This window comes from Rhincodon typus, chromosome 22 (genome assembly GCF_021869965.1).
Source record: "Rhincodon typus isolate 14 chromosome 22, sRhiTyp1.1, whole genome shotgun sequence".
Taxonomy (NCBI): Eukaryota; Metazoa; Chordata; class Chondrichthyes; order Orectolobiformes; family Rhincodontidae; genus Rhincodon; species Rhincodon typus.
Genome location: NC_063353.1, coordinates 43,284,222 through 43,356,310, shown reverse-complemented (window position 1 = coordinate 43,356,310; position 72,089 = coordinate 43,284,222). Strand labels below are relative to the sequence as shown.

Here is a 72,089-nt window from a genome sequence, read left to right as displayed (position 1 = left end):
TAGAGCACCCACAAATCTTTTTATTTTTGTCTAGTAACTAATAACCTTAGTATTGAAACTAATGCTAGTGCTAGAATAAATTTCCATTGGCAGAAGAAATTTCCAAACTTCTACTGTCCTTTCTGTGTGGAAGTGTTGCCTAATTTAACTCCTAAAATATTTGACTCTTTTGGACTATCTTCTGGTCCTGGACACCCTAACCAGCAGAAGAAGCTTCTCTTCATCTATTCCCACGATTTTTTTTTCTCTCAAATCACCCCTTAACCATCTAAAGTTGAGGTGAAGTCATAAAAGTCTGACCAGACCATAGGGCTGCATTCTTGTTAAAGAGAGGCAACTGATGGTAGTTTTAACCTAAGGGTTATCTCAGGTGAGGGGAGAGGTTGAGAGGGAGAGTCCTTCATGCTAACCTCAGCTGGTGCAGGAATTGAACCCACACTGTTGGCATTGCTCTGCATTGCAAACTAGCTGTCCAGCCAACTAATCTAACTGAAGCCGTTCAGCCCTCTAAATTCTAGGGAGTATAACCCTAATCTGGGATGTTCAATCAGTTTTTGAATATATTTAATTTACGTGATTCAGAAACAGCTGATGGTCAGACCAGGCATCTGGATATTAAGACAGAACAGAACTAGGCTGAGCTCTGCTACCTTCCCATGTGACCTGTTCACTGTCATGATTTGAGATCAGAAATGAAGAACAGACATTTGAGAACAGACACCAAAGGAAATGCAGTACATGAGGAATCCTCTACCATCACCTTCAGGAAAAGAGAGGGAGAAATCAAGGGGGAAGACCTTTCAATTGTAACTGTTCCAGAAACATGCATCAATTTAGACTTTTCATGCTCCAAAATATTATCAGGAGGCAAAATCAAAATAATGTACTTACTGTTAAAACCATCCAAATTCGGAGACAAAGAGACCAGCCCAAAGCACCAGCTCCTTATTTTTTAGTATGTTAATAAGGGATGGTGAAATAAGTGGGAAGGAGGCTCAGCTAGAATGTTGACACTATTATAGTCCTCTTGGACCAAGTGGCCATTTTCTGTGCTGTAAATTCTATATCATATAAGTGCTCTAAATCAAATTCTAACCTGATGATATTCATTCTGAATTACATAGTAATCTGATCTTTCATTCAATTATAGATTTCACCTGAAATGCTATTATTTGGTATCGTTTGGCCTGGCACCATGAGCTCCCCTTCAGAAACTGTCAGCTAGTTGCTACATATCCTAAGGAGCTAACCTCTCTGTTCAATCTTTCAGCTGATCGAATGAAGGAAAGATATTGTGGCTAACTGACAGTGTGTAAAGAGCTCATTTGTAAATGAAAAGAATGATGATCTCACAAAATATGTTAGTTTAAATAATTTATTTTGCTCATGGCAATTTCTTGCATAAGTAACAACGCCCAGGAGTGATGTCCCAAGATGTGAAAAGTGTCTTCCAATCGTTGGCTACAGTTTTTTTTATCATTTCAAATCGGCTGTGTGGCTTTCCAGACATGTTAGATGACATTCTTTTTCCCCTGCTGGCTAGCGCTAGGATTTTTGTCTAGTTGTGGAATCTCCCTGTCACTGTTTCATTGCTGGATTCTTCTTAAGGAAAGTCACTGTCACCCCGCAGTGATCCAGAATGCGCAAAATAATGATGTGAAAGTAATTTAGACATGGCACTTCATGGCTATTGTGAAACCATTTGGAGGAAGAGAGCACCCATCTCATTGAGATTTTCATTGATTACAGCTTTTGTTTTGCAGCCAATCATACACCAAAAGGGAATCCAGTTGGGCAGTTCGTAGTGTTGCTTCCTCTAGCTCAGAAGGTCTGAGTTTAAATCTCATGTGCTTCAAATGTATGAAATATTGTATCTGAATGGGTTAATTAAAGAGAAAGAGTATCATCAAACACTGAACTCCAGAACTTTTCCAACTAAGTGAGCTGCCAGAGGAAGTGGTGGAGGTGGATACAATTACAACATGTAAAAGGCATCTGAATAGGAAGGGTTTAGAGGGATATGGGCCAAATGCTGGCACATGGGACTGGACATGTTTAAGATAAATGGTCGGCGTGAACGAGTTGGTCCAAGGGTCTGTTTCTGTGCTGTACAGCTCTATGACTCTATGATTCTAAGTAGTGATATGATGCCATGCAATTTCAACCCCTAAACTTTTAAGGTTAAATCGAGAATGATAAGGCAGTCAATTTTTCTTTTGAACTTTGAAAACATTGGTGCCAGTTACTGGCTGTGATTCACTTAGTACACCCATTCCCCTCTGAAGCCATTATTTTACTGTGAAAAAGTAGAACTGCATTATTGATGATTAGATGTTCAATTCATAGCATTAACCAGGAAATAGGAACATAACTTCTTTTTCTTCCAGGTGGTCTAGCGCTGCATTATTGTACATATTAAATGATCCATTGTTGTCTGGTTATCAGTGTACAATGTTGTAGCTGATACACCATTAGGACACCAGCCTGGATTTTATTTTTCTTTGGGGTAGTGTGACCTTTTCTTATGGGACAGAAGTCCATTTGTATTGCCAACCTGATGCTTAGATTACTTCATAGGAGTGAGGCTGAAAACCGCAGCTGTGGCCCAGCAAGTCCCACTCACACCTCTCAGAAGTCAGGAGAGTGTGCATTCAAGTTCCAGTCTAGAGACTTGTGCACAAAACCCAGTCAGACCCTTCCACTCTCAGATGCACCAGATTCTGGATGAGACTTTAAACTGAGATCTGCCTTCTTTTGCTGCTGTTTTACTGGAAATGTAGGATGTCCCTCTATGTCTGATTGCGGAGATGCTTTCCAAACCCGAGAAACATTTTCTGAAACATCGTTTGCTAAGATTCCTTTTGGTTCTTCACAGGAACTGTGAAGTCATCTGGTGAAGTTGAATGATAGCATCTGAGATGAGTCTTTGGTGGAATTGCTTCTAATCACTCCATGCCCCAAAGTAAAAGGTAAAGTCACAGAGTCATACCAGACCACAGGGCTGCTCTCTCATTAGAGAGAGATGACTGATGGCGGTTTAATGTGAGGGTCATCCCATCTCAGGCGAGGGGAGAGATTGAGAAGAAGGGTCTTCATGGTAGCCTCAGCCAGTGCAAGAATTGGACCCACACTATTGTACTCCAGCTGTCCAAGCTAACCAATCCTCTAGACAGATGATCAGTTCTAATAGTGATTGTTGGGACAGATTTCAAACAGATCTAGCAATGCAAGACTGGGCATCTATGAGGAAACGGGGACCATCAGCAGCAGTAGAATCATATCGCAATATGGCAAGGGACGTCACGGTGGCTCAGTGGTTAGCACTGCTGCCTCACAGCGCCAAGAACCCAGGTTCAATTCTATCCTCGGGCGACTGTGTGGAGTTTGCACATTCTCCCCGTGTCTGTGTGGGTTTCCTCCGGGTGCTCCGGTTTCTTCCCACAGTCCAAAGATGTGCAGGTTAGGTGGGTTGGCCATGCTAAATTGCCCATCGTGTTCAGAGACGTGTAGATGAGGTGGGTTATAGGGGGATGTGTCTGGGATGCTCTGAGGATCGGTGTGGGCTTGTTGGGCCGAAGGGCCTGTTTCCACACTGTAGGGATCCCGTGATCTGTGATGCATGCATGATGCTGACCAATAAGAAGTTCAAAGTCAAAGATGAGAATACAAGTGGAATCTGTCAAGTGCTTGCTGGTCTATTTCCCCAACACCATTGAGACAGAGTCTGCTATTTCTAAAGTCATTAGTGCAGGCAAAACGCAGACATCCTCAATGTCTTACCCCTTTATAAATTAAACCCTTAGACTTATCTGCTACATAGTAGTCATGGTGGGAAATTCCAGTGCAAAGGACCATAAGTAGTTTCCATTTACCTACCAACCCCACACACTTCCCAACCTGTCCGCACACATTGATGTGCATTTGTTGGGATCCTGTAATTCTTCCAGTTTTTCATATTTTTTCCTGAAGGTTTGATGTTCTTTATCTAAATCTACATTATAACCACTGAGTACCTATCCCTCTAGCTTGCCCTTTAATTCATCTACACTATTTCCTTCAGCTATTCACTATGGTAGCAAGTTCCACATCGTCTCTGCTCTTTGGGTAAGCAAGTGTATCCTGAATTTGCTTTGAGTTTCCAGTATGTTATGAACTTTCAGTCAGTACTTTTAAAATGTGGACACACTGAAAAGTCATGTCTTCTTTGGCATTTTTGAGCTCTAGACAGTCCTGAGTCTCAAAACAATATAATTAAATATGGACATTCATAGCCATCTAAGGAAACTCACACAACCCTTTGTTTAAGGATGGATTATCAACAAAAGAGAGCAATAAAATTCTGGCTGTCTTGTCTCTATTATATCCTGGATAAAGGAAAATATCAAAATTCTACGTATGTGAGATGGAACTATCAACATTCTATTCCCTTGTGATTATCCTTTATCTAAACTAGAATAGTAGTCTCAAATTGCCAAGGTGCTAAGCAAAACCAGGATGTGTAATCAACATAATAACTTTGTTTGGGAAAAACGGTGTTGAAGTAATGGAAATCATATGATGTCAAAGCCATTTTGTTGTATGCTTTAAAAACCAGCCAGAAACGGTTCTACCAGAACCCATTAAACTGGCTGCAGGCCATCCAAGCAGCTAAGATAATAAGCAATACTTTGAGAGTGGGAGTTCATAAACAGAAACGGGAACTCCCCCAAAAGCTGACTCCAATTTTGAAATCGCCTTAGAACAAACCTCCTGTAAATTCAATTATAAGAATCTTGGAACTTACTGCGAATCCATCACTTTCAAGACTTCCACATGCTTTAAAACATTCTTTTCATCTAAGAAACAACAGGTATGCTGTGAAAGAGATTGTTATAAATATAAGCAGTCACTATTTTTCGAAACCTGACTTGTGTGTGTGAGTGTGCATGTGAGAAAAGAGAGTAAATTGTTGTGTTTAAAAGTTCATGGTAAATGTGTGATAATAAGTAATTTTTACTTTTAAAAATTAACCAAAGTGTTTGCTGCAGCATTTTTTTTAAATTGGGATGTCCATTCAGAGAGGAAAAAAACACACACAATCGTTGAATGCAGATATACTAGTCACCAGCAATAAAAAAATGTAAATTCTGTCTATTATGTTCTGTTTGGATTTTTTGGTGACCCTTTCATATTGATGGCCTCTAGTTATGAGCTTTCTGACAAAAAGACACCTTTTCTCCAATGTATATCTCAGAGCGTGAATGTGATGGGAGTAAAGATAGCAATCTAAGTGAAATACATGTTGTGTGTTTTCCTCTTTCAAGAATACGGAAGAACAAGGGCTAGAATCCTGAACAATCATATACAGTGAGTTAAGGACTTGCATGTGCCAATGTGCCAAAGTACTCATGTCTGCAAGTGAGCAGAGGTATTCATATGTACAAAGCCTGCATTCAAGTATTAGTTTGCTAAGAAGGTTGCAGTCAATGAACTATCCATTAGTTACCCCAACATTGCAGGTAAAGGACTCTTTCTCACTCTCAGTGCTGGAAACCAGATAACCAGCAACCTACTTAAAAGGACACAGGGCAAGAAGGAAGATTGTTTTGCTCTGAGTGCTACTAGCCAAACTCCAATAAAAAAGGAACAGGACAAAAGAATTCCCAAAATAAACCAGTGAACTATTGATATTACCCTATCTACTGCACATAAACGACCCATAGACATGAATCTATGTATCTTCTAACTTTTATTTATTATTTTGGACTTACCTCTTATTTCTAATCTCTGTGTATTAGTGTGCATTATTATTTCCTCTTGTGTTTAGTAATTAATAAACACACCCTCAGGAAAGCCTGGTTAAATTGGCTCCTTCTAAAACTTATACTGATTCGGTGTGGGAGGAAGGTATTTACAAGGGAAAGAACTCTTTGTATCTTAACCTTGTTGTGATGAACCAAGGGGATGGGTGAATAAAGAGGGGAGGCAATTCATCCATCTTCACCTGGGAGCTCAATAATTTGGCATAACTCATCAGGAGCTGTAATAACTTGGGACACCTTGCCCATGGACTGGTTCAATCAAAATCTTTCACAATTTTAAAGTCCTCAATTAAGCAACACCCCCCCCACCTATATTTTCTCAAGAGAGGATAGATTCAGCTTGTCAATTTTTTTCCTGATAAGTAAGCTCATATATTTCTTGTATTATTCTTCTAAATCTCCTTTGCACCTTCTCTAGTGCTTTTCTCTCCACTTTAGGTGTAATATATGCTTTGATAGGTCACAGCAACCATTTCTGTACTTCATTCAAGTCATCCTTCCTTGTTTGAGACAGCAGACACTAAAAGATTAGCTTTCCAGTCAGCATTATTTGTACTGGTTTATCACCATTTGTATTGAAACATGACTGATTGAGAGTTCTAGGCTTCAGACTCAGAAGTTACTGCACAAGTGGTTCATACCAGCAAAGCCTAAACCCGTCCTCATGTGCTGTCCATGCATGCTGACTCACTTTGCATTTCAGAACTTTTCTAAAACTAACATATAGCATATTTGGAAAAGAAGATAAGTAATTGTTAATAAAATGTATTATTGTGTCTCCCAGAATGTGCTTTACAGTCAATGAATTGTACTTAAATACAGTCAATACTTAAATATAGACAAACATGGAAGCCGTTTTTGCTCTAATAATACCTCATGCCAGATCATCTGAGAGAATCTGTATGGCACCGTCTTTATTATCTAAAATTGTTCCTTACAAACCAACAATACCTTTCAAACAACACAACTTTTTTTGCTATGTTTGTTCTTAGGATGCCATCATAGCTGGCAAGACCAGTTTGTTTTACCAATCTCAAATTACTCCAGATAAGATAATGGTGAACAACAGTCTTGAACTGCTGTAGGTCAGTAGGTATAGGTCTACACCCGGAGCATGTTTATTTGTGATTTAATATAGCTGGGTAACTTTTTATGTATTGGTTCACAAGGCAGCTGAGAATCAAACACATTGCTAGAGACAAGACGAGGTAACAGACCTAGCAAACCAGATGGGATGTTACAATAATCCAGTAGTTTTGTGATGGTTACTAATGAGATTGCATTTAATGCAGATTTATTCATTAATTCAACTTTACTCCCCCCGAGTTGTTGTGGTGGAATTTGAATTAGTGAGCTGAATTTTCAAAGTGGCATTGGAAACTGCAGAAATTGAACTGAGTTTCCTTGTATGAATCACAAAATGTTATCAAGCAGACTAGCACATAATTGGAAAGGCTACTGGAGTGTAACTTTGTCGTTTATTACAAGGGAGGAGGTACAATATAAAAGCAGGGAAATCTTGTTCCAACTGAGACCCCAACTAGATTACTGTGTATCCTTTCAGGCTCCTTATTTAAGGTAGGACATACTTGAGTTGAATGTAGTTCAGAGAATCAATTGGTTGATTCTTGGGATGACCAGGTTACGTTATGAGGTAAGGTTAGGCCTTTGCTTGTTAGAGTCAAGAAGAATGAGAAGTGATCACATTGAAGACTATAAAGCTCTGAGGAGTCTCCAAAGTGTAAATGCTGAGTGAATGTTTTGACTCAGAATCCAATGTTATGGACATAATTTTAGAATAAAGGTCTCTCATTTAAGGTGGAAGTGGAGAGAGGTATTTTTCTTTTGAATGGTTGTTAATGTTTGTAATTTACTACCTGAGAGAGCAGGGAAGGCTGGGTTATTGAAAATATTCAGGTCTGAGTTAGACAGATTTTTTAATCTAAGTGGAAGTCAAAGATTATGGGGAGCAAGCAGGGAAGTGGAGTTGAAGTCCCAATCAGGTGAATCACATACTAAATAGTGCAGCAAATCCAAGAGGGAAAATGTTCTAGTCTTGTTCCTTTTGTTTATGTTATTTTGTAATATGCCTGTAATTGTTTTTGTTTCAGTATATTTTTGTCCTTTTCTTCATCAACATTTTGTTCAGCTCGTTTTTTAAAAAAAGGTAATCACCAAAACTATTGTTAACAGGAGTCTGTCGCAAACATCTATTGCTCTGGTTTTCATTTCTAATTTTCAGTTTAACATGACCCTTGCCAATTTTTACTCAAGCCTTTGTTGTGTGATCACATTTTAGCTTAATAAAACTGCATGCATTATTTATACTGATCGGAATTTAAAGATCTGGATCAAGTTCCTGTTCAGTCTTTTCTCTTTTGAACAGAAATTAATTTCTTAACCTTGTGGATTATTTTTAAGAGCTGGAATCATCCTTGGCATTTTCTTCTGAACTCTCTCCAAAGTGCCAACATCCTTTTGAAGCAAAATGTCCAAATTAGTCACAATGTTGCAGATTTCTTTTATTTAACTCTTTACTCTTTAGGGTGCAGGAATTGAAAAATCAACCGAGTCTAAAATACTTTGCTAAATAATTGATGTGATTGACAGTAAGACACAACAGAGTTACTGATAAAAATGCTCACAATCTGATTTGGGTGTATAATTCAAAGGCCAGAGTGATCAATTTTGTTCTGGGAGACAGAGTGCTCATTTTTTTTTTATTGACATCTTCTTTGAACTGTTACTTGTTCTGTTTCCCAGAAATCATTACCAAAAGGCTGTTTTCAATTTTTTTTATTCCCTTGCTGTCAAAACACCTTACCAGTAGATTTCCTCTTTCTCCCTCTCTCTCCTCTTTTCAGACAGTTTGACAGCTATCTTTCTTATTGTGTCCATACTTTTAACTCATACTTAAAAAAAGTCTGGCACCTTGGTCTTTCTTCACCAGTTTGAAGTATTAATGGAATTCTGAAGAAGACCCATTGGATTGGAAACTTAACTCTGTTTCCCTCTTCACCCATGCTGTCAGACCTGCTGAATTTCTCCAATATTTTCTGTTTTTGTCTTTGAAGCAACAATGACACACATGAATTAGATCAAGCATGGAGGCTTGCCTTGTGATTTTTACTAAACAATCTAATCTTTTCCTTTGCTGTTAACCAAACTATTTCTTTATTTGCCGAAGATTCTAGTTTCTTACTTTACTCTTTCCTAAGGCTGTATTTAAAAGACCACAGTGAAAAGCCTCAAATGTTTGATTGTGGTATTATCAACAAGATGAAGGGGTATGGTTTAGTCTGATCATCAAATATCTTGCATCAGGAACTTAGAGTGATCTATAAGGAGCTCACTTTGATCCGATGCACAGCGTACAGTTAGTAACCAAATCCATCTCCACCTTCAATAAGCATTCACCAATCTCTACCCATGTGTTCTCTCCACTGTGCATTTGCCACATTAAAGTTAGCTATCGCTCTTAGTCAGTCTATGCAGATTGTCTATGCTTTTCCACTAATCGACTTCTCTAACATTAGCCGCTTGTGTCGGCTGAGTTTTATTTTAACAGAGTCCCATGTAAAATGTGACGTGATCTTCTGATAATTCAAAATAATTTTAAAATTTTCTGCTAGATTTATTTATTGCAACTGAAACTATGCCTCCTGCTCAATCTAACTGGAAAAGTCTGGAAATGTATAGTAGATCCGTTTGGGTCTTAAAACAAAAGGGGGGAAATCTAAGTGTTCCAGTTGGAGCGTATTCTCAAATCAAGGATTTTTTTCTCTGTCCTTTTTGTTTGCATTGGTTGCCGTTTTATATTCTGACTTCCAATTTCCATGATATTCTGCATAGTGTTAGCACCATGGCGATGTTTTAAGGTGAATTTGTTTGTGGGGCTAACATTATTTTGTCGAAACCCAGAGTTTATTTCAAATGTTTTTGGTTATTAATTCATTGGGTGAGATTGTACTGGAATGATTCCACTTGGAAAGAATCTGCTCTGGGATGCGGGTACAAAACGTGTATTTAGCAGAAATTTTAGATAAGTACTCGTTCATAATTCAATAAATACTGAGCTCTATAAGCGGAATTATTTAAAAGGTGAAAACAAGTGGTCAGGAGTCACTTTCCTGAACATGCAAGTGTAGATGTACAATCCGTGGAGAGATCTTCCGTAGAACTAAAACGATTGACCCGAATTTCTGCAGATATTCTATCGCACATTACATTATAACTAATGCTCATCTTCCCGGTCCACTATGTGCTGGATAAATTGTAGAATTGATTTCTTAATAACATAAACACATTGGCTGACTCTGCAATGAAAACAGCTGACATATTAAAAAGAGGTTGACATGAAATTGTGTTGTTTGTGTGCCTGGTACATTTTCTCTGCATTAAAAACACAAAGAAGAGCCAGGTACATCTAATAGTCTCACTTCTGGGAAGATCTCACCGGGTCTGACATCCATCATCTCCCGCAAATTATAGGAATATTGTTACTGAGAAATGAAGAGAAGGGAAGAATCAGAAATTAATTAAGGGTCTCATTATTTATCTGCTGACAACATTTCTGTTTAAGTAGGCTAATCACGAAAAGCGCTAATGAACGCTATTTCTTTCCGGTTATCTTTAGCTTTAATATCGCGTACGTTTATAGAGGTCTGAAATATTTTCTCAAGCTGCGTAATAGCTGACAGTTAATATTTCAGTGCCCATTCATAACTCGGATAACACCAGGACCCCTTGTTTCATTTCCTTTACAAATATTAATCTGGAGAGAGTTTCTGTTTATCTGGAATGGCCCCTAAATTAGCTCCAATGTGCCGAAACGTTTAGCAATAATTAAAAAAACATATGTCCCGGGTCACAGCTGCGACTAAGACAATGTAAAATGCTTTGTGCAAATTCAGATGGATGGCAAAAACAAAATTAATTCGTGCAATGGGTAAATAGATTAAGTTAACGTTATTGGTGTATCAGATTGGCGTTTCTCAGAGATAGTAGTAAAGGTAGGAGGGTGGATTAGTGAGGACCGGTTCTTCAAGAATCGCAAAACTTGCCAAAGTCCAGTGTAGAGGGGCGCGCTTCAATCTCTATCGCAATAGAAGCGGGCACGGGGCAGAGCCATCTGCTGGATATTGCCATCATTGCAGCCTGTCATGTCCAGTTCTGGCCGCCACAGTTACCAAGGGGAGGAGGGGTGGTTTGTAAACAGAGAAAACATCACGGAGAAAGCTCTCTCTGATCTGACTGTGTACCGCCAAGCAACTGAAAGATAAGTGGATCACGTTGAAACAGATAAACAGACAATAACGCCTAGTTGTCTGCCTGCCTGCATTGTAATCAGAACCATCAAAAGAAAATATTAAATCTGAACGGCCCGACTTCTGAAACGTAGAGGGGATTTTTCCCCTCTCGACAACAGATGCAGACAAAAAAAATCATAAATAACAGGGCGTCGCTGTCTGGTTCTGCGAATATTTGCATACACTTCGAAGTTACCGGAAAAAGCTTAAGTTTATGAGAATGATTAAATGTTTTTGGGTCAATGTTGTGTCTCATGCTTGACTGCTTAAGGTCATTTTGGATGTAATAAAACAAAATCAGCAGCAGTTATCTCAGCCTTAAATAGTACCGGAATTCCACCCGAATTAAACTTTACAGTTAAACTTTGAACACCTCTTTCTTTCTTAAACGGCAACCCGCTCGGTTAATTCGAGGTCCGAGTCTGTCCCCCTTTTCTAACAGAAATATTGCCAAGTATTCAAGCAGCCGTTCACTAATCCAGCACATTATCGATTTCTACGCTACTTTGATGTACAGTGTTACAAACCCGAATGTCTCTTGATAAATTCCTGTAACCATATACGGCGCGTAAATTGGTATAATGAAAACCGTCTTCTATATTCTCCTGAAAGATGTTTCTGGTACAGTGTCATGACAAATTGGGAAGAGCGATTGGTCGCGCCTCCATTTGCAATCGCTTACAAAAGCACAACGTATCATCAAACCAGGCAGACAGTTATCTAAAGGCAGCTAAACAAATGTATTCCTTTATCTGCTCGTTAACAAAATTGTTATCTAACTCCCCTAAACATCAGCATTACTCTCCAAGCCTTTATCGGTAATGAAGTATTGGAGCCCATCAATTAGTCCAACGGCGTTTATTATATAAAGGAGACAATCAAATGTTGTTCTATTCACCTTGTCAAAAGTTTTATTAAGAAAACCGGGAGAATGTGTTTACAATCGTGTAGCCTCCTATTTCCCAAAATCTCTGAATTCTGAGTGATTTGTGTTTTGAAATAAGTTAGGAATCCAATGGGACAGGCAGGTTGCCCGTTAAAGCGGTGCATTCCATTGTGAGAATTGAATGGCCGGTGGAAGAGGGGTGAAAACAGACTGTTCCAAAAAAAAATGTCATATCCAAACATGTGCAACTCAATGCAGTCAGGACTTGTTTTTAAAAACCAATACATGCGCACACCTTGTCTATTGTCCAATTGCGGGCTGATTAATGTCAAAAATCATACGACACCAGGTTATAGTCCAACAGGTTTATTTGAAGACACAAGCTTTCGGAGTCTCACTCCATTTTCAGGTGACTGACACCTGAAGAAGGACTGAGGCTCCGAAAGCTTGTGTCTTCAAATAAATCTGTTGAATTATAATCTGGTGCAGTGTGATTTTTGAACTTGTCCATCCCAGTCCAACACCGGCACCTCCACATCAGGACTGATTGACGACAATGGCAACGATGTGTGTATTCAATAAATGTTCACCTCTTAATGTTGGATACATGGAGATAAACACACTATAAGAATACATTTATATAAGCGCGTCCGTGTCTGTGAATTTTGTATTTCAAACTCCATCAGACGCTAATGAAGATTACTAATTCGATGCATATTGCATTGCAGTATTACAGACTCGTACAACAGGTCATGTAGCAGTTTAAACTTTTTTGGGGGGATTTCCTCGCTGTAAAACCGAACTGTTTCTCCCGGTTCTAGGCTGATTATTATAAACGAGCTTGCTCAACCAGCCGTTCTGTTCTGCTTTGAAAAGATTGTCCTCTTTATTTATCGAAACGATGTAAAGTGTATTTCTACTAGAAGGGTTTTGTGCGTGTGTGTGTGTGTGTGTGTGTGTGAGAGAGAGAGAGACATTGGGGGGTAAAATAAGACCCAAAGTGTAAACCTGTTCAGTGGCCGATGACTTTGTGGCGACCTTTTTGAGAATGGCCTATGCATGCGGAATAATGGTCTCCTTACAGACATGGAAATGGCTTAGTCCTATCGCTTTCTCCATGGCAACGATCAAAGTCATAATCTAGGAGGGATAAATGAGTTATGAAAACGCAGAAGTGAAGACGGGATTAACCCGATCCGTGGTGCAGGATGTCAATCAGAGAGCCTCGCGTCGTTATTAGCTTTTTCCCTAACTCGTCTGGTTTTAGTTAGTTATTTTGCGGGATGGGGGGTGGGGGAACACTCCTCACCATCCCAAGGGGATAACTTTTGCACTCATCTCTTTCGAATGCACGGTGTCAAGGCCCATGGTGCTGTCAAAGACCTTACAATCTCCCATGTGAGCCTTTTGAACGACTTTAGAAACCAATTTACCGACAGATACGCCGTTTATTTATTGGAGATTATTTAGATCATTAGATGCTGGCGGCATTCAAATCTTACAGCGCTTGGAGCCCGTTACACCCCCAACTGAGAGAAATTCTCGCTTTAACCCTTTGAGCTCGGATATTGCTCCAATTAAGGCAACAGACCACTGGAGGACTTGTGTAAAAGAATACATTGCCCCAAGTGAAGTCTTTCTGTTCTCCCCGTTACTATTGCAAATCCTGGGTGTTAGTATGTTGTTAGATTGTGAATCCTTGTTTAATGATCGGTAATAAATGGCGCGCCTGTTTGGAGAAGTGACCAGCAGATAAAACATTCAGGAAGCTAATTATGCGAGTCCCACTGAGTGGATGATCCATCTGCAAGGAAAATATTGTCTGTGTGCCCCCTCAATGGGCACTGTGATCCACAAGGAGAGTTTTAAGTTGAAATCTTTGTTTGCCCTGTCCTGTTACCTGTGAATCCCTTCCGCTGTAGGGCCCTATCCACTTCTGGGATAAATTGGGACGTTCAGTCGACATCACGCCGCGCGAATAATTAATTCATCTGTTAAATCGATAAAGATATTTAAACAAGACACGGTGAATTTGTGTCTGCACATGTTTTCCAGATTGTTTATCTCCTTAAAAAAGACGCGTGTGTGTTCCAGTACAGTGTATGTAGAATGTACTTGCATATATCTCAATAAGTGTGCATGCAAACCCATCACTGGATAAATCCATATGAAGCAGAAAGATGTGTGGGTTTACTCCAATAATTTATAACTAGATGAAAATTCAAACTCAGATAAAAAAAATCTTGCTTCTTCTTTGTCAAGAATTAAATCATTAACTTCCAACAATGTCAAATATACCACGTCAATATTTAAACATTCCTCTCTCCAAATTTGTCATTGAACGGGAGTTTCGAATGGATGGCGTTCACTTGCAGTTAATGAGACCAATTAAAAATCCTTACGAGTTTATCTCTTTCACTCTATAGTATATATTATTCTGGTTAATTAAGCGGGGTCCAACCCATGACAGAGCCACGTACAGACCAAAAAAAAGTAGTTTACGAAATACTGTGACCCCCCCTTCCATTTGATATTGGGGTCTTTGACACTCATTGAGGATTTCGCAGCTATAAGTAGAATTTGGACAAGCTATGGCTGTAACCAAAGCCTCGTGAAATGGGGGCCATCAGCAAAACCTGATAGCTTCAAAGTTGGACTCTGTAAGGAGTTGAGGACATATTAGCCGTGTGGAAAGGCAGATTCCGAGCTAACCACCGACAAGACGTCGCCAAGCGGGGTGTAAACGCTAAACGACCTGTATTTGTTCCAGCGATTGCAGTGAAACCGAGTCCCTTTTCAGTGGAGTTCCCCGACTCTCCACAAACAGCCATTCACTAAGCCGCTTAAATACGCTCTAATAATACTTTAATGAATTCCCGAATGGAGTAAAACTGAAAGCAGCCTACACAGTGCGGACAACAGCAACATCAAAATCACAGCATTGTTAGTGCTGCACCAAACACAATTAGTCTATTAATTTTAAGTAATGAATATTTAAACTTATCTTCCAAATTTAGTTTATCAGTGCAGGACTACAGAATAAATTATTTTAAAGAAAAGTACCTATATCACTTTGTGCAATTCTAATGTTACTAAATATTTCTTAATTTCGTGCGAATTATGTAAAGGTATTTCAAAACGACCAGATCAAGGGAGATTATACAACGATGAAACATTGATCTAGTTATCACGTGTATGAGCAGTAGATGCAGTGGACACTAATTCTCATTTCTAATGATGTTTTCCTTTTCATTCCGGTGGGAGCACTGCATTTACCTGCCTCTGTTTATTAAAGTTAACTTGAGTGTCCCTGTTAGCATTTGCATGGTGCAAACTTTTACTGAAACATACTGTACGACATTAGCAATGTGTTGCGTTCGGGTGTGGTGTGTGTAAATAACTGCTGTACAAACTTGCATTGCCCTGATTGTTTCTGCGGTTACAATTACACCTAGGTATATTGGTCAGTTTCCGTTACGTTGGGTGAGCATGCTACTAAAATGACCACCGTCATTTGGTAAAGAACCTAGCTCTGGGATGCCCCTCTGTGCTCAGATCACCAACTTTGCCAGCTTCATATAGAACATAGAACAGTACAACGCAGTACAGGCCCTTCGGCCCACGATGTGGTGCCGACCTATTATCCTACTCTAAGATCAAACTACCCTGCGTACCCTACATTTTACTATCATCCGCATTTAGAATAATTCGACCAATCAGCGACCCCTGTGCAATCAGACTGATTTGGATGCGGGGTCTGTCACTGATGGATTATACGGGTTGACCTCCCCCACATCATCACCATGTAGATTGGGGGAGAATTTCAAGTATTAGGATGACAGGTAGCCGACCCTATAGCTCGAACGGGGACAATGTACTTAAATCCTGAGGTCCTTGCTTCCCTAAGATATAATTCATTCCCAATTCCTCCTTGACCCCGTGACTTTTGCACAACTATATTTAAAATCATTTGTAGCTCTGAATTCGATAACTGACATCGAGCAGTCGTTGCTAGCACCTGCTGGGACTTCTTCTTTTGACTCTTCAGGCAGTCCACAGCAGCGAACCGATAACGCTCATGGCGAATAGATGTCTTTTGTACCTTTCCTTGTAATAAAAATCAAATGCAGTGAAAACTTTGCTATCAAAATCAACTGCTGAAGAGGTTATTGTCACGGAGGCTCGCCTTTGTTTTAAATACAAACATGCGTCTGGGAGGGTTCCGGAGGCACAAGAAACGCTGGGATTTGAAAGAGGAAAGGGTAACAGGAAGATGTGCATCCAATAATTAAAGTTGCAAATATCATGCAAATTTATTGCTGAAGATGGGACGAAAATGCGGGTTAAATACGCGGAGCTAATGTCACAAACAGGAACATGGAAAATGAATAAACATTTTCTCAAGTGTGGGTGGATGTTTATGTGGTCCACGGTTGGAGCGACGCTTCTCAATTTTGGCAAGCTGATAGAAAGGGTAACCGAAATGGGCCCGAGACATCTCTGTTCTTTTGCTCCTTCCTAGAAGTCGGTGCTGATGTTAACGAACAGAAAGAAGAACTGGAACGTGCAGCTTGGGCATCACGGATTTGGCTTTGAACCACAGACAGACAACGAGACAACCAGAAACAAGCAAAAAAAACCTGTGCGAATGCAATGTTTGAATTTGCTCGGAATAAATGGGTAATGATGTAGGGGATAGAGCTGCGTGCTCTAAATCCACCCTCTGTTGTCCTAAATTGCTTTTGTTTTCCCAGCCAGTAAAGGTAGAGCCAGCCTTTTATCCATTATCACCAATCAATCAATCAGGGAAGAAATTCTCAACACGCGATTTGAAAATGTGTTCATGAACGAAAACTTAACATTTTTAATAGAAAAAATACAAACAGAGACAAAATTTCTGTGGGAGCTTGGCACCAAAACTATTCAGTATAATGGAAAGCGCAGCTTCCTCGACAGGAATCAATAGATTAAGAAACAATGAAACTGGCAGTGTGCTTCCTACAGTAAATGCGGCCAATAATATGACTGCAGACTTGTCCAATTTTTTGACAAAATCTATCTCCAGATCTTGACTGTATTTTGACAATCGGAGCTTCACTACTTATATATGTCTCACAATGATCATCGATATTGTACAAGATAGATTCATAGATATCCAATGTTTATAAGATTCGATATTCTATGCGTTCATGGACATTCTCGGTCTATATATGCACTCATAAATCGAGTCCATAATTAATTTGTGGACCCTCAAATAGATTTTATGCAGTCTTCAGGGAATGTGGATGTGATGCTATTTGAATGAGGTTTATTCCTGAACATGAAACGCCTTTCAGTGCAAAGGAATAAACGCTAGGGGTGGAGGAGGGGGGGGGGGGGGGGGGGTGGTGGTTGAGAAAATATATTTAGTAAATTGGTCAACCCTGTTTATTTTTTAAATGTTCAAAATATGTGCTCGCGATCTTTAATGATGCGCCGCATCCCTGATACTTATCATAACAATCATTCTTTTTGTTCCTCCCTTTTGTAAAAACGCCAGTATCCTCGGCATCCAGTTTGATGAAAATATCTTGCGGTGTTTTGGGGAAAGGGGGTAAGGCGCACAATTTCAGGTCGATCTTGTTAATTTCAGGTTGGAAATTGACACACTAATTAAACAGCACTAGACCACTCAAAGGCAGATTATTGGCCTTATCAGATCGACTATATTTTCCCAATTAAAATCGTAAGGCATTTCACTAGCCTCTGGATGAAAAATAGGGGACTTTACAACGGTGACCATCGTATTTTTACATCAGATTCATTGTGATGTATTAGATGCAATAAATTACCCGATGTAACAAAACATTGGGAGTTGAAAGGCTGATTATCTGCAGCACAGAGATAAGGCTGCATTATTCGAAATCATTATGAAACCGACGTTTGCGCTGACTTCTTTCTTAATCAGACATTCTTATCCTGGTTCCGTGAGCAGCACCGATAAGGAGCAAGTAATTTATAATTCGCCACCTTCACTAATATTTAAAAAGTCAAACCCAAGAACACCATAAAAAAGAAACCCCGAACGCAGCCCAGATGAAAAATTGTCGGTATTAACACAATTTAATTAAATTTTGCAGCCGCGGCGTCACGGATGGAGGAGGTGGGAGGTGGGGGATGGGGGGGGTGGGGGCGAGAAAATTGACTTTTTTTTAAGGATGTGGCTGTGACCATTTTAAGTGTGACTGGGTGCTGTTTGGAGAGACATTGACAACATATTAACATTTTCTTTTTCATAAATCAGATGCCCATGGTTTATTACATCATTGGCCATGATGTTAGATCAAGATAAAATATATGGAGGGTAAGATATCCGGGGGTGTCGTACCCTTATGGGGACTTTATCTCTCGTACTCTTCCCGTGCCTGTTAAAACCATTTTCTTTTTGTTGTTGCAAAATTGAGTGCTATTGAAGATGAATTGTTTAAATGAAACTATAAAGGCTTCTTTTTTAACGTCCACGGGGTGGTTGCAAACGATCATCAATCATAAAACTGCTGATATCGAAACGTTTCCAAACATTGCTAATTGTTTCCGCTTAGCAGACCTGGTCATTTTGTTATCGCTGGTTGTGTTTCATTGATTTAATAATAAAATTGTAAAGCAGCTCGTATGGACAACCTTGTTCTTAGTTTTGTCTGGTCTAAACAGTGGAACGATTATAATAGCAGAGTAGAATTCCATATTGAAGCAAATCTCATATGTAGTCACACGTTATAAGTGTGTAATCTTAATCCATCCAGTGCCAGACTCGTATACTTCGTTATTATGTCCCCCTACAATATGAATATGTACCAAACTGTGTGTCTGTGCTACAGAAGGCGAAATATGTTTCTGATTCCATTCTCGCTCTCTCGTGAGTCATGTAATGTCCACTGGAAACACCCAGAATGTTTATTTCTCAAAAAGCAGATAAAAAGCAAACAAGACTGACGGGTTAGTGGGCGGTTGTCACAATATAAAGGAGCAGTGCCTAGTGTATTGGATACACTGTCTAAAATCTTACCCATATTAATATATGTCAACTGGTACCAGTCAGATAGCCGAAATTGGATTTTTTTCACAAAAACGACATATTGTATTGGCAAAGTAAAATTCTTCACTGCCTCTGTCTCCGTTTGCAACCAAAGAAAGGGTTTTTTTTTCGCAGTTTCCTCACCCACACGTTCAAACACTGGTGCTGAACTGCATTCCCACTTGGTCTCCAGAGATAGCACTGATAGTTCTATCGATCGATTAAGAGAGAATGGGGCTGCGATAAATGGGAGACGCCTCAAACTCCTGCCAATTACATCCAGGTTCACGTAAATAAAATCATTTGTGAAAAAGTATTGCAGAAAATTAATATTCAGTCAAATCAACATACATTCAAACATTGTTGTTCGCCTTCCCACACTCCACTCCCCAAAAAATGTATATTTGTTCGACTTTTGGCATCTCACTGTGATTCTGTGAGATCAATCTGAAGTGGGCAATACGGCATATTATGATAAATAAAGATATTGTATATATGTTTTGTAGTTGCAAACAATAGAGTCGGGAGAATAGCGCCCGTGTAACGGTGCCCGTCATTCGACGCGTCATCTATTTTATACAGCATACATTAGGAGGAGGGAAACAGATATTCCCTTCATTGTAATGTATCCTGCAATAAACATAAAGTCCATTTCTTCCATGTCCTGACTTTCTCGGAATTATTCTTTTTTTTGTAGAGGGGGATAAAAGCTAATCTGTAACTCGCCCTTATTGTTTCCGAATGTTATCATGTCTTGTTAGTGACTTAATTATCTTGAATCTATTAGCTTGATTGAATTCGCTTGGCGAAGATAGAAATTGTGGCGATCAGTTTACAAGCAGATACAATGAATGATATTAAAGTCCCTTTCATCAGTCCAGTGAGGTTTTAGCCATCACACCTCCACCCCTCCCATATATACCAGCCTGTTATAAAGTAACTGCCACCATAAGCAAAGTGAGCCCATGTCTATTAGGGAGATAGCGGTGTGTGTGTGAGGGCCTAGCTATAACTAGGTGCAATATTTAATTCATCATTTTACTGACCGAGGGATGTGAGATCATGTCTCCCTCAAAATTCAGTTTTAATTTCGCGTGGGGAAAACAAAATGCTACTCTCACTGTAACAAAATCGTCACTTCTTTTTTTCTTTGCAAAGATACCATCAGTCAGCAACACTTTTGAAAGATTATCTTTTCATTAAAGACATCGATTCCAAGAAGTGTATTTAGGAACATTCCCCTGTCTGTTTGACGGATACCTCCAAGCAGTTTGTAAGCTTGAAGGTCTCTGCTTTCTCAAACATGGTCACACTCCCAGTGTCTGACCGTGACACGCTCCCTCCCAAAGTTTGGCGTGAATAGCCAGGTTAAATGATGCAAATACTAAGGACCGGCCCGTTTATTTCATTCACTCGTGTCTTCGTGTTTAAGGTAGAGAGAGAATTCTGCAGCAGAGAGGCAAGAGATGTCGAGATGACATTAAACAATCAAAAACAAGTGTGCATTTGGTGATAAGGTCGGTTCCGCTAATATAACCGGCAAGTCCTTTCGTTCCTCGACATTTTAAACCCCTCTTTCTGCTTTACGAGCATTGAAATAACAGCAAACAGCGTGAAATAATTTGCATTTGGAAGATACCAGGTCTTACTCACATCACAACCGCGTTTATAAAAGGACACCTTTGCTGTTTTCTTTTCCCTCTACACCACCCCCAACCCCGCACTACACCCCCCTCCCCCATTTGAAAATCATTTAAATGAGAAATTAATCGTATTTCGTGGATGGTCAGTCTTCGACTTGATCTGAGCTACCTTAACAACCCGGAAGAGAACTCGAGAGGCTGGCTTTACGGCTGAATGCAGAGTTTGGTCTGATTGAAATAGCGAGTCGGGCTATAATTGCACATTGCTCGTCTGTCTGTCACGGGGCGATAAGTTTTGGGAGAGAGATCAGGGGAAAAAAAAACACAGCGAGCTGCTAGCGCCAGACTCCACACAAGAGCTCAAGAGGTCAGTAAATATTTATATTTTCTCAACATCTTCCCCACGTGGAGTGAGGCCGACCCCCAGAGGCAGTCAAACGGAGGGGTGACATTAACGAACAGTTCGTTAAACTGAGAATAACATAATCGAGAATAAACGCGCTGACAACCGCTGAAATCGTACTGTATTCTGTTACCTTTACCGTCAATAGCCCCCCTTTACTGTATTGTATTTATTTCTGCGAATCCCGTTCAGAATTAAATTATCAATCCAAGGTCGGTTTCACAGTTTGATTCGGGAGTCAATTCAGGAAATCAATTACTTTGCAAACCAACCAAATGATGCAGTTTACACCTAAGTGGGTTTGGTTGGAATTAAGACACCGGTGCTCAAAGCTAACGGTGAAAATACATTGAGTGCAATTCATCTGGGACAACACGGCATTCAGACCTGGGCATTATGTGAGGTTATTTTTCCCGAAAAAAAAGCAGCGTTTGAGTAACTATGTGCGTGAGATGAAACTCATCTGAATGAATTTCCAATTCTGACCTTCGAATTAAGTCTCGTCAGAACTTCATTTGAGTCCAACAATGAAGAAACTGATCTCATCAATAGCCATTGTCCGACGGCAAGGCGCATTACAGTGGATGAAAATAGCCTGCATTTATTCGTATTTACTACCAACCATTAGAAGTAGCGATTGGGACACTCTGGACATTGTTCTCATTATCAACTAACTGTCATATAGTGCATGCGTCTGAGAAAGCGGGGTAACTGCTGTGGGTTGGGGGGGGGGGGTAGCTGGGAGAGGGGGAGACCACATTCTCCTCTTCTGGAAGGGACCACGGTTAAAGAACATCGAGGGGTGAGATAAACAAAGTTATAGATAACAAACAAAAAATGCACTGTTAGAACCGCACGGGGTAAGAAACAGCTTAATTAGCTTGGGCTTTAACCTAAAAGATGCAAGAAAACGCTCAGAAAGCGATGACTGTCACCGTGCCGGTGTTATTTAACACGCTAGTCATTCATTTTAGCTCCATTTCGAAAATATCCTCAGATTAGAACCTCGGCAAATTGTGTTTTTTTTGTGGATGATGAATATTAGATTCTGTTTCACCGTAATGGTGTCCCACGGCGGAATTTATGAACCGGAATTAAATCTAATTTTGGGAGGGGTGTCGGCAAATAGGCAGGTAAATTGCGCTGTTTATCGCCAGGCATACTCTCAGCAATGGTAAAACCCACTGCGGTTTTGTTCAGGAACCTTCCTGCTGTTTGGCAATGAGACATTTTATGTAAAATGTTCCTAATGGAGCTGTATGATTAGGAGCTGCTCTGGACTGGGCCAGTGTACTGAGCAACACTGTGAGACCCTGATGGAGCAAGAGAAACAGAAGGTTGAGGGTCACTCTGCAAGGTCGTCATCTTACAGCCGCAGTGTCTCCTTGCAAACAAAAATATACTGATCAATTTCATGTTCATTTCACTCTTTCAGAAAAGCGTCTCTACCTCCTCTTGGCAGACTGGCCAACGGGAACATCAGTAAGTGGACTTTACATTCATGTATCTGATTATATATCTGCTCATTTATATGACTTGTCTATAATCCACATATGTGTGCATTTATGGATGGATTTTGGATTCCTCAGAGTAAATGTATATAAACATATGTGCGGAGACACATATATGTGTATATACGTATGTGGAACTTTTGAAATATCATTCCTGAGGATAAAATAACATATAGGGGCATATAGATTTGCATTTCTATCCGGGATTTCAATTTGTCATTATTTAGGATAATCGTGGTTTATCGATTGTAGCAAAACGTTGCATATTTATCTGGTTACTTTGGAGAACAAGAAGCCATAAACGGTTAGTCCACAGCTCCTGTCCCTCTCTGCAGTCTCACACACTGCAATCTCCTCACTCCCACTTTCGACTCATCCTTTTATCTCTCTCTGTCGCCGCTGGAAGAACCTTTCTTTTGACATTACAGAAGTGACACTTTTTTTGTGTGTATGATGCTGTTTGTGAAACTGCAAACTTACTGTGGCATATAGATCAAAATAAGGAGGAAATGAATGAGCACAGACACGCACAAAGTTCTTCCTTTGAAATCTACCCCAGAATAGATTTGCAATCAGTTCGCCATGCGCGCCGTGTTGCTGATTTGACCCGCAATAAAAACGTTCATCTTTTAAATGCGTAAGTGTTTCTGGTTAATGTTTTTTTTTAAATTGGAATGTTGAAGTGTTAAAGCTAAATGACTGTCTTAGGGAAAAAAAGCAAAGAACCGCGTGAATAGATTCCGGAGTCCCAGTGCATCCGGATAGAATCTGAAAAAAGACCGAGATAGATACAGCATTAAAATAAAAACACTGAAATTGCTGGCAAAACTCGGCATCTACAGATGCTGCCAGACCTGCTGAGTTTCTTCAGCAATTTTTGGTTTTGTTTCAGATCTCCAGCATTCGCAGTTCTTTGTTTTATTTTCGCACCAGCTCATTCACCAGCTAAACTTTGCGATAAACCATGTAATGTCTGCTGAATAATATGGCCGGTATTTCTCCCTTGCCATCCCGTCGAACTTATAATATTGAGGATAAATAAGAACGAAGGGAGCCGGAGACAGAGAGGGATGTTCCAATTCTAACTATCGGCGCTTTCATTCCCTAATCTGCTACATTAAACATACACCATGTCACCTGTGAGAGGCGATAGGTCCTTCCGAATACTCAAGGGGGAGAACACTGGAGTTCAGAATCGACTGTCGGAGTTATCTCCGTGCAGTCATTGGCCGCTATCTCAGTATATGCCAGGTCGAGTCTTCTACCTGACAAAGCCAGAGATATGTCAATAGCTCCGACCAGCTCTCCTCCATCCCTCATTCTGTCACAAGGAAACACAATGACTGGCTGCCCTATGACAGTAAACCGGACAAGTTAAAACAAAACATAAGCTAAAATACATATTGAGTCTTTTAGGGAGGCCGAGAGACAATGCTGGGACACGCTATTATTGCCACATGTTGGAACTTACCATGAAGTATTTATTTTTTCTAGAATGCTTGCCTTTCAATTGTACACTGTACAATTTGGCCACAGGCAGTCACTAGAACAATTCTATTGCCCTTTTAGACAATATTGGGAAGAAGGAGCTGACACCTTCTCGCTCCGTTCTCGCGCAGAATGTAATTCTGCTTCTAGTTTAAAGCATTTGCAAACATGCAAATTGTTTAGACTTAACATTTTCTGGAAAATTGTGGAGCGTTGTGACTCTACAAGACACTTAGCCCGTTCTACACTTTGCCGTCCTCGGTCTGAGGTGGTCCAATACCAAAAAGATCATTGTGTGTGGGTTCGTTCAGCTTCCAGCAGGATTAACAACTTGTACACAATTTCTCAGACAGTAGCTCACCAAACTTTGAGAAGAAACAACACGTTTTGTTTTAACAAAGCGAAACTGTTATTAGGAATCTGCAGTAATTCCAACCTAAGTCGGTACTAATAGAACGCTCCTTTAGATAAAAACAAGTCGGAGCTAACCATAGAGTGAAACTCACCGGAACTTACCAACTTGAAACCTGAAATTGACAAGTCATGGCTTTCGACGTTCACACGCACAAGGAAGGGTTTTACACACACACATAGACTTACACACACACACACACACACAAGTAGACACACACATAGTCTCACACATTCCCCCCAACCCCCTTACACACACACATAGAAACATCCACAAACGCATACACTGACACGTATACATGCAGACTCGCACATTGTCCTCCTTATACACACAGGCACGTACAAGTATATGTACAGGCACTCAGACTCACACAGCCACTTATATACACAAGCACAAACACACACATACACATGTATATACACGCAGACACGTATGCACAGGCTCACACAGCCACACACGCACATATACACGCAAATATACACACATAGATACACATAGACTCTCTCTCACACACACAGGCACACAGGTATACACAGACAAAAACACACTCACCCTGGATCCAAAGCGTAACACATCACTACAGGCACATTTTCACAATATCTCGAACATTTCTTTTTTCCCTGTGAAACTATTGTACGATCAGCGATTAGTCATTTTGCGCTGCTCGTTTTTTTTTGATTTCGCCTGAACATCGCGTTGATCAATTTTCTGATGAAAACGCGTTTCTCCTGTGTGTCACCATTTAAGTATAAATCTATCAGCATGGTAACACCTTTACTCCTTCTGTAAGTGATAAATCTGATAAGAATCGAATTAGCACTTAAATAAGAACGTTCTGGCGAAGTGCGGAGGACAATAAATAACAGCCTGTCCTTTGTGCCTACAGATGTCTCGTTTTCTTTATCCAAACCATTCGCTTGTGAATGTCAGATCAGTTCTATAAATCTAGAAAACTCTGGGTTTATATCATTGGTCGATTTAGAAAGAGATGTGCTAGTGAACTGATGAACAAAAAGACGCTGTAATTAAGATCCGAAAGAGAATATATGATGCCCAGAGAAAGACCAACGAATTGTATGGTCTCGTTTTATTTTAAAAGCTTTATAAAGATGTTTTTTTTTTAAAAAGAGATACTGATTATAATCTATCGGGGTATTTCAATATCTGGTTTTAAAGTATTCCATCCTGTATCTTAGATACCAACTAATCCCGTTCGCTCGTTTGAACGGATCTCGATAATTAATGCAAGTTAGTCTCTACGTCTGAAGTTTTTCTTGCTAGTCAGCTCTGCCTTGAGGCTCGCTGTCCTCAGTATAACCCTGTGCCTTAGCCAGGGGCTATTTATATAACTTTACCTGTAAGGGGAGCGGTGATTGAACCGAATATTAGAGGGCGATTGAGACAGAAGATCAAAACCGACCGCAAACAGCACAGGGTAACTCTTAGCCGGTTAATTAAACAATCATTTCTGACGAGTCAGGTCTGCCCGGTTACACGTGGTCTAACTCCAATGCGGTGCCTGATCACAGCTCAACAACAAACATCCTTAGGCTTTACGAAAAGATCGATGTGAATCGACGAATAATGCTCCCAAGGCAGAGTGTATGTGTGTGTTTTTGTGTTCTTTGGGGTGGGAGACAGCACTGACATCAATCGTAGTGGCGCGCCTTTTAAAATTCAAATCAAAATGAAGCACTCCTCCAAAAAATACACAATTGAATTTTTTGCGCTAGTTGTTAAAACAATGGCGCCCATTAGCTCTACTTCTGTCAATCAGCACAGACCATGTAACTGGGCGGGATTACAGAGACAGCGAAAGCATACTAGCCCACAACACACACACACACACACACAAAGGTCTTCTTCAGAGATCTGTTAAAGTTACAATTGCAACAGGAGTATAAAAAACACGGGCAGATGCAACAATTCCTCGTCGCGAGCCACCGAAATGACCAAAATTCGTTGGTTTTGCCCGAATCGTGTGTGGTCGCCTCAATAAATTGTGGTCTATAGATTGTAATTACAGTACCGACTGTTCCCGTGACATTACTCATCCATAAACTTCCGTTTAACTACTAGGGGCTTGTTAGGCATTGCTGAGATCCTACCTGCAGCGTAGGAATGGGGTGGAGGTTAAAGTGTCCACCGGCACCATCGTCAGCATTCAGTACAGAAGCGGTACATGAGGGAGCGGGTGGATTCCCTCATCCCGAACCCAGGTTAGATTCGGGTTTACAGTCTCAGTTCAAAATTCCCTTTACATGCAATGGGGCATGAGCAAGTGAAGAGAGTTCAGAGCGAACCGTGACAACTATATGCATTTGCAAAATATGCTTGGCCTGTGGAGCGCTAATTGAGCATCTTTAACTTCATTCGGTACTATTCGCTAGCTTGGGAAGCTTTCTGATAGGGAGGAAGAAGTGAGGGTAACACAAAAGATCATAATGGAAAATAAAAAAGCTCACTAGTATGAAGGCCTCTTAAAAATAAAGCAGCACACCATTTATTAAAACAGACCTTTGAGAGCCTACGCAGTAAATATGTACTGTTTATAACGATGTGTCACGGGTGGATCAACGTTACCAGCCGCAAGCTATAAGATAAAATCAACCATGATATTAATCCTTTTCCACAGGAATATTCAAATTAATTCAAAAAGGAAAGGTAAAGTTTTATTTTTGAGAGGTGAAAATGGTTATATGGTTACGAGAGTTTTGAATGATGATTTTGAAAATTGATTGAAATAAAAGGTCTTTTCGCAAATCTTTTTCTGGCAAAACAGGAACTGTGGTGTTTAGGGCTCTCTATACAGTGACTTGAGATCGAATTGGAGTTATTTGGGCTGTCTACTCACTATATAATGGAGACGTTCAAGTGTCTTATAAGGGACAGAAAACAAAAGCACCAATGCATTTTCGGCTTAATCAGTGAATTGCAATCTGGGCAGATGATTGAGGTTGGTTAACTAAGGGTGCATATCAGAATCTCCAGATCCTTGCGCATTAAGGAGGCTTGCGGGTGCAAATCAACTTGAGGAAAAGTAATATCCCACTACCCCCACCAAAAAAGGGAGAAATCTTTGATCTAAGTGAAGAATATTCGCTCTCTGACCTAAACAAATCTATGTTATGTGTTCTGTGGCACTTCGCTTCCGCTGGCCTTCTGACTGAAATTCCCTCTTCACTGCCTCATTTCCTGGCTATTTATTCAGCTAATGACGTCACGTCAAGTGGCGTCGGCATGGCTGGCCATTTCAGTAAAATGCAGAGCATCAAAAGAGCAACCTCCCATTTCCCCAATTACATACTGTTAGCCTGTGTAGCCGGCCTGGGAATTAGACTCTAAATACCAGCCCGCGGCCCTCCTATTCCGATGCAGTGAACTGGAATGATTTGCCAGTGCGAGGCACTGTGCCTACCTGACACGATTCAATTCCGAGAGAATAGTTGGCTCCCAATCACCTGTCATCATTCTACATTTCACATAGGCACCTCTAACAGCCTTTCCCAATTTCAAAATAAAATGATTTTCCCTCTCATTCTCTAACCCAGACTCCATCTACCCCTCCCAGCACAGATGCTCCTGTGGCGCAGGGTCCCTGCTTCTGAACCAGGAGCTGTGCGTTCAAGTTTCATCTGCTCCAGACACGTGTCACAATATTTCTGTACCAGGTTGATAAGTGAAAACATCGATCTCTACCCGTCGCTCTTAAGGTTTCGCAACCCCTCTCTCTTCCCTCTAATAAGACTTTTCATCAAACCTACACCTTAGAGCAAGGTGTTGGTTACCAGTCGTAATGTCGTTTCACGTGGAGCTCTCTCTCTCTGTCGATCTTGTGCTTTACAAAGTTCCTGTCAGGCACGTTGGGACGTTTGAGCAGCAGAAAGGCGCTACATAAATGCAAGTTGTTGTCGCTCTCCCCACGTCGGACAGGCAGAACGGCCGAATCTGACCTTTGCCTGCCGACAGTTACCTGCCATTTACACTGCCTCTGTTCACATGTGAGTGAATATTTTATTACTTTCTTCACATGTGAATGCATACTTAAGTCATTTTGCCTTGGACCTGAACCGTCAAGGAGTCCCTACGTTAAAGCGCCCAGGTGTTGCTCACATATAAATCGAGAGATTTAAAACGTACCAAATCACTGGGTGTTTGGACAGCACGTCTGATAAGTGCTAAAACAAAAATTCCAGAACGAATCGTCTCTTAAAAAATATATAGGACTTTTCAATTAAAAATGATAATTTTTGAATGACTTTTGCGGGGTGTAGAGGCAAGTCGGGACAATGTTACATTGCGGAAGCGGGATGATTGGCATTTGTAGTTTACCAATAAACTCTGACTTCTGCAACCACCATCAATTCCACCCCCCACACCCCTCAACCCCTCAATCCCTCCCCAACACGCCACAAACCTTTTCCATTAATCAACTTTGCCTCTGGAGGAGGAGGCTTCCTCTGATTGTTCGAAGAGAGAGAAAAAAACCTCCATTCGGCCCCTCCTCATTCCAACCCTCTGACAATGGGTGCCCAAAGAGTAGCCAATGGGCGTACTTGGAGGGGTGAGGGGGCGGGCGCCGTCGTCCACCAATGGGAGGGAGGTTTGACCGGCCAATCAGAAAGGGGGTGGTGTGTGGTTGGGCGGGGCCTGAGCCTCCGGGGTGCAGTGGGGGAGGAGGGTTCTGATTGGCCGCGAGGGGGTGGGTTGTTTTTAAGTTCCGACGCGCCGTGCATTGAGAGCTGACTGGCGCCATCCGCCAGTTCAGAGAGAATGCCTTCACTGTGAAAAAAAAACTGGGACATAAACACCATCTGATCAGCTCACGCTCCTCCAGCCCCTAGCTCATGTGCGCGACTGACAACCTCCTGAGAGCCAGCGAAGGAACAGCAAAGGTTCGTTCAGCGCTTCTTTCTCTTCCTTTTCCACAAAAAAAACCCAAAATGACTAAACCCACTAGCTCACCTCTTGAAAGGACGAGTGCGTTGCGAAGTGGTTCATTTTAAAAAAAATTACAGAACAAGACTGGAATTAAACAGCGTCAAAGCTCAAATTTAGCAGAGCATTATTGATTGGGGATTTACATGGTTAATGTTTGGTTAAAGGTTTTTATTTGGGGGCAGTATTGGATACCAAATGGATTCAGGCAATGGAACTAATGGTTTTTTTTAATGTTCCTTGTTCAGTTAATAACTTTATTCGCATTCAGCGATGCGGGACCTTCAGTGTTCTCGGTCGTTTTAAATTAGTTTCGATTTTAGACTTACTTGTTTTTCTCTCTCCACACCCCCCCCCACTCCATTTTATGAAGAGTCAGGTGTCAGTTTCAGATAAAGTAACCTTCGCTTTCCTTTCGTCTCTCCCTCTCTCTCTTCCACCCTCCCCAACACCCCCACCCCCTACCCCACTGTACAGGTGTATGAGAAAGCAGCGCCGAAGGATCAACTTTAAGTGGATTGTGTAAACTGAAAAATAGAGCTCGGACTTTGAAGGGGACAGGGACTGTAATCCCAGAGACAAACACACACATACCAAAAAAAAGGGGGTTGCATTCGAAGGTTGGCCGCGATGGAAGTGGATCAGCCCCGCTGGATGACTCACCATCATCCCGCCGTGCTGAATGGACAACATCCCGACTCTCACCACCCAGGCTTGGGACATGGGTATGTGGACTCTGCGCCCTATCTCCCGTCCGAGGAAGTGGATGTACTTTTCAACATTGATGGCCAAGCGAATCACGTCGCATCATACTATGGAAACTCGGTCCGGGCCACCGTGCAGAGATATCCACCACCACACCACGGTGAGAATTTGTTACTTTTCGCGTTTACTGTCGGGGTGCATTGTAGACTCACTCCATGTAACCACACACATGTTTCAGTGTAGAAGTGCAGACGCATCAGTTTGCCTTTTGAGTGAGATTCTTTTTTTTAGAAAAAAGAAAGCCTTAGCTGACAACTTGCAAACTGACACTTCTAACATTTTTTTTTGCTTTCTAACATGTTTTTATCCGCCTCTACAACTTTATTCCAACTACTTTTGATAATCACAAACGCCAGGGATATAGAAACAAGATGAATTGTGCTGCCGTTTCTTGATCCGAATGGTCGAAATCTTTAGTAAGAGGGGCGAGTTTAGCGTGAGTACTTCCCGGATGTAATAGAGAGGGGCTTTAATTTTCCACAGAAAGACCCACTAAATTACGATGCCTATTGAACCCCATGTTTTCCAGTCGCCCGGGGATTATTGCATTTATTGTTACTTATCGCGAAATTTGACATTTCCGAGCTTGGACTCCCTAAATAATGTTCTATTTTTGCGACCCTTTGCAGCGTGGGCGTTCATTTTGTGACTTGTTGAATACGCTTAAATGCTGTTACTTGCGGTGTTTGTTCGTGACAGGTTTAGTTGTAGCTGGGAGAAAGCTGTGTACATTGTAAACTGAAAGTACCTTTATGGACTTCTATTTCTCAGCTGCCACTTTGCGTGTTTTTGTGGCACACACACCACATAGTATACAAGGAAGAAAAGAGCATTTGTATCTTAAAGGATATATCTGGATTTCACTTTGCGCAGTCCTTGCCTTGAGAGTGAAGTACCATATTCAATGCTGTACACTATATAAAGAATGTTTATGGTCAAAAAGAATGCATTTCAAAGTGTTTAGCTTTGCCTAAAATGAACCAAAATGCTTCTTTGGGTCAACTCATTATCCTTGTTTTGTTTTGGAAATGTAGTTAAGAATGAATTTGGTATAATTTAAATAAGTAGTTAAAGTAGCAAGAGGGGCCGATTAATTTTAACATAAAATTATCAAAATCTAAAATGTTTCTAGGAGTTACAATGGAAAAATAAGTTGCTAAGACTGAAATTGTGCTATCAATAAGTAAGTTTAGGGGTTTGGATGTAATGCTACATTTACTGATCAGCAATTTTATTTTGTCATTTTAGGGAGTCAGGTTTGCCGCCCTCCTCTGCTTCACGGCTCTCTGTCCTGGCTTGATGGAGGAAAATCCCTGGCTTCTCATCATAATGCTTCTCCTTGGAATCTGAGTGCATTCAGCAAGGCTCCACTCCACCACAGCTCCCCAGGAGCTCTTTCTGTCTACCCTCCATCCTCATCAGCCTCCCTGTCAGCAGGACACTCCAGCCCTCACCTCTTCACCTTCCCCCCTACCCCTCCCAAGGATGTCTCCCCTGACCCGACCATCTCCACCCCCGGGTCGACCAGCTCCAGCCGCCAGGAGGACAAGGAGTGCATCAAGTACCAGGTGTCCCTGGCTGAGGGCATGAAATTGGAGACAGGATCCTCTCACCCCAGAAGCAGCATGGCATTAGGAGGGTGCTCATCCTCAGCCCATCACCCTCTGGCCTCTTACCCACCTTACGTCCCTGAATACAGCTCCAGCCTCTTTCCATCTGGCAGCCTGTTAGGAGGATCTCCCCCGGGCTTTCCTTCCAAATCAAGACCGAAAGCACGTTCCAGCACAGGTAAGCTTCACTCCATTTCTTACTCAACAACACATCTAGCAATGTGGTGCTCACAGAAACTCCTGGAGGCACTGTGAAATCAAGGTTACTGTATCAAATTGATCATTTTTCCTGCATGCTTATCATGTGGATATCAGTTGCTATTTAGTTAGTTAATTATGAGTTAGATATTAATCAGAATCATTTAAGATAATGTGAACTTGTGATTGGAAAAACAAGTGTTTAACCATTGGACAAGGGTGCATAAAAGACCTCAATCCCTTAGAAAGCTTTAATGAAGATACTGGCCTGATTCAATAACTGCATGCAAAATATAAAATGCCTACTACTTTGCGGGCTGTAAAGGTCCCAATCTGACTTACTTATGAATTAAACAGATTTTTTTTAACCAAATGAAAATTTCCTTTGAATTTCAATTTGTAACAAGTAAACCACATGACACTCACCAATAGGGGTTAGTGTTCACTTAGAATTAAAAGGAACCAGGGCACATTTGCAGTAATACAAAGCATCCTGTGATTATATCATTATTAGTAATACAGCCTAGAAAGGAACATTCTTGTTCTGGATGGCTAGAAGTTGAATCCTAAAATCCCTCCAAATACTCCCACAAATACACACACAAAAACTTATGCACATGAAAATGCTAAACTATTTTAATAAGGAATACAATAATGGACATTACTATATTGATCCAATTTTCAAATCTCAACACTGAAAATAAATAAGCTATCTATGTTAAAATCAAGTCACACCTCCTATTTCCTCATTGAGCAGCACAGGTATAGTCAGTCGTTCACAGATTGGCTGTCAATTGTATTGGGAGCTTAGATGTCAGCTTGTTACTCGACCAACCTGAAGACTTTGAAACAGAAGCAACGTCTTTCCCATTAAACATTGCACCTTGCAATAAAAAAAAACACAGCCTGCTTTTTTAGCAAGCCCTTTCTATTATGTAGCATTTTACTGCTGAATTTAATCCAGTGCTGTTTTTGCTGTGAGAACTGGAGCCAGCGATCCTGCTGATTCCGATCGGCTTCCCTGAACTGTATCGGCGGAGCAGTTATTGGGACAAGCAGACTGGCCCTTTTCGTGGTTTCTGTGTCTTAACTAATCCAATTATTTTCAGACTGATGCACGCGACAGTTTCATTGTTTATCCAGAGCTGTGAACTTTAATAGATTCCGGACGCGCAAGGCACAGGCCAAACTGCAGAGCAGTCAACAGAGAGAGAGGGAGGGAGAGGTGGATGTGGCTTGGAGGGTGGAAGACTTAAACAAATAATAACTGCCATACTGTCGGTGATTGAATAATCAACTGAGCCCCAGATTATGCAGGCGGCTATTGACACTTGCTGTAATTAAGGCAGGAATCAGCCATTGAGAATGCAAGAGCAAAATACAAAAATGGGCGTTTATGGGCAAAATTGAATGCTACATGTCTTAATTAAGACCTCTATTTGACTTCTTAAGTAATAACGCGTTAGGCAATGGGTATAGAAACCACAGCAGATCCCACAGAAGAACATAGAAGTGGTTTCTCTGCTCAGCAATTTTTACATTGCTATTTCTTTAGCGATTTGAGGAGTTTATCAAAACACAGATTAGAACAAAGCTTCTGAGCGTTGTCGGGACGGTGTCACCAATATGTTCCTCCACAGCCCTACAATTGATGTTGCTGGGATAACTGAGAGATTAATAACTATTTGTGTGGCAGATTAGATCCTGGGGCTAATTTATTGAAAATTACTTGCATCAGCAGCATTTCTACAAAGCGGTTCTTGTAGTGTTGTATGTGGCAGCAGACTCGGCGTAAGTTGATACACGTTAGGAGAGAAAAAAAAAATGTTTAAAAATAGGTCACTTTTGTCCTCAGCCTGATGTATTTTTTTTCGCAGGGCTTATGAGAGACTTTTAAAATGCATTAGTTTTAGGTATTTGCGGTTTGGAAAAGCCAAATCGAGAGCAGGTTTTTGCGCAACAATATTCTCTCTTCCCGTTTTTTCCTCTTTAAAAAAGGCAATGAATGCAAATATTTGAAGGTAAAATACTGGGAGTGTTTTTTTTTGTTCAAAGTACGGATGCCTTGCCTCGTCTGTATTCTTCTGTAGAAATAGTGTATCAAGCTGCAACTTTTGGAAAAACGGTTAAAGCTTGTGGTTAGGGTGCGGATGCCTCTTCTCAACGTATTTACTCAATACTCAGTGCACGGTCTAGATTCACTGAGACGCGAAAGAGTCACAAGGCCAGAAAAGAAACGATCAGGGGGCAAACTAAAGGAGAGAGTAGGTTTGTGACTTATAAGTTGAAGGTGGTAGTGCAGAAATAAAAGGATGAAAATATCTGTAGCTGTGATATTACCAGTTAACTTTTGCGGTTGTCACCGTGTACACGCGCCAATCGGAACATAGAAACATTGGTACTGAGACAACGGGACGTGTTAATTTCCTCCTCCTCCCCCTACTCTACACCATTTACTGTACACCACCCCTTCAAAAAATACACATCTTTACACTGTCCCCTCCAGCTCTGTACTCTCATTTCAAGCTCACTTTATTTCCAGTCTGACAGTGTTCAATAATAACCCCCAAATTGCCAGCCAATTACTGACTCATGCCTTTAATGTTCTGCTAAGCTCCAAGTGGGTCTTGATTTGCGGCGAATTTTGGACTTGTGAAAATGATAATGTTTTGAATTTGAAGACACCTCAGGATTGATCACGATAATCCTCCCTCCCCCTTTTTTGAATGTTTATTAAAAAATCTAATGCACAAAAGTCCCTTTGAATGTGTCTGAGTCCATTCTTCAGACTGACATACAGAATAAATGAGCAATGCATTGACCGTTCCCCTTCTGTTTTTTCAGGGGATCGCGAAAAAATACTTCGTGACTGTAAATTGCACCATTTGGAAGTTGACCGATCAAGCTGTAGTGAACTGGGGATATGTGCATTCGACATTTTAATAGGTGTGCGACTTTATGTAGGTCAGGACATTGTCCAGTCAATGGCATATGATTGTCAAAAAAAAGATGTCAACTGTCAACAGCTAGGAGTGCTCACATAGTGTTACAATAGTTGATGTGCATTTTTTTGCTATACTGATGGAGACAGCCAGCGTTAGCACAGTTGACATTTTTGCATCTCAAAATTAAGATTTTTTCCAGTATCCATGGCATTTTATTGTCTTGCAATTTATTGAAAACTGTGAAATGTACAAATATCCACTGTTTTATCTTTTGTGCGTGTTGGTACATACATTAATCATGTTGTTAACGTTATTAATATAACCTGTTCACGCTGACAATACACGCATTGCTGACTCTTATGAATTTGACCCGAGGTTGGCAAACATAAGACTGGCAAATATTCTTTTACGACTATTTCTTGTGCATTATGGAATCTGCCAAGGTCTTTAAATTACTCATTTACTTATCTATTGGCCCTCTAATAAACAACGAACATTAAGGTTTAGAAATAAACCTTTCGCGAGCGTTTACAAATAGTTTTAACGAGATATCCTGAGCTACAAGCTAAAGACTCCACTCAGCCTAATGTAATTTTGGGCTTATTGCATTGCAAATATTTGCCTAAAAAGTGAGTTAGAATCAGCTCTTCCGTACTTTGATGTCCACTGTGGCGCCCGGCACATTATGTAGAAATTAAATAAAGGATCATTTTAAAAGAGCAATGAAAAGTACTAACCGTCAGACTTAATACTAAAACATTTCACAAGGACCTTTATAATGCGATGTGTCCAACGATAAACAAAAACAAAAGGCCCTGCCTCTTACACTAGGGGAAAGCAACCGTGAGGATACCATGAGATAGCAGAAAGCAGGAAGATTTCAGTTGTACCAAATTGGGTTACAGAGGTGGCTTTGAAAAAGGGGCTATTCCACTTTTGACTTTCAATATTATAACATAATCTTTTAAATTTTACAAACGCAATAATCGAAACCAATCGCTATGTCTCTCTAACTGTGTGATGAAAACTGTCCAACTTTATTATCCATACAAGCAAAGTAAACCATATATAAACTTCCTAACAATATGCTTACTATGTATTTATAGTATATACAACTAAAGAAAGATTTAGACATAGTACTTAGGCAGTTGTTGATGCTGTTGTAAAGGGATGTACAGGTATACAATGATATGGGTTATATACTTGGAAGTTATAGCTGCACACTTCTGAAAACAGACACTTACATCTCTGCACGTACACTGTAAGCTAGAATTGCTGACTAGGCAACATTTTCACATGCACTAATTTTAGCACAAAATACCTGAACAAACGCACACACTTCACGTGTGTATATTTACTTAACAAATATCTGCCTACACCTAGAAACTGGGGATGTTAATTAGTCAAAAAAACTAACTTAGTCAAAAGGACGAAAACAAACACATACCTTTTTGCTTTTCGCTATTTTTTTTCCCACCAAGAAACGCACAAAAAGGTTAAAACATTCATGAATGTGGAGCTCTCACATGCCCAAGAACGGTACCTATTATTCATGTTTTATTTACTAAGTAGAAAGGCAATTAGCCACATCTGGATTTCCAATTAGCCACATGTGGCTAGTGATTTAATCCAATGGACAGCATTGCTGTAAAGTGACATAAATACAGCATGCATTCCCAGCCGTATTAAACAAACAAAGCAAACATCATCTCATCATCTGTGGTGTGTTAGAGTGACTGGCTTGTGATTTTGTTTTAGAAGGTCGAGAATGCGTGAACTGTGGAGCCACCTCTACCCCCCTGTGGAGGAGGGACGGCACTGGGCACTATCTGTGTAATGCTTGCGGTCTGTACCACAAAATGAACGGCCAGAACCGACCTCTCATCAAACCCAAGAGGAGACTGGTGCGTAGCAGGGGATCGAATGATCAAACAGCAGCTTTTCATTTCCTGATCTAGAGTAAAATGTTTCTTTTGGGGTGGGGGGGGGGGTGGTGGTAGGTCGGGTTGGGGGGTGTGTGTTGCGGAAATTGACACGATACCTCGAGTACTGCAACCAGTTCTTCAAATGTTTTGAAAGGAAAGGCGGCTGTGAAAGCGCGCGGGTATTTCTAGTTATGTTTCTGACACCCTGAAAGAAGACAGAATATTCACCTCCTTCTTGTCAACATCACACACTTTTTGCACGCATTCCCTTCCCTCTCCACCCCCACCCCTTCACGACACACATTTTTAATTCCCAGACGCTTTAATTCATGACTGAACACGTTTCAAATTCGAAAGCAAATGAAATTGAAGTAATTTTATTTCAAATGAAATCCAACTTAAGTCTTAGTCAGTAACACGTCCCGCGACGTGACATTTTTAATCTGACTTCCTGAACAGTTCATAGAGAATGCGCTCATCGGTTTTTCGTTGACAATGTTGTTGGCCTTTTGTTTCAATCCACGTCACCTAATAGGAGCCACCAAAAGAACCTCTTTGATACACTTCACAACGCACCCAGACTTGATCATCTGACATGACTTCCAGTTAGATATTTTCTAATTTACCTGTTCAGAGATATTATGACACAGCTCAGGTGGGACTTGAACACTGAACTTCCTAGCTCAGTGGCAAGGATAGCACTACTGCGCCTCAGCCCTGCTCGCTAGGTTTTTTTTTTAACATTAATCTGTTCAGAGATATGACACAAACTCCGGCCTCCTGGTTCAGTGCTGAGGACACTACCACTCTGCCCTTTCCGCTGGCCTCCAGCGGGGAGGGGTATTGCTGACACCTAAGCCAAAGAGGCAGGCTGGAAACGGTGAGAGATTTGCCATCAATTTTCCTTCCAACCTGCCTCACAGAAGTCACGAGATGGCCTGAAATCGCTTTCAAATGGGCCCCCTCTCCTATTGCTGCAGTAACCAAAAAAAATTGTGCATTATAATTAACTGCTAATCAGTCAGCATGTATTTAATGTTGCATCAATTCTATCCCTTTGTTCAGACCATTCCCGCTCCCAGGGCAATCTTTTGTCCTCTTGTGAAAATGTTGATTGTAATGACTGAGCCCCTAATGGAATTCCAATCTTTCACTGCCTCGTTAGGATAGGAAAACTTTCTAGGGAGGGAAATGTTTGCAGTGCACTTATTTGGCAACAGGTCGCCCCTTTCTTTACTCTCTTCCCAACCTCCCCCCCCCACCCCGCGCCGTCCGCATCCTATCCCTGATCTCTTAATGTAAAAAGCTGACTTCCTATGCTAAGGCGGCCGGATATCTGCCGGCCTGAGATAACTGCTTTCCACAACAATATCACTTCCCGACCTCAAAACACAAAGGTGTTTGAACAAGAAATCAGGAGGTTTGGGGGTTTGAAATGGGGGGTGGGGTGGGGAGGTTGGGGCTGTTTTTTTTAAAAAATGGAATGATTAAAGTTTGGTGCAGGGAGTTTCGGGTGTCTGTCTAAACAGGATCAGCTTGAAGTTTATGTCATCAGCAAAGCAATATGTCGCACTTTCTTACTGGAGACTAGTGGGTCTGTGTAATTATTACAATAACATGTATCAAGACGTTTTCATCACTGGCGTCTTCTGAATTGTAAAACTCTGTTTTTGTGTCTTCTGAATTTTGTCTGCTCCTTCTTTTGTATTAAAAATAAGTGGATCTGTGCATGTCCTAAAAAATACACTTTGCATTCGGCTGCTGGGAAAATGAAATCGAGATTGATAGCAGAAAACGCTGGGTCCCAGTAAGAGAGCTCTATTGCCAATAAGGCATAGACCACACCCCGGTTATTAGAAAGGTACAAGAATTTCACCCCCTAACCTCCGAGCCTAAGTTCACTCCCTGGAGCTCCCTCCCGAAAGAGACACTCCTGCCTAAACCTGCCCAAACATTTCAGAAAAATAGGCATTGTCCTTTTATATAAGGCAGTTTCATTTCTTAAAGACAATGACTGGCTAGCCAAACCACGCAGGGATTGCGTAGACCTCGTTCATTCCAAACGCCTCAGCTGAACTAAGTGGTTCAGGTATAAATTTTAAGTTCAGTGTCGATTTAAAAGAATAACATGGCAGTCTTGTTTCTATATTTTTAAAAAATGGAATGGAGTGCACACACACACAAAATGTAGCATTTACAAATCTTTTAAGTTCAGTCCTTGCCTTGCAATTGTTTCATGATTTGTGGAACGTTTGACAGGCCCCGCTTAATAAGTTTCTGTTCAGTTGCCTGGATGTTACTCATCCATTTCAGGGGTTTGTAAGAGCATCAAAGCCACTAATATTTGTGCAGATTTCGTTTTGGATGGGTTTAGGCTTCACTGAGCAGATCCTTATCCATCCATTTACCTGGTGGGGTGTAGTGAGGTTGTGTCTGCATTTCCAAGACAGTCAGAAACAAAAGGTGCCCCATTTAAGCCGTAAATTTAGAATGTTAAAAATACATCATAATTTTAAAAAATCCATTTGTATTGAGCCTTTAGTGACCCCCGCGGCATTATGCGGCAAACGTAGTGTTACTAGGTAGGAAACACAATTAAATATTTTACGTAGGCTTTAGGAAAATATTTTTTTCAGCGCGGGATCTATAAAGAAATGGCTTGAAGAACAACGTTGTTTATTTACTAAATGGGTTGCACTCACACCTTTGAGGATTTGATTGTATGGGGAGATTTTGTGTGTGTTTTTTTTAAGAAAAGACCCTTTGTGTTTTGTTATTGCAGTCTGCGGCCAGACGGGCAGGGACGTCCTGTGCTAACTGTCAGACTACGACCACCACATTGTGGAGACGGAATGCCAATGGAGACCCGGTCTGCAACGCCTGTGGACTCTACTATAAGCTCCACAACGTGAGTGCAAACAAGCACCCCCTGACCAACCAGGGAGGTGGGATCACCGTCTGTCCCTTACCCCTGGCAACTTTCCACCATTGGAGAAACTCAGCAGGCCTGGCAGCATCTTTGGAAAGAAAACAGAGTTAACGTTTCGAGCCCAGTGACCCTTCATAGCCTTTGAATGTTCTAAACAAGGGTCACTGAACTCCAAACGCTAACTCTATTTTCTCTCCACAGATGCTGCCACACCTGCTGAGTTTTTCCAGCATCCGACTTTTACCTACCAATTAATTGTTTTTTGGAGGGCTTGGGTTTCAACTGACCAATATACTGGAAATGCTGATACTGGGCACAGAAGGGATGGAGCGATTAGCCTCTTCCTTAGTAAAAGAAAAACTTCCAATGCTGAAAATCTGAAAGACAGAAATTGCTGGAGGAACTCAGCGGATCTGGCAGCATAGGTGTAAAGAGAAACAGAGTTAATGTTTGGGGTCAGGTGACCCTTATTGGGAAATGGAGTGACCGCCAGGCTAACAATCAATTAACCCTTAAGGTGCATCAGTTCTAAGAAGGATCCCAAATGTTAGATAACAGGGTACAGAGCTGGATGAACACAGCAGGCCAAGCGGCATCAGAGGAGTAGGAAGGCTGACGTTTCGGGCCTAGACCCTTCTTCAGGAAAAAGTTAAAAATGTTAACTATGTTTCTCTCTACACAGATAATGCCAAACCTGCTGGATGTCTTTCAGCAATGTCTGTTTTTGGTCTCGTTCTGTGCCTATTCATTCTGCTATAAGTACCTGTAATTCTAAATACAAAGACATGTAGCCAATTATTACGGAGATTAAAATGGTGTGGTAAAATACTACCGGATGCTGGAGATTAGAAAAAAAAAGCGAATATCTCAGCAAGGCCGGCAGCATCTGTGGAATGGAGGAGAGAAAGTGGACTTTTCAGATTCATGATCTGTACCCAGGTCTGGAAAACATGGAGATGTGACAGATTTTAGGCGGTTGCAGAGGCAGCGAGAGGGTAAACTGTAGAAGGGATTGAAGAAAAGGATGGTGGGTGGGAGGCCGAATGAGACAAGAAATTTTAAAAAAAAAACAAGGAGGCGGATTTCCAGCGAAAGATTACCGCGATTGAATGAAGCTTCTGATTAAAGTCAAGCTGCAGTTTATTGGAATGACTGTGTTGTGGGGCTTGACGTGAGGTTGGTTGTGAAACTGACGCTAGTCACAGTTATATTGGTACGAATTAAACAAAAAAAAAAGTCAGAAATTGCTGGAAAACTCAGCAGGTCTGTGGAGTGGGAAAGCAGAGTTAACATTTTGGGTTTTTGGAACCTTCTTGAGTTCTGAGGAAGGGTCACCGGACCCGAAACGTTAACTCTGTTTTCTCCTTCACAGATGCTGCCAGACCTGCTGAGCTTTTCCAGCAACTTTGTTTTTGTTCTTCTTCGGAACAGACCGTTTAAAACAAAACCTGTGTCATGAATTCCAAAACATTGACTTCTCCTTTCCTCCAGATGCTGCTTGGCATGCTGTGTTTTTCCAGCCTCCTGTTTGTCTACCTTGGACTCCAGCATCTGCAGTTTTTTTTAATGTAACAAAACTCTAGCGTAAACACTGCAAATGAGAACCAATCCTTGGAATAACAGGTTTCCGAGAGAGAGAGATTAGGAAGAAATTAACTGCCGGCCCACTGCATTTGGGCGCAGCTATCCCGCAGTATGCCCGCAAAAGGAAAATTGTAAGGAACAAAATTGGAATCTAACAGGTGATTAAAAAGTGCAGATTGGTGAGGCCAGAAATAAAATGATAATGGACATTTTGAAAGATTTGAAAGGTAAAGGAGTGGGAAAACTGAGCTGTTGGACAAAATGAATATGCAGTCTCTCATACAGACTGCTGTGGATGTCACAAAAAAAAAGCAAATTCAAAAACACCCTAAGTTTCGTTTTGACGTGGACATTCGTTGAAAGACGCGAGCGAGAGAGAAAACGTATGACATCAGAAAACCTGCAGTAAATACATCACTTAAACCTATTAAAATATAAATTAATCAGGGAGGCGCCGGGGAGGAAGGGTTGGTAGAAAAGTAAAATACAGAAACTATGCGGGTTAACGATGTGGAATAAATCCAGCCAGTCAAAGTAGGTGAGCGATGCTAAACCTGAGATTGAAGGCAATTCAGTTGTAAATGAGCTGGGACTGAAGGGCCGCACCAGTGTAATTGACTTGAATTGGTTCACGTGTTAATATATGTGTCGAACACTTTTAATCTAATTCTACGGAGTGAAGGTTGACAAAAGGGCGAAACCATGAGTGCACGGTTTAAATTGGAAGCGATACCTTTTTGATTGTGTTACTCGTGAAATATGAGCAGGTTTGTTCTGCCGGGGAGGTGGGAATGTGCGGGAGAGACCACCTCTGTTGTCAGTTTATTGGGGAGGATTTAAGGGCCTGTAGTAATTGTCACGTGAACGGCGCCAGTCTAATTTAATCAATTAATCCTTACGGTGCATCAGCTTGGACAGACTTCATCTGGTGTGCATTTCTCTGGCAGCTGCCAATAAACTTTAGCCCACAGGCTTTTCAGTCATGTTTGTTGATTTAGGCTCTGCCCCTCTCTGTCCAGTCTTATTATTAGCAAGTTTACAAGAATGTCGCAAAGTATTACACTAGAAAAAAGATAATGACTAGCCTCCAGTTACTCATTTATGAGAGAGTTCAAGCAATTGCATGGGCCCTTGCATCTCTGCTGATCTTTAATGTATTTGACAGTATGTTTAAGCAGGTATAGCACACATAACGTAACTGACCATTTGCAGGTAAACAATTTCTATTAAACAAACTATTGTTTGCCCTCCAACAGTATGCAGTGACAATAGGTTTAAGGGGCAAAGAGTAGGTTGGTGGTCCCTAATGTCTTTATTAAATCATTGTGTGATGTGCTCGGTAACTACATTTATTCTCCATTATTTACCTTTGTGTTGTGAAATATAGCCTTGATAATGCCTCATTAAGCCATTGTACCACATACCCCATTGTCTATGTTATGCTGTGTGGTCTGTTCTAGGGGCAACCTACTATTTTTTGAATTAAATTGTAATAAGTTTTCATTAGCATAAAGCCTCCATTACAAAATTAGGAGGTCAATAAAATGTTGCACTATGTCATGATGCAACAGTTCAGTTTGCAAATAAAAATTGTTGGCTATAGTTTTAGTTGTAGTTCAACAAGTTTGAGAGTTATTGTTATAACAAGTAGATGGAGCAGGTAGAGACTGATTTTCTGTACATGAATATGCATTTTGTTCAAGGAGCACATTTACTCAATTGCTGACTTGAGTTAAAATACATAGAACCTATGAGCATTAAATGAGGAAAAAAAGTTATGATCTAACATTGAATTAGGGAGGCTCAGTACAGATTTGACAGCTAGAAGTGAACTCAGTAGGAGCAGACATAATGCCTGGGCAACATCACCTATCTAGGTGACAAGAGTGAATGAAGAGGACATGGTCTGCAGAGGATTGGGAAAATAATAATGAAGAAAGACAAGGGTGAATGGTAATATCAATTTGACCAAAGCAAAAAGAAATAAAATCACCAACATTGTTTTTAAAAAAAACTCCATGATTTCTTATGATTAATAACATTCCTTTTAAGTCAATCAAAGGCACATGTTGAAATGCATCCGTGCCCTAGTAATGTATTCACTGTGCTGTTGGGGAAAAATAACATATATGTTCACATGTATTCTAGGCAGCTTAAAGCACTTCACAGAAGGAGGAATTCATTTGAAACAAAAACATGTTATCATGTGTGCATTTACTTTGATCTGCCCCACAGATCCATTAGACATTTTTCTTAGTTTGATCACTGTAATAAAATAAACTTAAGCAGTGTGTCAGAATTTTAAATATGTAAAATCTTTGTTTATACTATAATAGCTATTTTTGGTCACATTTAGGTAAGGTTTAACCATTGTTATTTGGGCTGATTTGATAGATTACTTCCCACTTATAAGGTTCGTTAGAGATTTCACTGTGTGCTTCTCAGTCTGATCATTGTGGCAATCCTCCAGGTTGCAGCTCTTCATATTGTGCTTAGGGAAGGAGTGATGAGGTCCAACCAAAAGTTTATCAGTAACCACTTTAGAAGGCTGTAAGGTGCAAACCACAAGCTGAAAGTTTATTCTCTGCTGGCACTGTGGAGGACCTATTTTAGAAAAATGAACACTGAAAGTAGACAGAGATAGTAGGAACTGCAGATGCTGGAGAATCTGAGATAACAAGGTGTAGAGCTGGATGAACACAGCAGGCCAAGCAGCATCAGAGGAGCAGGAAGGCTTCAGAAATGAAGAAGGGTCTAGGCCCGAAACGTCAGCCTTTCTGCTCCTCTGTTGCTGCTTGGCCTGCTGTGTTCATCCAGCTCTACACCTTGTTATCACTGAAAGTAGACAGCTGCTTTGCCCAGTCAATGAAGGCGCACACCTGAAACTAAGAATGAAGTTGGGAGCCATGGGATGCCATTTCACAATACTCATTGAAGAAGATTTTATGCTGGGGAAGGGAGAAATGGATTAGACCAAATTGATAGCAAAATTAATGGACTCAGGGATTGGGGGAACCAGTTTAAGATGGGAACAGCTTGGGCTTTCTTTATCCGAGATGTTAAGTGAGAACTTTGAGAAAAGTTTCAGTTGGCCTGAGGTGTCAGTGAAGTCCATTCTCTGACCTTAATAAGGAACATTCCACATTGATTGGTCCTTATTTTCTTTGCTAACTAACTGGCTGAGAAGGTGTTGTAGTCAGAAGGGCTGGGGTGGGGAGGAATAAAGATGGTATGTTTACCCATTGGCTCACATGCAAACAGTTCAAATACACTGAAAGCTGAAGCTTGTTTCAAAACAATAGCTTAATGTGTCCAGCAAGCAGAGAGAAATATGTGCATTTGATGATGACTTTCTGTTTCTTAGCAATAGGTAGTTGTGTTTTTTTTCCAGGAAGTGGTGTGGTTAAAGCCATGGGACTGTGCTTAGTTAGCAGGTTTCAATGAGGACAGTTTTTGGGTTGCTGAAGCTGGGTTCTGCAGCCCTGGACTGGGGAGAGGGAAAATATCAGCAAAGATTCTGGCTTGTAATCACCACTCCAAAGCCCCCCAACCGCCTACAACAGGACAGTGCACGTGTTTTAGCATTAGTGAACTCAGGATTTGGTGATATTACAGTGAAATAGATGGCAACTAACTGAAGCCCACTTATAGGCATCAGCTCGGATACCAGAAGTTGTAGAGAACTCACACCCAGCAAGAACAGATACCTTTAAGGAAAATGAATACGTTTTGGAAGTTAAGAATCAACTCTGGTTGGCTGAATGGACTTCATTGAGCTTATTTTCTCTTAATCATAACTTTCAATCTGCAACAGGGATTTACACAATCTACTCAGCAATTTATTTACTTAGTTTGTCAAAACAAAAGTTGAAATTAGAATGCTTTGAAGACTCAATTGTAAACTTAACAACTTTTGCTGTTTTAGCCATTTAACAAACAGTCACCTAGTGTATAGTGTAATGTTGCAGTGTGTAGTGTGTGATGTTTGACAGCTATGCTGGTTATAATGCAACAGAACTGCAGACATGCCCTAGGGTGTGAAGGAAAAAAAGTGTTCTAAGAGGGAGTGCTGGAAGGAGTGTTGAGATCAGCAGTTTGACCAATCTATTTGGTTGACCAGGTGTGATCACAGTGCCTACATACATTCAATTCTGCATCAGCAATTTATACTTTTTAAGTAAAGAAAATGAAACTATTTAAAGTAATTAAAAATAAACCAAAAATTGAAATAAGTTTTGAGGGTGATGATTCTGTTTTAAGTGTTAAGTTGTTTGCCTTGGTTGACGGGTCAATCATGAGAAGGCATAGTTTTAGAGTAAGGGCCACAGGATTCAGAGGAGATTTCGGGAAACAAAACTCTTTCACTCAGCAGCTGATGGGAATCTGGAATGCACTGCCTGGGAATGTAGTGGAGGCAGGAAACCATACAACTTTTAAGAAATATTTGGATGACTACTTCAAATATTATAACATTCAAGGATATGGGACAAGTGGAGGAAATTGAGATTAGTGCACTTTTAACGGTAGTTCTGTCGGCATAGACTTGATGGAGCAATGGGCCTTTTCTGCACTGTATGAATCTATGAATCTATAAGTGCACAATATGCATCGTGAGGTTTTAATAAACAGAGTTTAATTAGCATTTAGAATAGTTACAGACCATTCGGCCCCACTGTTTCTGTGCTGACTCATTTCACTCCCACCAAACAATCTATAACTAGGGCCTGATTGCAAAACAATAGGCTCTTTCACTGATACTTTGTGGCAGTCTTCATGCAAAGACTTCAATTTGTTAATTTTCTGCATTTGCCTATTCTGCTTGTCAGGACAAGTTTGGAAAAAAAAGGGAAGGCAACAGTTGATTGTGTTTTAGCAAATAAGTGTTCTGTGCATTTCTTTTTGGTGCTGCACCAGAGTTATCAAGGGAAGTGTTTAAAATGTAAAATCATTTCCTGATATTTAACTGCAAAAAGTTTATTGTTTTCGACTGAATGCTGTAAATTTTCTTAAAGTCTGAAGCTCATCTGCCTGAAAATTGGCACTGCAATTCCCTGCAGTGTGATGTCTTGAAGGTGTTAGCTTCCATATAAAACTTGATTGACAGCTGTTGAAGTTACTAAAGAATCTGAAGACTCAAATTATGTAATGAAATTGCCAATGAAAATGAGTTAGATAGCACTCACAAAGACTTGAAAACATTCCTTTTCTCCTATTCATTTATCATATCGCTTTCCACACAGCATGAAAGAAACTGATAGACAAAAATAAGAAACACCTCCGGTTTAGAGAGTAAACATTTTTGTTTTGATTGCAAATAGTAAGGGATTTTTTTTTTGAAGCTCCTTGTTCATATGTATAATACATAGATATATTATTGAAAACATACTGTCACAAACAAAATTCAGCAAACTGTGCTTGCTTTGTTGTGGCATGTATGTAAATATGTAACACTTTAGTTGACAAAGAGATTACATACTGTTCAGTTCCAAGTCCCAAGTATAGTGTGTTAGCTCATCTTAACCAGGATAGCACTGGGGCTGCTGGAATTAGCCTGAGAGATCTGGTGTTGGGGAGGGAAAAAGGAAGATTTCGTGCTTTTACTTCTCATTCTATTTGAACATACGAATTATGAGCAGGAATAGGCCACTGATTATACCTGTCTAACTATTAGGATCATAGCTGATCGGGCAATTCCACATTCCTGCCTGCCCCGATAGCCTTTCACCCTCTTGCTTGTCCAGCTGAAGTGAAAAGTGCTGGAAAGTGCTCTGCGCTAGTGTGTGAGTTTGTTTCTGTATCTGTGCGTGCTGGCTGAGAGCAGGATTGTGTTTAGCCTTCAATGGTTAGACAGGCTGCACAACCCTCTCAGCCTAGACCTGCACATGAAGGCTAGCTTCTTTCTAGGGAGACAAAATTGCTGCTGGTCACCTGGTGTTGTTCCTCGGCACAAGGCAGCGCTTAAAAGAGAGGAAATCGTAGGTTTTGGGAGGAGTGGAGCAGAAAAGAGAGAAAATATGATAAAATATCTCCTTTCTTCATCTGTAGATTAACCGACCACTGACCATGAAGAAGGAAGGAATCCAGACCCGGAATAGGAAAATGTCCAGTAAATCTAAGAAGAGCAAAAAGACCAACGACGGTCTGGATGAGTTTTCAAAGAGCCTCATGGACAAGGCCAGTTCTTTCAGCCCCGCAGCCCTCACAAGACATGTGTCGCCGATCCATCATATTCCACCCTTCAGCCACTCGGGTCACATGCTGACGACACCGACACCGATGCATCCACCTTCCAGCCTGTCCTTTGGACCTCACCATCCCTCTAGTATGGTCACTGCGATGGGCTAGAGGTCTCCCATTCAAAGCTTGGGGACTAGGGCTGCAGAGCAAGCATGCTTTGCACTAACATTTTCCAAATGAAACAAAAAAACAAAACGAGCACCGTCCACCCAATTTCAGATGTCAGGAAGCCTCTGAGACTGGACGACCGCACACAATACTTCTGTTAGTCAGCTTCGTTCAGATAAGGGGTTTCCCAAACATCACCTGTAAGGAGCGCATTATGCTGTGTATGTATTGCTCCACCACTGACTCCTCAACCACCATTTGTGAATACGTCATTGTAGACTCATCACCTGTTTATTTGTAAGACAGGATCTTGTGCTGTGAAATATAATTTTAAACAAGCTACCACCCAACTTCCCTCCCTTTATCCTCCATCTCCAATCTTGCAAATACCTGTAAAATATACAATGATGAATGGGTCAACTGTGAGACTGCGTGGGGGTTCTGTTTGTACCCTGATCAGCCCTGGATGGTTGAGGACCCTCGAACCAAGAGGGAGATGAATAGAGTTTGAAGAGGAGACAGCAAACTGACAGAAGAGAGCCAGGCTACTCCTCTCTGCTCGTAAAACTGCCGAAAACAAACTCCCAGATCTACTGCCTCACACCAGCGGAAGTTGTTTGATGCATTACCTTGTAGACAGACCATTTATCTGGCTTTAGCCTCCACATAGGAAGTACTATCAGTTGCAGGCAATCAGTGTTATACACGGATATTGCCAATGAGGACTGTGGACAGCTATTGTCCTTGACTGAAATGCATTGTGAACAAGTTCCTGTAACTGTTGTTTGTATGTAAGTAATTCAGACTACCAGAAGATGATGTAGAAGAATTATTTCATTACACGCTATACAGACTGAATGGTTGTATACATTTAACAGAATTATTATTGCTAGTGGAAAAAAAAAGACTGCTACAGTTTTGTTCGATAATTTTCTTTCTTTAAAAAAAATAAACTAGATTTAATTTTGTTGATCTAATGCGGTTCTGCTTGAGAGGGTTTTTTAATTTTGTTTTGGGTTGCTAATGTTTGGATGGTTTCCTGGCACCACAGCGTCTGTTTTTGCTTGTCCCTCTCACCACAATATTTCTGCTTTTGTGGGTGTACAGGAAATATAAAAATTGCATGTTAGCACTATTGGCTTCATAGCCTGAGGCCTAGTGACAAAATACTGTGGTTCTGGTAATGTGTACCTCCTGTGATCTTCAGGTCTTGCTCTAAGGGTTTCTGTAGCTTTGAGAGTCAAGTACTGTAACTGTTGTCTCCTTAACTTCACATAAAACATTAAAATAATTATAAAAAAAAAACTTCAGCTCCATGTGCAACTTTTAACTGCTACAGACTTTTTTTTTCAAAAGAGATGTGAATAAAACATTTACAGCTTCTAAAGTCTATTTACAAGCCCTTTCTTAAAAGGTTAAAAAAAAGTCTCTTTTGCTTTCAACTTGTCCAATCTTTTCTACCTCAACCACATGAAGTTAATAAAGGACTAAATAACTGTAAAAACTCATTAAATTCAGCACATCTGGGAGTTAACAAGCAAGTTATGGTCAGTCCTGTTAACAGTGCAGTGCCAGTAAACCACCCAAAAACACTGATGGTGCTGTGCACCCTTATCCATGGTGCAAAGCGTACATATTATGTAATAACCACTTGTGCATCTTTTTAGTGGCTGATTTTAAACATATCATCCATTAAACATTTAATTTTCCTTTATTTTTTGTTGTAAAATAATTCCTGTCTTGTTCTTATAGTTTTCAAGGTACTGACAAAGCCAAAAAGGATGTGCAATATGACATAGAAAACTGGCGGCGTAGACAAATGTGACAGGTTCTAAGTTATTTGTACATTATGCAGTACCTTTCAGATGTGGAGCTTTAAGGATACAGTATTTCTCTTTTTTTTCTAGTAAAGTAAGTTATTGGTGAATAGATATTACCTGACCTGTTCCTATCTCTTGTAAAGAATGGAATACTATGCTACTTGTATTAATAAATGAACAAAGTGTATCAGTTTGAATCTAGTGTCTTATGTGGTGACCTGGCCTTTCAAGTTCAAAGCTCTGCAGTTTGAGCTGGATAAAATCTGTGAATTATCCATGAAGAGTGGGTAGGTCATACATTTGAGTTTGAGTTACGTGCCATTGTTTCAGTCGAGGGACAGAAAGCTGGCTTGTCATATGTGAACAGGTATATATTTGCAAGTGTGTTTGTGTGTTTTAAAATATGCATGTTGCACTCTGTCTCTATACCACTTACAGTATTGATTCTCAAATGTTGCTGTTTGAAGGGGCCCCTGCAAAATTGACGCACTCCTCTGGATTGCATGCAAATGCTGACACACTTCCAGGGACTCCTTGTCGTAGGGCCTGAAAGCTGATGTCAAACCTGTTGAGAGGAAGAACAAGGAAGGATCACTCGACCACGAAATGTTAACTCCAATTTCTTTCCACAGATGCTGCCAGATCTGCTGAGCTTTTCCAGTAACTTCTGTTTTTGTTTCTGATTTACAGCATCCGTAGTTTTTTTGGTTTTTGCTTAGGTCTCGAGATCTTCTTAAGTCAGAAAGTATATGTTGCTCGAAATATTATTTGAAAAGTAGAAGTGCTACAACATCACACTAGTAAAAGCTCCTTCGAGGCAGGGTGTCCTAATTGTTCGCTGGATTAGGCAAACTCAATACTGAATACAGCATCGTGTTAATCAAAGATGCTCAGGCTTTACACATCTAGGAAGGTTTCACATCTCTTAATGAATTCAATTTTCAGAAACAACTTGAAGTAATGACTGGAATGGGCATGTTGAAGAACAATCAAGACTGCTTGTTAAATTTATCACTCCACTTAGGTGTTATTGTTTCAACAGACTACAGTTTGGGACCATCTCAGCCCCAGAAATCTTCCAATGTATTATGTCCTCTATGTTATCATGCTTAGAAGGGGTCATTTTCAAATGGATGAGATATTTATACATGAGGAGATGGTCAAGGAGCATGACCTGAAGGTTCATACAGTTTTAAAACACCAAAGGCCGAAGGATTTACTGTCAATGAAAAGTGTAAGTCATCCAAAGAATCTGATTGCTCCTTGTGTTGACAAAGATGGATTAAGGCCAGATCCATAGAAAATGAAGGTTGTTAAGGATAATCCCACTCTAAAATTGGTTCACCACCAGCAAAAAATTCTAAGCACGGTAAACTAGCTGGCACTTTTCTTTCCTCATTTGGCACTGAATTACTAGGCAACTACTCAACAAGATGCAAGGGACTGGGGGTCTCATCAGGAATTTGCTTTGCAAAAGTTCAAGTACATATTAATGTCCGTAGGTGTCCTGGCCCACTACAATCCATCCTTTCCAGTTAGCATAGCTGCAATTGCTTCAGCTACACACTCAGAGCAGCAGTGTTCTGTCTGGCTGAGTTCCAGAAACAGGTCTATTATGCCTGCAGAGCATTGTCAAATACAGAAACACATTACAGAAACAGAAGTTGCTGGAAAAGCAGGGTTGGCAGCATTTGAGAAGAAAAAGTCAGTGTTAACGTTTTGGGTCCGGTGACCCTTCCTCAGAACTGACTGGGGAACAGAAACACATTACGTAGTTATAGAGAAGGAAGTTGTCTTTGTCATATGGGCGTGTTCTTTTCAGACCACATCCTTGGTTTGAAAGCGTGCAGACAGACAGACCGACCATAACAGATTGGTTTCTAAATTAGATGAGAAAGAATTGGCAAAGGTGCCTCCATGGTTAAAGAGATTCTGACTACTTCGTATAAGGTTTGCCTATAACATGGAAGGGGGGTGTTACTCATGACAGTGAATGTGATGTCCAGAGTGACAATCAACAGCCTTACAATGAATTATAAGGAATTTACTGATGAGGATGAATTGTATACCCAGACTACAGGGATACGGCAGCCAGCAAATCAAAACAGGCTCAATCAAATATGACAGGAAAAAAAGGACTGAGAATGTGTTGATTTGTTGGTATTGAGCCATAGGATGGCCAGACCAGAGACCCATGAAGCATTGACAGCATAATCCCAATTGTAGACAACCTACTAGTGTTTGCTGAAATACTGGTCATTGCAGCATTGCTGTGGCAAGATATGTTAGACAAGTACAGTATGGGCATTTGGGATTTGCCAAGTGTACAGCAAGATCCGCTCATCAAAGTGGTGACCGAGATGCTCCTCCAATATTGCAGACAGCAATGGGAAACGACATGGAATGATACAATTGTCCGTGAGACAGTGGGCCAACATCAGTTGTATATTAGAGTTGCACAGAGGAACTGCAGGAACTTTGTCTCATTGCAAGCCACCTTAATGACCCTTAACTAGTACTGCAGGAAGGCAATAGCCTAATGCTATTATCGTTGGACTAGCAATCCAGAGACCCAGGGACCTAGATTTTAATTCCACTAAGGAATTTGAAGTCTGGTATTGAAGGTGTAATGATGGCCATGAAACTCTTATCAATTTTCAGGAAAAACCTGTTTAATTCACTTATGTCATTCAGGCAAGGAAACTGCTGTCCTTACCCAGTTTGGCCTACATGTGACTCCAGACCTACAGTAATGTGGTTAACTCTCAACTGCATGGATAATAAAAGCTGGGCTAACAAGTGTGCCCACACGTTGTGAATGAATTAAAAATAAAATACTGGTAGTGATCGCAAATACCACAAGGCACTGGAGTAGTCATCTGGGAAAATAACCATAATTTGTAGCACGTTAATGCTAGTAACATATGTTCAGTTGAGCACTTTAACCGGCACATTAAAGTCTGAACGTACTTAATTAATATTCAATTACACAAATATCTACCTCTCCCATGTTTTCCTGTGGAAAAATAATTTATTGTTGCTGTTTAAATCCCTATTCTGTGGTCCTTGCTCCAGGGCCTTGACTGTGAAGTCTTTGCAACGAACTAGCTGGCCAATACTGTCCAGGCGGATATCCAGAAGATTCAATGGAGTGAGATACTAGAGAACTAACACTGGCTGTGGACCCATTCCCCAGCAAGAACTGCATTTCTGTGATGGAAATGGGAGAAATCTGAAAGATGAAAAAGAAAAGAACTTTACATTATTAAACATGAAAAATAATCATAATACTGTGATCACAAGCTTGATATTAATGAGACACAATTTTTGGTTTCCGTTGGTTGGAGAATCCAGAACATGGGGACACAGTCTCAAAATTAGAGGCAGATTATTGAAAATTTTTTTCACCCTGAGAGTAGTGTGTCCGTAGAATTCTTTAACACAGAAAGTAGTTGAAGCCAAAGCATTGAATGTTTTCAAAAACAAGTTAGAAATAAAAAGGATCAAACGGTATGGGGAGAAAATGGGAATAGTACTGAGTTTGATGATCAACCATGATCATATTGAATGGTTGGGTATGAGGTGCTGAATGGCCTACTCCTGGTTTTATTTTCAATGTTTCTGTGTTTCGATGACTGAGATGAGGAATAACTACTTCACTCAAAAGGTTGTGGACTTTTAGAATTCTTCACCTCAGTGACTGCTGCATCATGGAATAGGCCTGGGATAGACAAAATTCTAGTCCCTCGGGGTACTCATTGGGGTTGGGTGGGAAAGTAGGATTGAAGCCCAAGTTCATGCCAAATGGAAGAGCAGAACTGACACAATACCTGGTCTACTCCTGCACCTTTTGGTGTGTTCTTGTGTTAATTTATCCATCCAGAAACATTTTACATTGCCACCAGTGGTAAGAATATCTTGAATTTTATTAATTGTGATGAATTTCTTTATTAATGTAAAGTTGATCAAAAGGGATTTTCATGTTGAAACATTTAAGGATTAACTTTTGGTAGTTTGGGATATACACTGGCAAGTTGGTTGTTGTAGATAATGAGAAGTGGATTGATATTCACAAAATGACACGTATTAAAGTCACGCAGTAATACCATTCATACAGCGGTGTTATGACTTGTGTAGTAAAAAATTAACAACGTCACAAAAGATATGGTTGCATGGCTTGTATATTAGTGGCACCCAGCTCTGTTATCAAAATGCTCATTTTTCTTTCTAAACAAGGGCACTGCAGTGCTGGGTTACATATCCAAATTTGTTATGTTTGTCCTGTTGGTCTGATGTTGCTCTTGCGATTGTGAGTGATGGGAATTATTTTCAGTGTTGTCAGAGAAAGCTCCACTTTAGATAACACAAGAACCAGCTCTTCAGTAATGCAGTATGTGTCATAGACACCAGTTAGAGGTACATATTGCCATTTTTGGACTAAAATACAGTCTGGCATGTGGAAACTCTTTCCAGAGCCAAAACTCTGATTTTCACTTCAAGCCCTATTCTGTGATAGCTAAGTAAAACATTCTCTTTTTAACCCATGGTGAATTTTTAGGAATAGGAAGGGGCCTTTTGACCCAAGAAGTTTTACTCATATATTGAACCTGAGATTGATCCTACTTACCTAATCTTTTCTCAATTTTCATTAATGATTCTTTCTCAAATAACATGTCTAATTGTCCCTTAATTCCACCCAGGTCAGTGAGAATTTTGTGAGCTTTTACTGTTCCTTCTTGTAAGCAAATAAATTGGAATGCAAATTTTGAATTCAAATGAGTGGAACCAGTACAGAAAGATACCTTCCATCTTCAGAACAGTCTCTATTCTGCCACAGAATGAGGCTGTTTGATCTGTTCAAAGGTGTAGAGTTATTCTTTTGGTCACTATCACTGGGAATGTCTGCTGCACTGTACAATACGTTTTTACCTTCCATTAACCTTCTCCCTCTGTACAGCAGGTAGATTGCTCTGGGGTTGTTTTGTTTTATTTTCATTCATGGGGTGAGGGCTAGGTCAGCAGTTTTTGCCCAGAGGACACTCATTACACATCCACATTGCTGTGGGTCTGGAGTCACATGTAGGCCAGACCAAGTAAGAATGACAGATTTCCTTCTTTAAAGGACTTAGTGAACCAGATGTGTTTTTCCTGACAATTGGCAATGGATTCATGATCATTATTACACTCTTAATTTCAGATCTTTTTATATTGGATTCAAATTTCACCATCTCCCATGGCTGGACTCAAAACCAGGTCCCCAGAACATTATGTTGGCTCTGAATTAACAGTCCCGTTATAATTCCCCTAGGCTATCACCTCCCCTGTGTTGGAACACAGTTTCAAGCAGGGCCTTATTCCTGCATAGTCTGTAATGGACTTTGTGGGCTGTGTTTTCTCAGATTAATTTCAGAACACACAGTGTTATATAGTTCCAACAAAGGAGGCCGTTTCCTGACACAAGGCACCCAACTTAGAAGACCCTCATGGATCATGCATCCTGTTGAAATGGAATGCTGTGTGAATATGAAAAGGCAAATTCTGAAACTTATGCGAGTTTTTACAGCCTAAGATCTCTTCTTGTTGGTGGACTTGTGGTCCTGTGAGGGGAGCTATTTTAATAAACTCACACACGAAAAATACATACATTGAAAAGTGATGTTAATGATGCAGGTAAAAGGCCAACGTCCTATGAAGTTATTTTATTTAATACTGGGGACTTCAGCATGACACAGAACAACAGAAAATGCTGGAAATTATTTATCATTGATCACAGACCTGAAACATTGGACAGAATTTAATTACTTCCCTTGACCCTGATGATGGGTGGAGGGGGTCTTTTAATCAGGCATAGCACGGTAGATGGAGATGTTACCACCCTCTTGTATTCACCCTGATTAAGTCGATGGTAGGAAGGCAATCAATGCCCACATAAAGGACGTCATCTCACCCATTACTGGCATTAACCCAGCAGTGGACATGGAGGGATTTGGGAAGAGCACCATCCTGACAGCATGACAAGCAAGCCCATATGGGTTGTGGGTTCCTGGGAGTGTGAGATGGTGGGGCTGTCCTTCATTCAAGGGAATGGCCTGACTGAGGGAATCGGCGTCAGGGAGAAGGTGAGTCCACTGACAGCCACTGCTCAACCCCTCACCACCATGACCTGACCTGACCTTGCCTGGCCTGACCTGCCCACCCAATCACTCAACTGTGGCCTTGTTGATTCTCGTCCTTTGCCAGATGTCATACCAGCAGCAACCACTGCCTCCCTGCTGGTGCTGTTGTTCAATAGAGCTGCTGATCTCTGATTGGTCAGAAGCTCTTGGTGGGCAGGGCCTCTATCCTTGGTCCTGGTTCTGGGATTAGTGCGCTGCTACCCAGGTAATTGCCTGAGTGGTACAAAGAGTAATGTGAGGTGTCCTCTGTATCTCATCAGCCAGCTAATGAGATCCCTCTCACTTCCATTGAATCCTGCTGGTTAATTCTGTTCTTCTTGTCACAGATTTGGGGACTAGTCAGTGTTTCCAAAATATTGTGCTTTATTTCAGATTTCCAGTATCCCAGTGTTTTGCTTTTGTGTGGAGACATAGCTGGCTGTGTTACCATGTCTGTTAAAAAGAAAATTTGATCAATATTGTCACTCAGTTGGGAGTAGGATTAGCCCATTCAACCCCTGACATGTGTTCTGCCATTTAGTTTGAACATGGCTGTTGCTCCATATTCCTTGATCCCCTCACCTGACAAAAAAAAACCCATCAATCTCAATCTTGAAAACTCAATTGACCCTTCTGTGTGCCTGCTCGCTCCAAATTTTCACTACCTTTTGTGTGAAAATGTGATTTCTTTTTGGATGGGTTCCAAAAACATAGAAACACACAAAATGGGAGCAGAAGTAGGCTAAAATCGTTTCAGAGATAGTAGGAACTGCAGATGCTGGAGAATCTGAGATAACAAGGTGTAGAGCTGGATGAACACAGCAGGTCAAGCAGCATCAGAGGAGCAGGAAGGCTGACGTTTCGGGCCTAGACCCTTCTTCAGAAATGGGGGAGGGGAAGGGGGTTCTGAAATAAATAGGGAGAGAGGGGAAGGCAGATAGAAGATGGATAGAGGGGAAGATAGGTGGAGGGTCTGAAGAAGGGTCTAGGCCCGAAACGTCAGCCTTCCTGCTCCTCTGATGCTGCTTGACCTACTGTGTTCATCCAGCTCTACACCTTGTTATCTCAGCAGAAGTAGGCTGATCAGTCCATTCAGCCTGCTCTGCCATTTAGTGTGCTGATGGCAGATCACTCAAATCAGCACCCAGTTCCTGCTTTCTCCTCACACCCTCTGATATCTTTATCCCTAAGAACCATCTGTATTAGGGGAAATAATTCAAAAAATAACACAGTGTAGTGAACAGATAGTGATGTTAGACTCAAACTTAATGTCAGATACCATGAAGACACATGTTCAAGCCAGCACCTTATATATATAACTTTCTGGCAAGAATCATCAGTATCAATGACGTGTAAGGAAACAATCTTCAAGTGATATGTAGCATCATAGAGTTATAGAGTCATACAGCACGGAAACAGATCCTTTGGTCCAACTAGTCCACACAGTTCTCAAACTAAACTGGTCCCACCTGCCTGCATTTGGCCAATATCCCTCCAAACCTTTCCTATTCATCTACTTATCCAAATGTCTTTTAAATGTTGTACCTACACCTGCATCCACCACTTTCTCTGGCAGTTCCTTCCACACATGAGCTACTCTCTGTGTAAAAATGTTACCCCTCATGTCCTTTTTAAAACTTTCTCCTCTCACCTTAAAAATATGCCCCCTGGTTTTGAACCCCCCATGGTAGGGAAAAGACCCCTGCTATTCACCTTATCTATGCCCCTCATGATTTTATAAACATCCATAAGGTCATCCCTCAACCTCGTAAGCTCCAGTGAAAAATGTCCCAGCCTATTCTTATAACTCAAACCCTCTATTCCCAGCAACATCATGGTAAATCTTTTCTGAACCCTCTCCAGTTTAAGAATAAACTTGCTATCAATTGCTTTCATCATATTGCCAGCTCCAAGTGCAAATCTCAAAATGCAAGCAATTTTCTTTTTGTTCCCCAACAGCATCTTCCTACTGCCCAAATTCCTGCTCCCACCCAACAGCCAGACAGTGACTTCTCCCAAGCGGACAGGTCTGGACCTGAATACTGAAAATTTTCTTCAGATTATGACATGCCAGCTTGCTGTTTATCCAGCTCCCAAAGCACGCACTTATCTTGCCCCCCACTAAAATCAGCCCTCAATCAGTCATGTTTCCAATTCTGTGCTTGCACCAAAACAAACAAGATTGAACCACCAGCAGCATGGGCATCCCTGGACCATGTGACGTTATGATCACAGAATAAGCTAATATCCCATGAAATCATGAAGAAATTACATAATGGAAATAGCCATTGGACTATCACAACTGACTTGGTTAGGGCATTGGAAATCAAGCTAATCCCAAAGTCGTCACAAAGTTAAGGATTGTAAAATAAATGCACCACAATTCCCAATTTTACCTGATTTTCGGACCCAGGTTGATGGAGAGCACAGACCAGGGTTTCTGTATGTAACAAGAATTACTATTTATTTCATGTAATGAAACCTTAATCACAGCTAAACAATTATTATCCATTGGCGTATAACACTAGTGATTAAAACTCTAATGCTTTTATAAACACACACACACACACACACACACATGTGCACGCACATGCACACGTACTTTATAGGGAAACAGGGAGGCAGTCCACTTGGTTTCTATTCACAGGTTGCTGAAATGATCCTTATAATTCTTATGCTGATCAGAACATTGCTTTTCAGTCATCTTTCTCTGGATTCTTCCACGGGTTTGTAAGAGACAAAAAGTGGCTGATTTTTTATAAAAAGTCTCTGACTTATCAGTTAATAATCACAGATTACCACAACTGCTGATAGATGAACTGGATTTCTTCAGGGTTAAAATTGGTTTTAACTGCAGTGAACAGAGAGACAGCTCCTGTGCTGGTGGAGATCAAAACACTTCTCACTATAGATCTTGTTCCCAGGATCTAGCTGTTCAGTTACCTGAGAACGAATCACATGGTTGTTCAAAGATAAAAGGCTTTTGCTGTCAATAACTGGTCACTGGTCTACAAACCAATCAGCTTCTTGTTGCCACTCAGCTACATCTATACTCAGTATCCCTCGGCTACAATTTATCTGCAATCACATGAATTACTTCTCAAAACGCTGGTTTTAAAACAGTTCTTTCTCATTTCATTCCAGAATTTTTTAAAAAGAGCAAAAATAAAAAGAAACGGTCTTTACGGATCCAAAAGTTCTGAGTTGGAACTTACTTTTCACATGATTAGTTGGAGTTGTTGGTTGGTTTGCCGAGCTGATTGGTTTCCATGCAAATGTTTCGTCTCCCTTCTAGTTGATATCTTCAGTGCTGTGTAGCCTCCGTTGAAGCGCTGTTGTTCTGGCCCGCTCTGAATTTATATGGTCCCGTCTGTCATGGTGGGCTGCCTTGTTTCCGGTTTTGTACTGTAGTGATATGTAGATGGGGTCAATTTCAACATGTTTGTTAATTGCATTGGTCGTTGAAAACCAGGCCTCCAGGAATTCTCATGCTTGTTTTTGTCTTGCTTGTCCTAGTACTGTAATTTTGTCCCATTTAACTTGATGTCCTTCTATGTTGGAGTGTATTGAAATTAGTGAGAATTGGTTGTGCTGTTTTGCTGCAAGTTGGTGTTCATGTATCCTGGTGGTGAGTTTCCTGCCCATTTGTGCTATGTAGTGTTTCTCACAGCTGCTGCATGGTATTTTACATATCACATTTGTCCTGCTCATTTTGGGTATGGGGTCTTTCATCTCTGAGAGTAACTGGTGAAGTGTGGCTGTTGGTTTGTGTGCTATCCTTATTCCAAGAGGTCATAAGAGTCTTATAGTCCGTTTTGATGTGTTTCTAACATTGGGTCAGGTGGCCAGTGTGTTGGGGTGTACAGTGTCGTCTTGATGTTATTTCTTTGCCAGGCATTGGTGGACAAAGCTGTTAGGATAACCCTTGTTTGCAAAGACTCAGTAGAGGTGTTTCTCTTCGTTTATGTGCAGCTCCAGGGTATTGCAGCGAGTTATCGCTTGTTTAACCAGGGTCTTGACACAGCTCTGTTTGTGGACGCTGGGGTGGTTACTGTTGTAATTCAGGATTTGGTCTTTGTGTGTAGTCTTTCTGTATACGCTGGTAAGGAATTCACTATTGTTCATTCGTTCCACCATTACGTCTAGAAACAGGAGTTGATTGTTCTCTTCTTCCCTGGTGACTTGATCCCAGTGAATATGCTCTTAATAAGATGGTGTGTATCTTCTAACTTTGCTTGTTTGATGATCACAAAGGTATCATCCACATATCTAACCCACAGCTTGGGCTGGATCTAGGGGAGGGCTATGTGTTCCAGTCCTTGCATAACGGTTTCTGTTATGAACCCCCAGATGGGTGAACCCATGGGTGTTCCATTAATTTGTTCATATACCTGGCCATTGAAGACAAAGTGTGTGGTAAGGCATAGTTATAGTAATTTTAGCATGTTGTCCTTGCTGATGGTTTTATTGGAGGTTTGTGTTTTCGAATTGCAAGAAACACTACATAGGACAGACGAGCAGGAAACTTGCCACCAGGATACATGAACACCAACCCGCAGTAAAATGGCACAATCAACTCTCCCTTGTTTCAATACATTCCAACAAAGGAGGACATCAATTTAACTGGGATAAAGTTACAGTACTAGGACAAGCGAGACAAAGACAAGCATGTGAATTCCTGGAGGCCTGGTTTTCAACCACCAATGCAATGAACAAACAAGTTGAAATTGACCCCATCTACATAGCACTACGGTACAAAACCGGAAACAAGACTGCCCACCATGACAGACCGGACCATATAAATTCAGAGCGGGACAGAACAACAGTGCTTCAACGGATGCTACACAGCACTAACGATGCCACCTAGAAGGGAGATGAAATGTTTGCATGTAAGCCAGTCAGCTCGGCAAACCAACCGACAACTCCAACTGCAACCCGAGTTACAGACCTTTGTTAAGACATTTGATTGGTTGTCATCTCAAGTGCACATCCTGTTTCATACCCCTTTAACCCTTTCATTCAATAACTGTCCTGCTTACCGTCAATGTTGCCAAAGACTCTGCTTCTATCACTAATTTCCTAATAAGGTTTACACTACTTTAGCATCTTTTATAACTTCTGGATATCGCGAAGCACTAAAGAACAATGATGTACTTCTGAAATGCAGTCAGTCTAGCAGAATGGGAATCAATCTGCTCAGAGCAAGGCATGAGATAATGACTAGCTTAACTGTCTCCTTAATTACATTAATTGAGGGATAAGAATTGACCAAGATATGATACAGGCAAATAAACAACTCAACAAAAAAAACATGAAAAAACTGGGGTATGAACATGCTGGTTGTGCTAGAGTTCTATTTTCATGGAAACAAGTCAAGTTCACAAGAATGCATCATTTCCAAGTTCTGCTGTTCCTGTGCCCTCCTTTGATGGGAACTTTTAAACCTACGTGTATGGATAGATAGGGCCTCAGTTTAACTTCTAGTCTAAAAGGGATTACCTTCAATTTAGGTGCAGCTACACCACTTAGACTGCAGTGGTTCAGGAAGACAGCCCACCACCACCTTCTCCAGGATAATTAAGGATTAGGAATTAATGCTGACCTTGCCAGTGAAAGTCACATCCCAAGAACAGACATTAAAAAAAAACTGGACCTGAAACGTTAACTCTGATTTTTTTCTTCACAGATGCTGCCAGACCTGCTGAGCTTTTCCAGCAACTTCTGTTTTTGTTCCTGATTTACAGCATGTGCAGTTCTTTCTATTTTTATTTAAAAAAACGTTTAGCTTGCAAAAAAAAACTCAGTAACTTGTAAGACTGCATTTTCTTTGTAAATATTCCCACAGTTAATAGACGAAGTACCATTTTATATTTATTTACAGTCTTTTGCTACACCTTACGCACTTGGCTTGTTAAATAACCTTAAAGTGAACAATGAAAATTTCACTGAACACAGTTAAAAGAAATGCATGTAGTCCCAAGGGAATGGTGGTGAGATACACGCCTTAAAAAGAAAGAAAATAATCAGAATGGAGCAATTGCAAAAACTCAACAATTAACTTTGATTCTGCTGTACAATTCAGCACGGGGTTGTTGAGCGAGGAAAGGAAAATAGACATTACAAGCATAAACTATGTACGTACAGCCCTTTATACAGAAGAGTTTGGAAAGTAAACATTATGATTGCCTAATAGCTGCTGCAAAACTTTGGAATTTTTGTTTCCTGCCCTTCTGTAGACTGCAGATTCCAAAACACTTTGATTGCTACAATTAGACAGGGGAAGCGCCTAAAACTACAGGCATTGAGCCTTCGCAAAAGGGCTTCTTTACCTCTTCATGACCTTTCTTGGCACAGGATGCTGAGTATCAATGCTGCGAGGCAGGTAGGTTGCCTCAGCTAAATTTTGTTGACAGATGGGGTGATAAAAAGTGGCAGACTGTACATTTCTCTGCTGCTGGAGAGGCTACAACCAAGTGCCTCAGGTAGTGGCTGCAGAGTGTGTGATTCATGATGCTTTCTGGCTGCTACTCCCTTCAAGATTTTTTACTACATCAGAGACTGTAAGGTTTTGTGGAGGGAGGGCAATGCACACCTGAGGACAGGTGCAGAGTGAAAAATAAAACGACTCAAGCATTGCCTCAAGTCAGCTCCAGTTTCAAATGACAGGTTTGCAGAAATATAGGTACCTACATCCATGCAGTTAAAGAGGCTGTGCTTTTATTTCTTGGCATGCACAAGCAAGATTCATATCAAAAATAAAATCTTAGGTAGCATTACATTTAATGCACACTTTCTTTACAAATGACACATGTAAAAAAGGACTCATTTGTATCATTTGACAACACTAAACTATGCAATATTCCTGTACAGTGGATCTCCTGCTTGATAATTGTATGATTTCCATAAATGTAGTTGTGGAGATGACAACCATTTTGTAACTCTGCTCATACTTTTAGGCCTGTTAAGACAGAGAAATACTGAATTGTTTAGGTGCACACTACAGACTAGGGAATCTCAGTTTTCTTTTCGAGTCTGCACCTCCTGAACTCTGTAACTTCTCCAGTCATACAACCGTCTGAAAATTCTCCAACTCTTGTTTTTCTCAGTTATTTTCCTGACAAATTAGCACTTCCAGCTTCAGCTGTCTCGGCCCTCTTCACCTCTCTCTACTCCTTCAACATTCTGCTTAAATCTGACCTCTGACTTGGAAGAAAGAAAAAATTGTCTTGATGTAGCAATTAACAGGAAATCAGATGTCTCCAAGTGTTTTACAGCAATGAAGTAGATTTTAAAAGTGTTCTTATAACGTAGGAAATGTGGCAGCTACTCTTGTGTACAGCAAGATCCCAGAAACAGTAATGTGACCACAACTAGGCCAACAGTTTTTGTGATAAGAAACACAGAAAATGTACGAGAATCTCAACAGGCCTGCCAGCATCTTTAGAGAGAGAGAAGGAATTGAAGTCTTGAGTCCACTGGACTTCAGCATTTTCTGTTTTTATTTTGGATCTCCAACATCCATAAGATTCTCGTTTCATTTTATCTGCTTTCATGATGACGATTGAGAAATTAATAATGTCCAGGAAACTAGCCCTCCTGCTCATCTTCAAAAAAAAGCAAGGTTTTTTAAATTCATTCATTTAGTCAGTAAGGTCTAAAGGACATTAGCAAGCCAGATGGGTTTTTCCCAATAATTGACAATAGATTTATGGTCATCATTAGATATTGAATTCCATATTCTTATTGGATTCAAATTCCACCATCTGCCATAGCAGGATTTGAACCCAGGCCCCCTAATCATTATGTGGATCTCTGGATTAACAGCTCAGCAATATTACCACTAAGCCATCACCTCCCCGTGTTCCCTTGAAATAGCGGATAGGGTTGTAGTTCGAAGCTTCATTCAAAAGATATCTCTAACAGTACAGCACTCCCTCAGTGCTCCAAGGAATGTCAATCTTGCGCTTTAGTTTGGGTCCCGGATTAAGATTTCAGCTCTCTTTGCATGGGTATCAGTTTTTCTCTGATGTTTGTCCTGTGAAGCATCTTGCAACATTTGGCTTAATAAATATAGCTTGTTGTTGACATTCGCTGAGATAACTAGAATAGTGTCAGGAGCACAACTGAGCCAGAGAGGGGAATATCACGTGTAATGTTCCCTTCATGCTTGCTATCAACTTATTTCTGATGAGAAATGTGCAGATAAGGGTATTGGACCAGAATGAGATCATCCAAGCTATGGTGTAGTCTTTTGCCAGCACTCTGCCACTGTCACAAATGTAACTGCATCCAATTCCAGGGGCAAAATGTGAAATAAACCCTGGTTGGGGGAAGACTATTCAAACTAGCAACTCGCCAAAGTTCAGCTATCTTCCAGAATTGGTGAGCTGACACACAAGACTCTGACTGGTATCACAAAATTTCCAAGCTGTGGGCCATCATGAAACAAATGTAAACTGTTGGGAGTTACAGAGAGCCTTTGTCGGCCCTAACCCTCTGGCTATCTATTTGGGTTTTAGTAACTCCTAATAAGATCAATTTTGCATTTACCTTCCAGCCAAGTGCACGAGGCTCAGGCTTGGAGAAACTGGCAGCATGAAAACATTTAACAACAGAAATCTTTACGAGCAGGATTTCCATACAATATGGGAGCAATCCACTTCTAAATGAGAGTTGTATTTCTACTGTGCAAAATTTAATCCTGAATTGGTAGCCTTTGCTTTTTTACCTTTACCTTAAGTTTTTCAGTTGCTGTGCGCAACATGTACTTTAATTAATCTAAATGGATTTGCTTGTACTCTAAGGTACGTAGGGATTGCAATCTATTTGGCAGAAAATGCCTTTATTTGTCCCTTGACCTAAAAAAAGCAGAGAAAACTGGTAAGACCTGGAGAACATCCAGCTCCTATAATTTGCAGCATGACAATGAAGTGAACTTTACTGCCTACGAGTTTGGTCAGAATGTTTCCCAGTTTTCTCCTTAGCTACTTTTGCCATGTTGATTTATTGCTTTATACCGCAGCTCGTACCCACAAGTGAGCAGCACATTCATGTTACAGTGTATTAGATATCTAGCTGCAGCGAACTATGTCCAGACCTGGTTCTAATGTGACGAAGCTTTAATTCTGACAAGCTCTCCACCTTGAAACCAATTTAATGGGGCCAGGAGGCAAAGGTAGACATTTGCCTAGGGAATTCTTAACAGCACATATGGGTTTCTCTAAACCCCAAACCCACACGGACTGCAGTAATTCAAGAAGCCAGTCCGCCACTCCACCATCTCAAGGGCAAATTGTGTCAGGCAAATTGTTTCTGGCCGGGGCAGTTCATATCCTCTGAATGAATAGATAAAAATGTAGGGGAAAATGTTGCTTTATAAAAACATAAGACAAAGGAGCTGTCAACCCTTTGGGCATATTTAAACCTTCAATGAAATCATGGTTGATCTTTCTATTTCAATACAATTTTCCTGCACTATCTCATTTGCCTTGATGTTTTTAATATGTAAAAACCTAGCGATCTTAGTCTTGAACACAATCAACGTCTGAACCTCACATCCCTCTGGGGCAGAGAGTTTCATAGATTTACCTCCCTCCGAGTAAAAGATACATTTTCTAACAGGAAGGCTAAGTGCGAAAGAACTGTTCTGTGCAACGGAAGGCAGATGAGTAAATTCAAAGAAGGCACCAAGGTATCTTTAAATTTTATTCTTTTACAGTGAACAGTTATAGAAACTATTAACACTCATATCAAAAATGCTATTAAAACCTGCAATTGCATGGGCTACAAGTTTGTTATTCTGTTTCAAAGATTCTAGTGTTCACAGGGCATAGTCATAGAGTCATTGTGTTGTACAGCACGGAAACAGACCCTTCGGTCCAACTCATCCATGCCGACCAGATATTCTACATTAATCTAGTCCCATTTGTCAGCATTTGGCCCGTATCTCTCTAAACCCTTCCTATGCATGTACCCATCCAGCTGCCTTTTAAGTCCTATGTTGTTACGCCTAAAGTTGGAAACTTGACACACATCCACTGCCACTGAATCTTCTTTTCTCTTTATGACCATTATGAGTTATCATGCATTTTTTCATGCATTTTGGGGGTGGCACGGTGGATCAGTGGTTAGCAATGCTGCCTCACAGTGCCAGGGACCTGGGTTCAATTCCACCCTCAGGCGACTGTCTGTGTGGAGTTTGCACATTCTCCCCGTGTCTGTGTGGGTTTCCTCTGGGTGCTCCAGTTTCCTCCCACAATACAAAGATGTGTAGGTTAGGTGGATTGGCCATGCTAAATTGCCCATAGTGTTCAGGGATGTGTAGCTTAGGTGGGTTATAAGGGGATGGCTCCAAGGGTCGGTGTGGACTTGTTGGGCCAAAGGGCCTCTTTCCACACTGTAGGGATTCTATGATTCATGTTAGAGTGCAAGCTACCATCATTCCACTTACTTGCTTAATTAATTCAAGTTGTTCTGCAATTTGCCATTGATATTTCTCACAGTTTATTATCATACATCCAGGCTTAATATCATCATCCAGCTCAGGTATGTTTCTACCTGCTCAGTCATACAGAGTGAAATGTGATACATACTATAAACTACAATATTTCTGACATACTGTGGCTCACCAACCAGCATATTATGAGCACAATAGGGCCAGGATATTAAGATATAAGCTCAAACATCAAATAGGAGATGCATGAGTAAGACAACATTCTGTTTCCAACGATATTTTATTTTTCAAAGTCAATAGTCCAGACCCTGGGAATAGAAAATATTTGGACATTTTGGTCATTATCCAATTTGGCTTCTTTGCTTTGCACTTTGGCAATAAAGAAGCAACTCTTTCTTTTGAACTAAAATGAGCAATAGAGCGAGACAAAAATGACAGAAACTAAAAACTGAGCAAAATTTAGCAGACCTTGGGACATCTCCAAGGCTGAAGTCTGATTCTGAACTGCTGACCTAATTTTAACTTGCTAGCCAATGAGGTTTCACCACTGCTAGAGACACACCCACCTTCAACTTGAAAGATTTCATGCTTTTTGTTTTATTCACTTATGCTGGCTGGGCCAGCTTTTATTGCTCATCCCTAATTGCCATTGAGTAGGTGGGTGACAAGCTGCCTTCTTAAATTGTTGCAGTCCATAAAGTATAAGACCATAAAATACAGAGGCAGAATTAGGCCATGCAGCCCATTGAGTCAGTTCTGCCTTCTGATCATGGCTGATATATTTTTCAACTCCATTCTCCTGTCTTCTCCCCGTCATCTTTGATCCCCTTACTAAACAAAAATCTATTTATCTCGGTCTTAAAAACACTCAGTGACTTGGCCTCCACAGCCTTTTAAGGCAATGAGCTCCACAGGTTTACTATGCTCTTGCGTGAAGAAATTCCTCCTCATCTCAGTTCTATAGGATCATTCTTTCACTCTGAGGCTGTGCCTTTGAGTCCTGGTGTCTCCTACTAGAGGAAACATCTCCTCCACGTCCACTCGATCCAGCCCTCTCAGTGTTCTGTAAGTTTCAATCAGATTTTCACTCATCCTTCTAAACTCCATTGAGTACAGACATAGAGTTCTCCACTGTTCCTCACATAATAGGGACTGCATCTCCGGAATCATTCTCATAAACCTCCTCTGCACCCTCTCCAACACCAATACATCCTTCTTTAGATACAAGGCCCAAAACTACTCAAATATTCCAAATGCACTCTGACCAGAGCCTTTTACAGCTTCAGAAATATATCCCTACTCGTGCATTCTAGTCCTCTTGAAATGAATGCTAACATTACATTTGCCTTCCTAATTACCAACTCAACCTGCATGTTAATCTGAAGAGAATCGTGAAATATGACGCCTAAGTCTGTTTGTGCTTCAGATTTCCGAAACCTTTCCCCGTTTAGAAAATAGTCTATGCCTGTATGCATCCTACCAACGTGTATAACCTCACACTTTCCCAAATTGCATTCCATCCATCATTTCTTTGCCAATTCTCCCAGACTGTCCAAGTTCTTCTGCAGCCTCCCCAACTCCTCAACACTACCTGTCCCTCCACCAATCTTTGTCCATGTGCTATAGGAAACCCATGATTTCATTAGGGAGGGAATTATTTTTCAGTATTGGTCCATTATTTTATTTAAATATTTCCATTATTTCATTACTCAAGTAATTCTATTTCTGGCATTTCTGACGTGTTGAAGCATAATCTCCTCTGAATGATCCCGTTTTTCTGAAGTTCAGTCTGGTGATGTTTTGCTAATGTTTTCTTACAGTCCCCCTGAACAGAACTTGTCTATCTGCTATGTAATCTTAAAATTGTTATAAAAATAGACTGGAATAAGTTGCAACTGATACAAAATTATATACTACCAGCAAAAGTTAACAGCACGGCTTCAGGAACAAAGCTGTAACCATCTGTCTTAAAAACAAATTCCAAAAAGCAGCACATTTGATTCATTGCTGAAAAAAAGAGTCAAATTTTAACAATTGCAATGAAATAACTGCACGGAGGCCGGTATTCCTTCACCAAGTCACCCTTTATTTATACCTACACAGTACACTGGTTGTGTCCAGCCAGCTCAGAGTCAGTCCCTGAAGTAAATTGTCTCTCTCACTTAGAGGAATCATATGGCCAACATTGACGTTCCTGCTGTCATTTCACACAACAATTTGTACTACCAGGGAAAAGGCGCTGATCAGTTGGCAGGTTAATATTTTGAAAGGATAGGATGTTTGGAGTGTACAACCAGAAGTTATAGTTCCTGGTGGTACCAACAGCATTTGTGAAAAGAAGGATGAGTTTCTGCAAGCAGGATATAGGGAGCTAGGGAATAAATTAACAAACTGGATCTCAAAGTTAATAATCCTGGGATTACTTCCAGTGTCATGTGCTAGCCAGAGCAGGAAGGAGAATTGATGGTATCAATGTGTGGCAGAAGATTTGGTGTGGAAGGGTTGTGTTTTAGATTCCTGAGGCACCGGAACTAGACCTGGGGTAGATGTATCCTGTACAGGCTGAACACTATCCCAGCAGGAACAGGACAAGCATCCCCAGAGGGGCTTCCTCTAGTCCTGTGGGGGAAGGTTTAAATCAGAGTATCAGGAGGATGGAAACCCGAGCTGGGAGACTCAAAAGAGGGAAACAAAGATAGAAAGGTGAGATACAGAAATAGAAAGGCAAAGGAAACAAGGTCTATCAGCAAACGGGGCCATGGTACAAAAAAGGATTTGAAACATGTTTTAAAAAGTCCAAAGACATTCTGAATGCATGGAGTGTTTGCAATAAGATAGATAAATTAGAATCTCAACAGTATAGATAGATGCCATTTGGCCCATCAAGTCTGCACCAAGCCTCTGAATATCATCCCACTCAGACCCATCCTCCACCCTATCCCTGTAATTCCCATGGTTAATCCTAGCCTGCACATCTTTGGACCAAGGGAGGAAAGAGTACCTGGAGGAAACCCACGTGGACCTGGGGAGAATGTGCAACCTCCACACAGACAGTCACAAAGACTGGAATCAAGCCTAGGTCCCTGGCACTGGGAGGCAGAAATGCTAACTAATGAGCCACCCCAAATTCACAACACAAATAGTTTAAATTGGTATGATATGATTGTATAGCTGAGTTAGACATATATCATCGTTCCTTTGTTGACATTGGGTCAAAGGAGATATTAGAGCAGATATCAAGATTGACTGAAGGGGCATATTTTAAAGATTGTATGAAAGGAATAAAGGGAAGAGGAGAAGTGGAAGACTTAGATTTATGAAGTCAAAACATAAGCCTAAGGGTTGGGATAAATTTAGAAACCATCAAAAGATGACCCAGAAATTAATGCAAAGGGAAAAAATAGAATGACAGTTAACATTTCGTAAATATAAAATGGATTGTCAGTGCTTTTACAAGTGGATAAAAAGCAGCTAAAATAAACATTAGTCCTTTAGAGGCAGAGACAAAATTATGATGGAATGAGGAAATGGCAGAGACATTCAACAAATATTTTCTGTCTCTTTACACAATGGGAGCCATTACCTACATGCAGGAAGTAAAAGATAATCAAGGAATTAAAAAGACTGAGACACTTAAAGTAGTTAACATCAGCAAAGAAAAAGTATTTGAGAAACTTGAGGGATGAAAATCTGACAAATCCCAAGGACATGGACTGATATTCTAAAGTTCTAAAAGAGGTAGCTCTAAAAGATTTAGTGGATTTTCCAAAGTTTCCCAGATTTTATACTAGTCTGGGAAGTTTGGAAGTTAGAAACTGTGACAGCCCTATTCATGAAAAGAAGGGAACTGCTTACAAAGAACTATCGGGCAGTCAGCCTGAGATCTGTCATTAGAAAAATGCTGGAATCTATTATTAAGAAGTTCTTAACAATATACTTAGAAAATCATAATGAGATTGGACAAAGCTAATATGCTTTTATGAAAGGGAAATTGTGTTTGACAAATGTATCTTAATTTTTGAGGATGTAGCAAACAGGATTGATAATGTAGAGCTGGTAAAGGTACTTGATAAAATGCCAGAAAAAGGTTGATATGTATGATACAAAGCTCATGGAGTTGGAGGTAATATATTAACATGTATGAAATATCGGCTAACAAACAAGCAGAGATGAGGTATAAATGAGGTGTTTTCAGGTTGGCAGACTGTAACAAGTGGAGTACAGCAAGGATTATGGGTTTTCAGTTATTTACAATCTGTATAATGGGGACCAAGAGCAATGTATCTACACTTTTGCCGAATCAACTCTTTAATATAAACTTTGAGCAGGACATAAAGGGAAATAGACATAAATGATTGGGCAACAGAAGGAATACAATGCAGGGAAATATTAGCTTATTCACCTTAGTAATAAAAGTAGAAAAGTTTAACACCTTGAAAAGACCTGAAATTTCTAGACGTTGATGTTCAGAGAGAATTGGGTGTACAAGAAACACAGAAAATTAGAATATAGCAGGAAATTAGGAAAACAACTGAACTCCTAAATCAATGGATATTGGTGAAGATCAACCATGGTAGCCTTTAATATAAGAGGATTGGAGTACAAGAATACAATGGTCTTCACATATTGTACAGATCTTTGTGAGATCACACCTGGAAGATGGTGCACAGTTTTGACCTCCATATTTAAGGAAGGATATACTTACTTTGGAAGCAGGACAGCAAAGTAGAACATAGAACATAGAACATAGAACAGTACAGCACAGTACAGGCCCTTTGGCCCACGATGATGTGCCGAACTTTTACCCTAAACCTAAGGTCTATCTAACCTCCGCTGCTACCTTATACTATCATCCATATGCCTATCTAATAGCCGCTTAAATGCCCCTAATGAGGCTGACTCCACTACCCTCTCCGGCAATGCATTCCACGCCCCTACCACTCTCTGAGTAAAGAAGCTACCTCTGATGTCTCCCCGATATCTACCTCCTTTCACTTTAAAATATGTCCGCTCGTAAAAGCTACCTCCACCCTAGGAAAAAGTCTCTGGCTGTCTACTCTATCTATACCTCTGATCATTTTGTACACCTCTATCAAGTCACCTCTCATCCTTTCTAAAGAGAAAAGCCCCAGCTCTCTCAACCTTTCCTCGTAAGACCTTCCCTCCATTCCAGGCAACATTCTGGTAAGTCTCCTCTGCACCTTTTCTAACGCTTCCACATCTTTCCTGTGTACTAGAATGGTTCCTGGAATGAGAGTGTTGTTTCATCTATAATAGGAGGTTGAATAAGTTATGTTAATATACTGTTAGAAGTTCAGAGGAATAAGAGGTAATCTCAGTGAATCTCAAACGTTCTGAAGGGAATTGGCAATATAGACACTGAGAAGTAGCTTCCCCTGACTGGGGAACTCAGTACATGGGAACACAGTCTCAGGATAAGGAGTTGAATATTTAAAACTAAGCAGAGGGTAAATAGCTTCACTCAGAGGGTTTTGAATCTCTGGCATTCTCATCTTAGAGGGCTGTAGATGATCAATCATTGAGTGTAATCAGAGCTGAGTTTGATAAACCTTTGATCTCTCAGGGAATCAAGGGGAATGGGGAGCAGAGTTGAGGTCGAAGATAAAACATATCAACTGAGTGGCAGAGTGGGCACAAAGGGCAGAATGGTCTTCACTTATCCCTATTTCTTACGTTCTTTTAAAAGTTAAAGGGTGCGTTATGAGCAGCTGGTCAAATGGTGCCAGTTTTTTGTCTCCTCCTGAACTCAAAGTTTTAGAAGCTAGGAATACTGCAGTGAGTAACTCATCTCCTGACTCCCCAAAGCCTATCCGCCATTTACAAGGCACAAGTCAGGAGTGTGAGGGAATACTCCCCAATTGTCTGGATGAGTGCAGCTCCAACAACACTCAAGA

General features: G+C 40.7%; 1 protein-coding gene across 5 annotated transcripts; it reads left to right on the top strand.

Annotated features, from left to right (window-relative positions):
* The first annotated feature begins 20,872 nt into the window (after positions 1-20,872).
* Positions 20,873-49,753, top strand: gata3 (GATA binding protein 3). Of its 5 annotated transcripts, XM_048610222.1 has the most exons (8): positions 20,873-21,060; positions 22,532-22,578; positions 29,923-30,310; positions 31,459-31,998; positions 34,863-34,964; positions 36,722-36,867; positions 39,671-39,796; positions 47,447-49,753. In XM_048610222.1, the coding sequence occupies exons 3-8, from the start codon at positions 30,076-30,078 to the stop codon at positions 47,744-47,746; spliced, it is 1,449 nt and encodes a 482-aa protein (XP_048466179.1). In that variant the 5' UTR covers positions 20,873-21,060; positions 22,532-22,578; positions 29,923-30,075; the 3' UTR covers positions 47,747-49,753. The 5 variants fall into 5 exon arrangements, with proteins under 5 accessions (XP_048466179.1, XP_020370804.1, XP_020370803.1 ...); XM_020515214.2 differs by lacking the exons at positions 20,873-21,060; positions 22,532-22,578 and adding an exon at positions 29,240-29,402 and having other exon boundaries at positions 36,725-36,867; XM_020515213.2 differs by lacking the exons at positions 20,873-21,060; positions 22,532-22,578 and adding an exon at positions 29,240-29,402.
* The last annotated feature ends 22,336 nt before the right edge of the window (positions 49,754-72,089 follow it).

Bases quoted from the DNA above. Each gene is read 5' to 3' on its own strand.
- gata3 (XM_048610222.1), top strand. From the start codon at position 30,076: ATGGAAGTGGATCAGCCCCGCTGGATGACTCACCATCATCCCGCCGTG. The intron at 31,999-34,862 runs GTAAGCTTCACT...CTGTTTTTTCAG, and splicing joins GAAAGCACGTTCCAGCACAG to GGGATCGCGAAAAAATACTT. The intron at 39,797-47,446 runs GTGAGTGCAAAC...CTTCATCTGTAG, and splicing joins TCTACTATAAGCTCCACAAC to ATTAACCGACCACTGACCAT.